A 70,900-nucleotide genomic window follows, 5' to 3' on the forward strand; every position below is an offset into this window, starting at 1 on the left:
CCAAAGTAGTGCCTGACATTTGCCAGCCTAACGATACTCACATTCTGGGAAAAACCTCACTAACCATGCATATTTATGCACCACACATGGCAAATCCTTACAATTGCAGAACATCATATCGCACTTGTCATCTTTGAGGTGCTGTATGTATTTGGATTTGAGGGAAATATTCATCCTTGCTTGCTCTCCCATCTGAAGTCTATGGTGCTGCTGTTCCTTTCTCACATGTCCCTTCAAAGAGACAAGTGACACACAGACTCAATCACTCAGCAAACATATATACTTTGACGCTTTCATCTTGCTGTTTACCTTCCAAATATTCCCCCTTCACCACAAATACAGGCCAGCCATTCCTCATCCCCTCAGTCATCGCAGTCCTTCACTCCTTAGGCCCTGCAAGACCAGCATGAACAAGAATCATTTCAGCAAGCAGAAGAAAAGCCTCAGTGTGCTCTTTTGTTCATACTGCTGCCCTCTAGTAACACTTCATGGCAACTGCAGCATAAGAATGGGTCTGAGAAGAGGGCTGTCCTATGCAAATAATGTCATCCCATGCATACTTTCTTCTGAGACGGTCGGCGGCTTGTGCCGTGATACCGCCTTCAACATATGGTCTTCAACCAAATTTTTAAAAAGCCCACCTGCCTTAGACGAAGGATTTTGCCACTCACAGGAAGCACATGGGGACATCACCCTCATTTAGCAGGGTCCTAAATTGCCTGCTGTCAGCCTGTAAACAGAACAAGGGCGTTCGTGGGCGTTCGTGAGCGTTCCTCAAAGGAAGGAGGTGGGTGATTAAATCCACAGTGCCAGGGCAGGCCCAGCCCAGCCCAGCCAAGCGCAGCCCAGTCTGGCACAGCGCACTGCTGTGGAGGTCCATTCCTTCACATCCTGCAGCAGGCATGATGCAGACATACTAGAGCAAAGGCTTGACTCTGCCCTTGTCTGTCTCTTAAAGGAAACAATCTTTCTAGCTTCTTATTGCACCTAATAAATGGACTCTAGCTTGCCTCAAACTCAACCCATCATTTCATTAGCCAGAGTTCATACTTGACCTTTATTTCTATCCAAGTTCACTGGCACCAAACCCCTCATTTGAGCGAGTGGCTCACACCAAAATGAAAAATCACCATCATCCAACCTATTTTACAATAAGTGTAGCACCTTCCTTGCTTTCTTGTGCTCAGTTATAACCCCCAATACCACAATTGCACTCTGCAATTAACCAAACTTAAAGGACAAAGAATGAAGACATTGATAAAGGAAGATAAGGCCTTGTCCCTATGGCACCTACTTGAGAAATAGGGCGGTTGGTAGAGGTCATGAGGGAAAACATTTGAAATGTTTGGACAAACCTGCCCAAAAAAAACTTAGCAAAAAAAAAAAAAATTTACTGTTTGAAAATTTCCCACCTTGGTATACTTCTACAGCATTGGCAGGATTCGAACCCTGGCCTGTGAGGGCTGTCCCCACCAAAGGTACAAGACTTACCTTTGAGCTATAGCTCCTTTGTGGTCTTGAGGATTGCAGTAGTAACTATAAGCAACATACAGGCCTTGGTGTCCTTCCCTGCAGCTTCCATTGCACATAAAAAGGATGACCATGACATAAGGACAATTTGATAGGCTATTTACATGGAAACCAGTGTGGTCCAGTGGGTAAGTTCCTGCCTTCGATCCAGGCAACCAGGGTTCAAATCCCGGGTTCGGCACCAGGTGACTGATGGTGGCAGAGCAGAGGTAAGTTGGAGGTGGGCCTAAATGGCCAATTGGTAAGTAAAATGTGTCTGTGTGTTGTGTAAGAGTGGAATCATGCCTAGCGAATGAGGGATTGCAGATTGGTTGGTAAGTAAAATAGGTGTGGCCTGAAGAGAGACAGGTGAAAGAAAGGGAACAGGTGTTGTGTGTAGTCAGATTGGGGGTGGTCAGAGAGGCGGGGTTCAGGAGGAGCCTAGTCACATTGGGGGGGGGGGGTCAGTGAGGAAGGGGGAGGAGCCTGGGCACATTGGGTGGGATCAGAGAGGAAGGGGGAGGAGCCTGGGCAGATTGGGTGGAGTCAGAGAGGAAGGGGGAGGAGCCTGGGCAGATTGGGTGGGGTCAGACAGCAGAGGAGGGGTTTGGGAGGAGCTTAGTGAGATTGGGTGGGGACAGCAGAAGAGGGGTTTGGGAGGAGCCTAGTCAGATTGGGTGGGGTTAGAGAGGAAGGGGGAGGAGCCTGGGCAGATTGGTTGGGGTCAGACAGCAGAGGAGGGGTTTGGGAGGAGCCTAGTCAGATTGGGTGGGGTTAGAGAGGAAGGGGGAGGAGCCTGGGCAGATTTGGTGGGGTCAGAGAGGAGGAGTATAGGAGGAGCCTGGACAGAAAGGGTGGGGTCAGACAGCAGAGGAGGGGTTTGGGAGGAGCCTAGTCAAATTGGGTGGGGTCAAATTGGGTGGGGTCAGAGAGGAAGGGGAGGAGCCTGGGCAGATTGGGTGGGGTCAGAGAGGAGGAGTATAGGTGGAGCCTGGACAGAAAGGGTGGGGTCAGACAGCAGAGGAGGGGTTTGGGAGGAGCCTAGTCAGATTGGGTGGGGTCAGAGAGGAAGGGGAGGAGCCTGGGCAGATTGGGTGGGGTCAGAGAGGAGGAGTATAGGTGGAGCCTGGACAGAAAGGGTGGGGTCAGACAGCAGAGGAGGGGTTTGGGAGGAGCCTAGTCAGATTGGGTGGGGTCAGAGAGGAAGGGGGAGGAGCCTGGGCAGATTGGGTGGGGTCAGACAGCAGAGGAGGGGTTTGGGAGGAGCCTTGTCCAATTGGGTGGGGTCAGAGAGGAAGGGGGAGGAGCCTGGGCAGATTGGGTGGGGTCAGACAGCAGAGGAGGGGTTTGGGAGGAGCCTAGTCAAATTGGGTGGGGTCAGAGAGGAAGGGGGAGGAGTCTGGGCAGATTGGGTGGGGTCAGACAGCAGAGGAGGGGTTTGGGAGGAGCCTAGTCAGATTGGGTGGGGTCAGAGAGGAAGGGGGAGGAGCCGAGCCTGGGCAGATTGGGTGGGGTCAGACAGCAGAGGAGGGGTTTGGGAGGAGCTTAGTGAGATTGGGTGGGGACAGCAGAAGAGGGGTTTGGGAGGAGCCTAGTCAGATTGGGTGGGGTCAGAGAGGAAGGGGGAGGAGCCTGGGCAGATAGGGTGGGGTCAGACAGCAGAGGAGGGGTTTGGGAGGAGCCTAGTCAGATTGGGTGGGGTTAGAGGGGGAGGAGCCTGAGCAGATTGGGTGGGGTCAGAGAGGAAGGGGGAGGAGCCTGGGCAGATTGGTTGGGGTCAGACAGCAGAGGAGGGGTTTGGGAGGAGCCTAGTCAGATTGGGTGGGGTTAGAGAGGAAGGGGGAGGAGCCTGGGCAGATTTGGTGGGGTCAGAGAGGAGGAGTATAGGAGGAGCCTGGACAGAAAGGGTGGGGTCAGACAGCAGAGGAGGGGTTTGGGAGGAGCCTAGTCAAATTGGGTGGGGTCAGAGAGGAAGGGGAGGAGCCTGGGCAGATTGGGTGGGGTCAGAGAGGAGGAGTATAGGTGGAGCCTGGACAGAAAGGGTGGGGTCAGACAGCAGAGGAGGGGTTTGGGAGGAGCCTAGTCAGATTGGGTGGGGTCAGAGAGGAAGGGGGAGGAGCCTGGGCAGATTGGGTGGGGTCAGACAGCAGAGGAGGGGTTTGGGAGGAGCTTAGTGAGATTGGGTGGGGACAGTAGAAGAGGGGTTTGGGAGGAGCCTAGTCAGATTGGATGGGGTCAGAGAGGAAGGGGGAGGAGCCTGGGCAGATTGGGTGGGCTCAGAGAGGAAGGGGGAGGAGCCTGGGCAGATTGGTTGGGGTCAGACAGCAGAGGAGGGGTTTGGGAGGAGCCTAGTCAGATTGGGTGGGGTTAGAGAGGAAGGGGGAGGAGCCTGAGCAGATTGGGTGGGGTCAGAGAGGAGGAGTATAGGTGGAGCCTGGACAGAAAGGGTGGGGTCAGACAGCAGAGGAGGGGTTTGGGAGGAGCATAGTCAGATTGGGTGGGGTCAGAGAGGAAGGGGAGGAGCCTGGGCAGATTGGGTGGGGTCAGAGAGGAGGAGTATAGGTGGAGCCTGGACAGAAAGGGTGGGGTCAGACAGCAGAGGAGGGGTTTGGGAGGAGCCTAGTCAGATTGGGTGGGGTCAGAGAGGAAGGGGGAGGAGCCTGGGCAGATTGGGTGGGGTCAGACAGCAGAGGAGGGGTTTGGGAGGAGCTTAGTGAGATTGGGTGGGGTCAGACAGCAGAGGAGGGGTTTGGGAGGAGCCTAGTCAGATTGGGTGGGCTCAGAGAGGAAGGGGGAGGAGCCTGGGCAGATTGGGTGGGGTCAGACAGCAGAGGAGGGGTTTGGGAGGAGCCTTGTCAAATTGGGTGGGGTCAGAGAGGAAGGGGGAGGAGCCTGGGCAGATTGGGTGGGGTCAGACAGCAGAGGAGGGGTTTGGGAGGAGCCTAGTCAAATTGGGTGGGGTCAGAGAGGAAGGGGGAGGAGCCTGGGCAGATTGGGTGGGGTCAGACAGCAGAGGAGGGGTTTGGGAGGAGCTTAGTGAGATTGGGTGGGGTCAGACAGCAGAAGAGGGGTTTGGGAGGAGCCTAGTCAGATTGGATGGGGTCAGAGAGGAAGTGGGAGGAGCCTGGGCAGATTGGGTGGGGTCAGAGAGGAAGGGGGAGGAGCCTGGGCAGATTGGGTGGGGTCAGACAGCAGAGGAGGGGTTTGGGAGGAGCTTAGTGAGATTGGGTGGGGTCAGACAGCAGAAGAGGGGTTTGGGAGGAGCCTAGTCAGATTGGATGGGGTCAGAGAGGAAGTGGGAGGAGCCTGGGCAGATTGGGTGGGGTCAGACAGCAGAGGAGGGGTTTGGGAGGAGCTTAGTGAGATTGGGTGGGGTCAGACAGCAGAGGAATAGGCGTAGGTACTGAGGGACTATGAAGGGATCCTGACTTAAGGTGGGGAACTGCAAAAACTTTTTTAATGCACCCCCTATACTCTCTGATTTCTGTTGGGAGGGGGCAGTCAAAATTTGGGGGAGCAGTATTAAAAGGTGCTTGGGCGCAACGTGAAGGGCGATGAGGTGCACAGAACGGCATGGCTTCTAGGTACTTTTTGGGGGGCTACCATTAGTTTTTATTGCTCTGATCCTCCCTCATGGGGTGTACCCCAACTGGTTAGGGGCAACGGGGGAGGGGGGCGGCAAACGGCTGTTTGACAGTTTCTTTTACCAACAGGGGTGACCATACGATTCTGCTGCAGTTATTGTATTGAAAGGTACAACAAGGAGCATGTGGCCGTATTTTTGCAGGTGGGATGCCCCAACATTTTACTGCCAGCAGCAGCAGCCCCCCTCCTCCCCACCCTGCAGATTGGTATAGGTACCTTTAGGACATTTCTGTTGAAAACAGAGGCTATAGCGAATCGCGCTACGAAATCCTAGAGCACTAACAATTGCTAAATAAAGGTGGCATCGGAGCATACGAATGAGGCAGGGAGAGGCTACTGTTGGCAATTGGTTTGGTGGGTCATAGTGAATAACCTCGGCATGCAAATAGGCAGAAGTGTGAGGATTGGCAGTGTCTGTAGAGAATTTTGGCATGCTCTTCAGTTTATTTTTTCCTCCTTACATTGGCTATGAACTACAGAGGAAAGGCCTGGCCTTACTGTTGGGCAAAACATGTATTTATGATTTTACGAAGTGTAGTCTGGGTGTACTGAGAGGGGCTGTACATTACGGTAAATGCCTGTATACCCCTGCAATGTGCATCCAACTGTCGCTTGAGATTGAACAGCGAACGAAGCAGCTGGGTTACTGACTGAATGTAAATAGAAGGCACATAGGAAGGGTGTTTGTGGTCACTCAAATGATTGAAACCTAGTTGATGCACTACCAAAGCTGGGGTACCAGGAAGGAACATTTGAGGGGTATTGAGATGGTGGTGTCCAGAGGTCAAAATACGTTTTAGAGGCACAGAGGTGCTGTGGTCCTGGTCCCACATTGGGGGTAGTCAAAAGTCCCTGCTAAAGATTTCTGTCCAACTGTTACCACATTTTGTGCAGCCTGGCTCCCTCTGTAACGATTCCCCAGTGTCTTTCGATCCTACAGATGACTGTATCAAACATCCCAATTTTTTTCTTGGCCTCATACCCCCAAAGTAGTGCCTGACATTTGCCAGCCTAACGATACTCACATTCTGGGAAAAACCTCACTAACCATGCATATTTATGCACCACACATGGCAAATCCTTACAATTGCAGAACATCATATCGCACTTGTCATCTTTGAGGTGCTGTATGTATTTGGATTTGAGGGAAATATTCATCCTTGCTTGCTCTCCCATCTGAAGTCTATGGTGCTGCTGTTCCTTTCTCACATGTCCCTTCAAAGAGACAAGTGACACACAGACTCAATCACTCAGCAAACATATATACTTTGACGCTTTCATCTTGCTGTTTACCTTCCAAATATTCCCCCTTCACCACAAATACAGGCCAGCCATTCCTCATCCCCTCAGTCATCGCAGTCCTTCACTCCTTAGGCCCTGCAAGACCAGCATGAACAAGAATCATTTCAGCAAGCAGAAGAAAAGCCTCAGTGTGCTCTTTTGTTCATACTGCTGCCCTCTAGTAACACTTCATGGCAACTGCAGCATAAGAATGGGTCTGAGAAGAGGGCTGTCCTATGCAAATAATGTCCTCCCATGCATACTTTCTTCTGAGACGGTCGGCGGCTTGTGCCGTGATACCGCCTTCAACATATGGTCTTCAACCAAATTTTTAAAAAGCCCACCTGCCTTAGACGAAGGATTTTGCCACTCACAGGAAGCACATGGGGACATCACCCTCATTTAGCAGGGTCCTAAATTGCCTGCTGTCAGCCTGTAAACAGAACAAGGGCGTTCGTGGGCGTTCGTGAGCGTTCCTCAAAGGAAGGAGGTGGGTGATTAAATCCACAGTGCCAGGGCAGGCCCAGCCCAGCCCAGCCAAGCGCAGCCCAGTCTGGCACAGCGCACTGCTGTGGAGGTCCATTCCTTCACATCCTGCAGCAGGCATGATGCAGACATACTAGAGCAAAGGCTTGACTCTGCCCTTGTCTGTCTCTTAAAGGAAACAACCTTTCTAGCTTCTTATTGCACCTAATAAATGGACTCTAGCTTGCCTCAAACTCAACCCATCATTTCATTAGCCAGAGTTCATACTTGACCTTTATTTCTATCCAAGTTCACTGGCACCAAACCCCTCATTTGAGCGAGTGGCTCACACCAAAATGAAAAATCACCATCATCCAACCTATTTTACAATAAGTGTAGCACCTTCCTTGCTTTCTTGTGCTCAGTTATAACCCCCAATACCACAATTGCACTCTGCAATTAACCAAACTTAAAGGACAAAGAATGAAGACATTGATAAAGGAAGATAAGGCCTTGTCCCTATGGCACCTACTTGAGAAATAGGGCGGTTGGTAGAAGGTCATGAGGGAAAACATTTGAAATGTTTGGACAAACCTGCCAAAAAAAAACTTAGCAAAAAAAAAAAAATTTACTGTTTGAAAATTTCCCACCTTGGTATACTTCTACAGCATTGGCAGGATTCGAACCCCGGCCTGTGAGGGCTGTCCCCACCAAAGGTACAAGACTTACCTTTGAGCTATAGCTCCTTGGTGGTCTTGAGGATTGCAGTAGTAACTATAAGCAACATACAGGCCTTGGTGTCCTTCCCTGCAGCTTCCATTGCACATAAAAAGGATGACCATGACATAAGGACAATTTGATAGGCTATTTACATGGAAACCAGTGTGGTCCAGTGGGTAAGTTCCTGCCTTCGATCCAGGCAACCAGGGTTCAAATCCCGGGTTCGGCACCAGGTGACTGATGGTGGCAGAGCAGAGGTAAGTTGGAGGTGGGCCTAAATGGCCAATTGGTAAGTAAAATGTGTCTGTGTGTTGTGTAAGAGTGGAATCATGCCTAGCGAATGAGGGATTGCAGATTGGTTGGTAAGTAAAATAGGTGTGGCCTGAAGAGAGACAGGTGAAAGAAAGGGAACAGGTGTTGTGTGTAGTCAGATTGGGGGTGGTCAGAGAGGCGGGGTTCAGGAGGAGCCTAGTCACATTGGGGGGGGGGGTCAGCGAGGAAGGGGGAGGAGCCTGGGCACATTGGGTGGGATCAGAGAGGAAGGGGGAGGAGCCTGGGCAGATTGGGTGGAGTCAGAGAGGAAGGGGGAGGATGAGAGGAGGACTATAGGAGGAGCCTGGACAGAAAGGGTGGGGTCAGACAGCAGAGGAGGGGTTTGGGAGGAGCCTAGTCAGATTGGGTGGGGTCAGAGAGGAAGGGGGAGGAGCCTGGGCAGATTGGGTGGGGTCAGACAGCAGAGGAGGGGTTTGGGAGGAGCTTAGTGAGATTGGGTGGGGACAGCAGAAGAGGGGTTTGGGAGGAGCCTAGTCAGATTGGATGGGTCAGAGAGGAAGGGGGAGGAGCCTAGTCAGATTGGGTGGGCTCAGAGAGGAAGGGGGAGGAGCCTGGGCAGATTGGGTGGGGTCAGGCAGAGGAGGGGTTTGGGAGGAGCCTAGTCAGATTGGGTGGGGTTAGAGAGGAAGGGGGAGGAGCCTGGGCAGATTGGTTGGGGTTAGAGAGGAAGGGGGAGGAGCCTGAGCAGATTGGGTGGGGTCAGAGAGGAGGAGTATAGGTGGAGCCTGAGCAGATTGGGTGGGGTCAGAGAGGAGGAGTATAGGTGGAGCCTGGACAGAAAGGGTGGGGTCAGACAGCAGAGGAGGGGTTTGGGAGGAGCCTAGTCAGATTGGGTGGGGTGGGGGAGGAGCCTGGGCAGATTTGGTGGGGTCAGAGAGGAGGAGTATAGGAGGAGCCTGGACAGAAAGGGTGGGGTCAGACAGCAGAGGAGGGGTTTGGGAGGAGCCTAGTCAAATTGGGTGGGGTCAGAGAGGAAGGGGGAGGAGCCTGGGCAGATTGGGTGGAGTCAGAGAGGAAGGGGGAGGAGCCTGGGCAGATTGGGTGGGGTCAGACAGCAGAGGAGGGGTTTGGGAGGAGCTTAGTGAGATTGGGTGGGGACAGCAGAAGAGGGGTTTGGGAGGAGCCTAGTCAGATTGGGTGGGGTTAGAGAGGAAGGGGGAGGAGCCTGGGCAGATTGGTTGGGGTCAGACAGCAGAGGAGGGGTTTGGGAGGAGCCTAGTCAGATTGGGTGGGGTTAGAGAGGAAGGGGGAGGAGCCTGGGCAGATTTGGTGGGGTCAGAGAGGAGGAGTATAGGAGGAGCCTGGACAGAAAGGGTGGGGTCAGACAGCAGAGGAGGGGTTTGGGAGGAGCCTAGTCAAATTGGGTGGGGTCAAATTGGGTGGGGTCAGAGAGGAAGGGGAGGAGCCTGGGCAGATTGGGTGGGGTCAGAGAGGAGGAGTATAGGTGGAGCCTGGACAGAAAGGGTGGGGTCAGACAGCAGAGGAGGGGTTTGGGAGGAGCCTAGTCAGATTGGGTGGGGTCAGAGAGGAGGAGTATAGGTGGAGCCTGGACAGAAAGGGTGGGGTCAGACAGCAGAGGAGGGGTTTGGGAGGAGCCTAGTCAGATTGGGTGGGGTCAGAGAGGAAGGGGGAGGAGCCTGGGCAGATTGGGTGGGGTCAGACAGCAGAGGAGGGGTTTGGGAGGAGCTTAGTGAGATTGGGTGGGGTCAGACAGCAGAGGAGGGGTTTGGGAGGAGCCTGGGCAGATTGGGTGGGGTCAGAGAGGAGGAGTATAGGTGGAGCCTGGACAGAAAGGGTGGGGTCAGACAGCAGAGGAGGGGTTTGGGAGGAGCCTAGTCAGATTGGGTGGGGTCAGAGAGGAAGGGGGAGGAGCCTGGGCAGATTGGGTGGGGTCAGACAGCAGAGGAGGGGTTTGGGAGGAGCTTAGTGAGATTGGGTGGGGTCAGACAGCAGAGGAGGGGTTTGGGAGGAGCCTAGTCAGATTGGGTGGGCTCAGAGAGGAAGGGGAGGAGCCTGGGCAGATTGGGTGGGGTCAGACAGCAGAGGAGGGGTTTGGGAGGAGCCTTGTCCAATTGGGTGGGGTCAGAGAGGAAGGGGGAGGAGCCGAGCCTGGGCAGATTGGGTGGGGTCAGACAGCAGAGGAGGGGTTTGGGAGGAGCTTAGTGAGATTGGGTGGGGACAGCAGAAGAGGGGTTTGGGAGGAGCCTAGTCAGATTGGGTGGGGTCAGAGAGGAAGGGGGAGGAGCCTGGGCAGATAGGGTGGGGTCAGACAGCAGAGGAGGGGTTTGGGAGGAGCCTAGTCAGATTGGGTGGGGTTAGAGAGGAAGGGGGAGGAGCCTGAGCAGATTGGGTGGGGTCAGAGAGGAAGGGGGAGGAGCCTGGGCAGATTGGTTGGGGTCAGACAGCAGAGGAGGGGTTTGGGAGGAGCCTAGTCAGATTGGGTGGGGTTAGAGAGGAAGGGGGAGGAGCCTGGGCAGATTTGGTGGGGTCAGAGAGGAGGAGTATAGGAGGAGCCTGGACAGAAAGGGTGGGGTCAGACAGCAGAGGAGGGGTTTGGGAGGAGCCTAGTCAAATTGGGTGGGGTCAGAGAGGAAGGGGAGGAGCCTGGGCAGATTGGGTGGGGTCAGAGAGGAGGAGTATAGGTGGAGCCTGGACAGAAAGGGTGGGGTCAGACAGCAGAGGAGGGGTTTGGGAGGAGCCTAGTCAGATTGGGTGGGGTCAGAGAGGAAGGGGGAGGAGCCTGGGCAGATTGGGTGGGGTCAGACAGCAGAGGAGGGGTTTGGGAGGAGCTTAGTGAGATTGGGTGGGGACAGTAGAAGAGGGGTTTGGGAGGAGCCTAATCAGATTGGATGGGGTCAGAGAGGAAGGGGGAGGAGCCTGGGCAGATTGGGTGGGCTCAGAGAGGAAGGGGGAGGAGCCTGGGCAGATTGGTTGGGGTCAGACAGCAGAGGAGGGGTTTGGGAGGAGCCTAGTCAGATTGGGTGGGGTTAGAGAGGAAGGGGGAGGAGCCTGAGCAGATTGGGTGGGGTCAGAGAGGAGGAGTATAGGTGGAGCCTGGACAGAAAGGGTGGGGTCAGACAGCAGAGGAGGGGTTTGGGAGGAGCATAGTCAGATTGGGTGGGGTCAGAGAGGAAGGGGAGGAGCCTGGGCAGATTGGGTGGGGTCAGAGAGGAGGAGTATAGGTGGAGCCTGGACAGAAAGGGTGGGGTCAGACAGCAGAGGAGGGGTTTGGGAGGAGCCTAGTCAGATTGGGTGGGGTCAGAGAGGAAGGGGGAGGAGCCTGGGCAGATTGGGTGGGGTCAGACAGCAGAGGAGGGGTTTGGGAGGAGCTTAGTGAGATTGGGTGGGGTCAGACAGCAGAGGAGGGGTTTGGGAGGAGCCTAGTCAGATTGGGTGGGCTCAGAGAGGAAGGGGGAGGAGCCTGGGCAGATTGGGTGGGGTCAGACAGCAGAGGAGGGGTTTGGGAGGAGCCTTGTCAAATTGGGTGGGGTCAGAGAGGAAGGGGGAGGAGCCTGGGCAGATTGGGTGGGGTCAGACAGCAGAGGAGGGGTTTGGGAGGAGCCTAGTCAAATTGGGTGGGGTCAGAGAGGAAGGGGGAGGAGCCTGGGCAGATTGGGTGGGGTCAGACAGCAGAGGAGGGGTTTGGGAGGAGCTTAGTGAGATTGGGTGGGGTCAGACAGCAGAAGAGGGGTTTGGGAGGAGCCTAGTCAGATTGGATGGGGTCAGAGAGGAAGTGGGAGGAGCCTGGGCAGATTGGGTGGGGTCAGAGAGGAAGGGGGAGGAGCCTGGGCAGATTGGGTGGGGTCAGACAGCAGAGGAGGGGTTTGGGAGGAGCTTAGTGAGATTGGGTGGGGTCAGACAGCAGAAGAGGGGTTTGGGAGGAGCCTAGTCAGATTGGATGGGGTCAGAGAGGAAGTGGGAGGAGCCTGGGCAGATTGGGTGGGGTCAGACAGCAGAGGAGGGGTTTGGGAGGAGCTTAGTGAGATTGGGTGGGGTCAGACAGCAGAGGAATAGGCGTAGGTACTGAGGGACTATGAAGGGATCCTGACTTAAGGTGGGGAACTGCAAAAACTTTTTTAATGCACCCCCTATACTCTCTGATTTCTGTTGGGAGGGGGCAGTCAAAATTTGGGGGAGCAGTATTAAAAGGTGCTTGGGCGCAACGTGAAGGGCGATGAGGTGCACAGAACGGCATGGCTTCTAGGTACTTTTTGGGGGGCTACCATTAGTTTTTATTGCTCTGATCCTCCCTCATGGGGTGTACCCCAACTGGTTAGGGGCAACGGGGGAGGGGGGCGGCAAACGGCTGTTTGACAGTTTCTTTTACCAACAGGGGTGACCATACGATTCTGCTGCAGTTATTGTATTGAAAGGTACAACAAGGAGCATGTGGCTGTATTTTTGCAGGTGGGATGCCCCAACATTTTACTGCCAGCAGCAGGAGCCCCCCTCCTCCCCACCCTGCAGATTGGTATAGGTACCTTTAGGACATTTCTGTTGAAAACAGAGGCTATAGCGAATCGCGCTACGAAATCCTAGAGCACTAACAATTGCTAAATAAAGGTGGCATCGGAGCATACGAATGAGGCAGGGAGAGGCTACTGTTGGCAATTGGTTTGGTGGGTCATAGTGAATAACCTCGGCATGCAAATAGGCAGAAGTGTGAGGATTGGCAGTGTCTGTAGAGAATTTTGGCATGCTCTTCAGTTTATTTTTTCCTCCTTACATTGGCTATGAACTACAGAGGAAAGGCCTGGCCTTACTGTTGGGCAAAACATGTATTTATGATTTTACGAAGTGTAGTCTGGGTGTACTGAGAGGGGCTGTACATTACGGTAAATGCCTGTATACCCCTGCAATGTGCATCCAACTGTCGCTTGAGATTGAACAGCGAACGAAGCAGCTGGGTTACTGACTGAATGTAAATAGAAGGCACATAGGAAGGGTGTTTGTGGTCACTCAAATGATTGAAACCTAGTTGATGCACTACCAAAGCTGGGGTACCAGGAAGGAACATTTGAGGGGTATTGAGATGGTGGTGTCCAGAGGTCAAAATACGTTTTAGAGGCACAGAGGTGCTGTGGTCCTGGTCCCACATTGGGGGTAGTCAAAAGTCCCTGCTAAAGATTTCTGTCCAACTGTTACCACATTTTGTGCAGCCTGGCTCCCTCTGTAACGATTCCCCAGTGTCTTTCGATCCTACAGATGACTGTATCAAACATCCCAATTTTTTTCTTGGCCTCATACCCCCAAAGTAGTGCCTGACATTTGCCAGCCTAACGATACTCACATTCTGGGAAAAACCTCACTAACCATGCATATTTATGCACCACACATGGCAAATCCTTACAATTGCAGAACATCATATCGCACTTGTCATCTTTGAGGTGCTGTATGTATTTGGATTTGAGGGAAATATTCATCCTTGCTTGCTCTCCCATCTGAAGTCTATGGTGCTGCTGTTCCTTTCTCACATGTCCCTTCAAAGAGACAAGTGACACACAGACTCAATCACTCAGCAAACATATATACTTTGACGCTTTCATCTTGCTGTTTACCTTCCAAATATTCCCCCTTCACCACAAATACAGGCCAGCCATTCCTCATCCCCTCAGTCATCGCAGTCCTTCACTCCTTAGGCCCTGCAAGACCAGCATGAACAAGAATCATTTCAGCAAGCAGAAGAAAAGCCTCAGTGTGCTCTTTTGTTCATACTGCTGCCCTCTAGTAACACTTCATGGCAACTGCAGCATAAGAATGGGTCTGAGAAGAGGGCTGTCCTATGCAAATAATGTCCTCCCATGCATACTTTCTTCTGAGACGGTCGGCGGCTTGTGCCGTGATACCGCCTTCAACATATGGTCTTCAACCAAATTTTTAAAAAGCCCACCTGCCTTAGACGAAGGATTTTGCCACTCACAGGAAGCACATGGGGACATCACCCTCATTTAGCAGGGTCCTAAATTGCCTGCTGTCAGCCTGTAAACAGAACAAGGGCGTTCGTGGGCGTTCGTGAGCGTTCCTCAAAGGAAGGAGGTGGGTGATTAAATCCACAGTGCCAGGGCAGGCCCAGCCCAGCCCAGCCAAGCGCAGCCCAGTCTGGCACAGCGCACTGCTGTGGAGGTCCATTCCTTCACATCCTGCAGCAGGCATGATGCAGACATACTAGAGCAAAGGCTTGACTCTGCCCTTGTCTGTCTCTTAAAGGAAACAATCTTTCTAGCTTCTTATTGCACCTAATAAATGGACTCTAGCTTGCCTCAAACTCAACCCATCATTTCATTAGCCAGAGTTCATACTTGACCTTTATTTCTATCCAAGTTCACTGGCACCAAACCCCTCATTTGAGCGAGTGGCTCACACCAAAATGAAAAATCACCATCATCCAACCTATTTTACAATAAGTGTAGCACCTTCCTTGCTTTCTTGTGCTCAGTTATAACCCCCAATACCACAATTGCACTCTGCAATTAACCAAACTTAAAGGACAAAGAATGAAGACATTGATAAAGGAAGATAAGGCCTTGTCCCTATGGCACCTACTTGAGAAATAGGGCGGTTGGTAGAAGGTCATGAGGGAAAACATTTGAAATGTTTGGACAAACCTGCCAAAAAAAAACTTAGCAAAAAAAAAAAAATTTACTGTTTGAAAATTTCCCACCTTGGTATACTTCTACAGCATTGGCAGGATTCGAACCCCGGCCTGTGAGGGCTGTCCCCACCAAAGGTACAAGACTTACCTTTGAGCTATAGCTCCTTGGTGGTCTTGAGGATTGCAGTAGTAACTATAAGCAACATACAGGCCTTGGTGTCCTTCCCTGCAGCTTCCATTGCACATAAAAAGGATGACCATGACATAAGGACAATTTGATAGGCTATTTACATGGAAACCAGTGTGGTCCAGTGGGTAAGTTCGTGCCTTCGATCCAGGCAACCAGGGTTCAAATCCCGGGTTCGGCACCAGGTGACTGATGGTGGCAGAGCAGAGGTAAGTTGGAGGTGGGCCTAAATGGCCAATTGGTAAGTAAAATGTGTCTGTGTGTTGTGTAAGAGTGGAATCATGCCTAGCGAATGAGGGATTGCAGATTGGTTGGTAAGTAAAATAGGTGTGGCCTGAAGAGAGACAGGTGAAAGAAAGGGAACAGGTGTTGTGTGTAGTCAGATTGGGGGTGGTCAGAGAGGCGGGGTTCAGGAGGAGCCTAGTCACATTGGGGGGGGGTCAGCGAGGAAGGGGGAGGAGCCTGGGCACATTGGGTGGGATCAGAGAGGAAGGGGGAGGAGCCTGGGCAGATTGGGTGGAGTCAGAGAGGAAGGGGGAGGATGAGAGGAGGAGTATAGGAGGAGCCTGGACAGAAAGGGTGGGGTCAGACAGCAGAGGAGGGGTTTGGGAGGAGCCTAGTCAGATTGGGTGGGGTCAGAGAGGAAGGGGGAGGAGCCTGGGCAGATTGGGTGGGGTCAGACAGCAGAGGAGGGGTTTGGGAGGAGCTTAGTGAGATTGGGTGGGGACAGCAGAAGAGGGGTTTGGGAGGAGCCTAGTCAGATTGGATGGGGTCAGAGAGGAAGGGGGAGGAGCCTAGTCAGATTGGGTGGGCTCAGAGAGGAAGGGGGAGGAGCCTGGGCAGATTGGGTGGGGTCAGGCAGAGGAGGGGTTTGGGAGGAGCCTAGTCAGATTGGGTGGGGTTAGAGAGGAAGGGGGAGGAGCCTGGGCAGATTGGTTGGGGTTAGAGAGGAAGGGGGAGGAGCCTGAGCAGATTGGGTGGGGTCAGAGAGGAGGAGTATAGGTGGAGCCTGAGCAGATTGGGTGGGGTCAGAGAGGAGGAGTATAGGTGGAGCCTGGACAGAAAGGGTGGGGTCAGACAGCAGAGGAGGGGTTTGGGAGGAGCCTAGTCAGATTGGGTGGGGTCAGAGAGGAAGGGGGAGGAGCCTGGGCAGATTGGGTGGGGTCAGACAGCAGAGGAGGGGTTTGGGAGGAGCCTAGTCAGATTGGGTGGGCTCAGAGAGGAAGGGGGAGGAGCCTGGGCAGATTGGGTGGGGTCAGACAGCAGAGGAGGGGTTTGGGAGGAGCTTAGTGAGATTGGGTGGGGTCAGACAGCAGAGGAGGGGTTTGGGAGGAGCCTAGTCAGATTGGGTGGGGTCAGAGAGGAAGGGGAGGAGCCTGGGAAGATTGGGTGGGCTCAGAGAGGAAGGGGGAGGAGCCTGGGCAGATTGGGTGGGGTCAGACAGCAGAGGAGGGGTTTGGGAGGAACCTTGTCAAATTGGGTGGGGTCAGAGAGGAAGGGGGAGGAGCCTGGGCAGATTGGGTGGGGTCAGACAGCAGAGGAGGGGTTTGGGAGGAGCCTAGTCAAATTGGGTGGGGTCAGAGAGGAAGGGGGAGGAGCCTGGGCAGATTGGGTGGGGTCAGACAGCAGAGGAGGGGTTTGGGAGGAGCTTAGTGAGATTGGGTGGGGTCAGACAGCAGAAGAGGGGTTTGGGAGGAGCCTAGTCAGATTGGGTGGGGTCAGAGAGGAAGGGGGAGGAGCCTGGGCAGATTGGGTGGGGTCAGACAGCAGAGGAGGGGTTTGGGAGGAGCCTAGTCAAATTGGGTGGGGTCAGAGAGGAAGGGGGAGGAGCCTGGGCAGATTGGGTGGGGTCAGACAGCAGAGGAGGGGTTTGGGAGGAGCTTAGTGAGATTGGGTGGGGTCAGACAGCAGAAGAGGGGTTTGGGAGGAGCCTAGTCAGATTGGATGGGGTCAGAGAGGAAGTGGGAGGAGCCTGGGCAGATTGGGTGGGGTCAGAGAGGAAGTGGGAGGAGCCTGGGCAGATTGGGTGGGGTCAGACAGCAGAGGAGGGGTTTGGGAGGAGCTTAGTGAGATTGGGTGGGGTAAGACAGCAGAGGAATAGGCGTAGGTACTGAGGGACTATGAAGGGATCCTGACTTAAGGTGGGGAACTGCAAAAACTTTTTTAATGCACCCCCTATACTCTCTGATTTCTGTTGGGAGGGGGCAGTCAAAATTTGGGGGAGCAGTATTAAAAGGTGCTTGGGCGCAACGTGAAGGGCGATGAGGTGCACAGAACGGCATGGCTTCTAGGTACTTTTTGGGGGGCTACCATTAGTTTTTATTGCTCTGATCCTGCCTCATGGGGTGTACCCCAACTGGTTAGGGGCAACGGGGGAGGGGGGCGGCAAAAGGCTGTTTGACAGTTTCTTTTACCAACAGGGGTGACCATACGATTCTGCTGCAGTTATTGTATTGAAAGGTACAACAAGGAGCATGTGGCTGTATTTTTGCAGGTGGGATGCCCCAACATTTTACTGCCAGCAGCAGCAGCCCCCCTCCTCCCCACCCTGCAGATTGGTATAGGTACCTTTAGGACATTTCTGTTGAAAACAGAGGCTATAGCGAATCGCGCTACGAAATCCTAGAGCACTAACAATTGCTAAATAAAGGTGGCATCGGAGCATACGAATGAGGCAGGGAGAGGCTACTGTTGGCAATTGGTTTGGTGGGTCATAGTGAATAACCTCGGCATGCAAATAGGCAGAAGTGTGAGGATTGGCAGTGTCTGTAGAGAATTTTGGCATGCTCTTCAGTTTATTTTTTCCTCCTTACATTGGCTATGAACTACAGAGGAAAGGCCTGGCCTTACTGTTGGGCAAAACATGTATTTATGATTTTACGAAGTGTAGTCTGGGTGTACTGAGAGGGGCTGTACTTTACGGTAAATGCCTGTATACCCCTGCAATGTGCATCCAACTGTCGCTTGAGATTGAACAGCGAACGAAGCAGCTGGGTTACTGACTGAATGTAAATAGAAGGCACATAGGAAGGGTGTTTGTGGTCACTCAAATGATTGAAACCTAGTTGATGCACTACCAAAGCTGGGGTACCAGGAAGGAACATTTGAGGGGTATTGAGATGGTGGTGTCCAGAGGTCAAAATACGTTTTAGAGGCACAGAGGTGCTGTGGTCCTGGTCCCACATTGGGGGTAGTCAAAAGTCCCTGCTAAAGATTTCTGTCCAACTGTTACCACATTTTGTGCAGCCTGGCTCCCTCTGTAACGATTCCCCAGTGTCTTTCGATCCTACAGATGACTGTATCAAACATCCCAATTTTTTTCTTGGCCTCATACCCCCAAAGTAGTGCCTGACATTTGCCAGCCTAACGATACTCACATTCTGGGAAAAACCTCACTAACCATGCATATTTATGCACCACACATGGCAAATCCTTACAATTGCAGAACATCATATCGCACTTGTCATCTTTGAGGTGCTGTATGTATTTGGATTTGAGGGAAATATTCATCCTTGCTTGCTCTCCCATCTGAAGTCTATGGTGCTGCTGTTCCTTTCTCACATGTCCCTTCAAAGAGACAAGTGACACACAGACTCAATCACTCAGCAAACATATATACTTTGACGCTTTCATCTTGCTGTTTACCTTCCAAATATTCCCCCTTCACCACAAATACAGGCCAGCCATTCCTCATCCCCTCAGTCATCGCAGTCCTTCACTCCTTAGGCCCTGCAAGACCAGCATGAACAAGAATCATTTCAGCAAGCAGAAGAAAAGCCTCAGTGTGCTCTTTTGTTCATACTGCTGCCCTCTAGTAACACTTCATGGCAACTGCAGCATAAGAATGGGTCTGAGAAGAGGGCTGTCCTATGCAAATAATGTCCTCCCATGCATACTTTCTTCTGAGACGGTCGGCGGCTTGTGCCGTGATACCGCCTTCAACATATGGTCTTCAACCAAATTTTTAAAAAGCCCACCTGCCTTAGACGAAGGATTTTGCCACTCACTGGAAGCACATGGGGACATCACCCTCATTTAGCAGGGTCCTAAATTGCCTGCTGTCAGCCTGTAAACAGAACAAGGGCGTTCGTGGGCATTCGTGAGCGTTCCTCAAAGGAAGGAGGTGGGTGATTAAATCCACAGTGCCAGGGCAGGCCCAGCCCAGCCCAGCCAAGCGCAGCCCAGTCTGGCACAGCGCACTGCTGTGGAGGTCCATTCCTTCACATCCTGCAGCAGGCATGATGCAGACATACTAGAGCAAAGGCTTGACTCTGCCCTTGTCTGTCTCTTAAAGGAAACAATCTTTCTAGCTTCTTATTGCACCTAATAAATGGACTCTAGCTTGCCTCAAACTCAACCCATCATTTCATTAGCCAGAGTTCATACTTGACCTTTATTTCTATCCAAGTTCACTGGCACCAAACCCCTCATTTGAGCGAGTGGCTCACACCAAAATGAAAAATCACCATCATCCAACCTATTTTACAATAAGTGTAGCACCTTCCTTGCTTTCTTGTGCTCAGTTATAACCCCCAATACCACAATTGCACTCTGCAATTAACCAAACTTAAAGGACAAAGAATGAAGACATTGATAAAGGAAGATAAGGCCTTGTCCCTATGGCACCTACTTGAGAAATAGGGCGGTTGGTAGAAGGTCATGAGGGAAAACATTTGAAATGTTTGGACAAACCTGCCCAAAAAAAACTTAGCAAAAAAAAAAAAAATTTACTGTTTGAAAATTTCCCACCTTGGTATACTTCTACAGCATTGGCAGGATTCGAACCCTGGCCTGTGAGGGCTGTCCCCACCAAAGGTACAAGACTTACCTTTGAGCTATAGCTCCTTGGTGGTCTTGAGGATTGCAGTAGTAACTATAAGCAACATACAGGCCTTGGTGTCCTTCCCTGCAGCTTCCATTGCACATAAAAAGGATGACCATGACATAAGGACAATTTGATAGGCTATTTACATGGAAACCAGTGTGGTCCAGTGGGTAAGTTCCTGCCTTCGATCCAGGCAACCAGGGTTCAAATCCCGGGTTCGGCACCAGGTGACTGATGGTGGCAGAGCAGAGGTAAGTTGGAGGTGGGCCTAAATGGCCAGACAGCAGAGGAGGGGTTTGGGAGGAGCCTAGTCAGATTGGGTGGGGTCAGAGAGGAAGGGGAGGAGCCTGGGCAGATTGGGTGGGGTCAGAGAGGAGGAGTATAGGTGGAGCCTGGACAGAAAGGGTAGGGTCAGACAGCAGAGGAGGGGTTTGGGAGGAGCTTAGTGAGATTGGGGTGGGTCAGACAGCAGAGGAGGGGTTTGGGAGGAGCCTAGTCAGATTGGGTGGGCTCAGAGAGGAAGGGGGAGGAGCCTGGGCAGATTGGGTGGGGTCAGACAGCAGAGGAGGGGTTTGGGAGGAGCCTTGTCAAATTGGGTGGGGTCAGAGAGGAAGGGGGAGGAGCCTGGGCAGATTAGGTGGGGTCAGACAGCAGGGGAGGGGTTTGGGAGGAGCCTAGTCAGATTGGGTGGGGTCAGAGAGGAAGGGGGAGGAGCCTGGGCAGATTTGGTGGGGTCAAAGAGGAGGAGTATAGGAGGAGCCTGGACAGAAAGGGTGGGGTCAGACAGCAGAGGAGGGGTTTGGGAGGAGCCTAGTCAAATTGGGTGGGGTCAGAGAGGAAGGGGAGGAGCCTGGGCAGATTGGGTGGGGTCAGAGAGGAGGAGTATAGGTGGAGCCTGGACAGAAAGGGTGGGGTCAGACAGCAGAGGAGGGGTTTGGGAGGAGCCTAGTCAGATTGGATGGGGTCAGAGAGGAAGGGGGAGGAGCCTGGGCAGATTGGGTGGGCTCAGAGAGGAAGGGGGAGGAGCCTGGGCAGATTGGGTGGGGTCAGACAGCAGAGGAGGGGTTTGGGAGGAGCCTAGTCAGATTGGGTGGGGACAGCAGAGGAGGGGTTTGGGAGGAGCTTAGTGAGATTGGGTGGGGACAGCAGAAGAGGGGTTTGGGAGGAGCCTAGTCAGATTGGATGGGGTCAGAGAGGAAGGGGGAGGAGCCTGGGCAGATTGGGTGGGCTCAGAGAGGAAGGGGGAGGAGCCTGGGCAGATTGGGTGGGGTCAGACAGCAGAGGAGGGGTTTGGGAGGAGCCTAGTCAGATTGGGTGGGGTTAGAGAGGAAGGGGGAGGAGCCTGAGCAGATTGGGTGGGGTCAGAGAGGAAGGGGGAGGAGCCTGGGCAGATTGGTTGGGGTCAGAGAGGAGGGGTTTGGGAGGAGCCTAGTCAGATTGGGTGGGGTTAGAGAGGAAGGGGGAGGAGCCTGAGCAGATTGGGTGGGGTCAGAGAGGAGGAGTATAGGTGGAGCCTGGACAGAAAGGGTGGGGTCAGACAGCAGAAGAGGGGTTTGGGAGGAGCCTAGTCAGTTTGGATGGGGTCAGAGAGGAAGTGGGAGGAGCCTGGGCAGATTGGGTGGGGTCAGACAGCAGAGGAGGGGTTTGGGAGGAGCTTAGTGAGATTGGGTGGGGTCAGACAGCAGAGGAATAGGCGTAGGTACTGAGGGACTATGAAGGGATCCTGACTTAAGGTGGGGAACTGCAAAAACTTTTTTAATGCACCCCTTATACTCTCTGATTTCTGTTGGGAGGGGGCAGTCAAAATTTGGGGGAGCAGTATTAAAGGTGCTTGGGCGCAACGTGAAGGGCGATGAGGTGCACAGAACGGCATGGCTTCTAGGTACTTTTTGGGGGGCTACCATTAGTTTTTATTGCTCTTATCCTCCCTCATGGGGTGTACCCCAACTGGTTAGGGGCAACGGGGGAGGGGGGCGGCAAACAGCTGTTTGACAGTTTCTTTTACCAACAGGGGTGACCATACGATTCTGCTGCAGTTATTGTATTGAAAGGTACAACAAGGAGCATGTGGCTGTATTTTTGCAGGTGGGATGCCCCAACATTTTACTGCCAGCAGCAGCAGCCCCCCTCCTCCCCACCCTGCAGATTGGTATAGGTACCTTTAGGACATTTCTGTTGAAAACAGAGGCTATAGCGAATCGCGCTACGAAATCCTAGAGCACTAACAATTGCTAAATAAAGGTGGCATCGGAGCATACGAATGAGGCAGGGAGAGGCTACTGTTGGCAATTGGTTTGGTGGGTCATAGTGAATAACCTCGGCATGCAAATAGGCAGAAGTGTGAGGATTGGCAGTGTCTGTAGAGAATTTTGGCATGCTCTTCAGTTTATTTTCTCCTCCTTACATTGGCTATGAACTACAGAGGAAAGGCCTGGCCTTACTGTTGGGCAAAACATGTATTTATGATTTTACGAAGTGTAGTCTGGGTGTACTGAGAGGGGCTGTACATTACGGTAAATGCCTGTATACCCCTGCAATGTGCATCCAACTGTCGCTTGAGATTGAACAGCGAACGAAGCAGCTGGGTTACTGACTGAATGTAAATAGAAGGCACATAGGAAGGGTGTTTGTGGTCACTCAAATGATTGAAACCTAGTTGATGCACTACCAAAGCTGGGGTACCAGGAAGGAACATTTGAGGGGTATTGAGATGGTGGTGTCCAGAGGTCAAAATACGTTTTAGAGGCACAGAGGTGCTGTGGTCCTGGTCCCACATTGGGGGTAGTCAAAAGTCCCTGCTAAAGATTTCTGTCCAACTGTTACCACATTTTGTGCAGCCTGGCTCCCTCTGTAACGATTCCCCAGTGTCTTTCGATCCTACAGATGACTGTATCAAACATCCCAATTTTTTTCTTGGCCTCATACCCCCAAAGTAGTGCCTGACATTTGCCAGCCTAACGATACTCACATTCTGGGAAAAACCTCACTAACCATGCATATTTATGCACCACACATGGCAAATCCTTACAATTGCAGAACATCATATCGCACTTGTCATCTTTGAGGTGCTGAATGTATTTGGATTTGAGGGAAATATTCATCCTTGCTTGCTCTCCCATCTGAAGTCTATGGTGCTGCTGTTCCTTTCTCACATGTCCCTTCAAAGAGACAAGTGACACACAGACTCAATCACTCAGCAAACATATATACTTTGACGCTTTCATCTTGCTGTTTACCTTCCAAATATTCCCCCTTCACCACAAATACAGGCCAGCCATTCCTCATCCCCTCAGTCATCGCAGTCCTTCACTCCTTAGGCCCTGCAAGACCAGCATGAACAAGAATCATTTCAGCAAGCAGAAGAAAAGCCTCAGTGTGCTCTTTTGTTCATACTGCTGCCCTCTAGTAACACTTCATGGCAACTGCAGCATAAGAATGGGTCTGAGAAGAGGGCTGTCCTATGCAAATAATGTCATCCCATGCATACTTTCTTCTGAGACGGTCGGCGGCTTGTGCCGTGATACCGCCTTCAACATATGGTCTTCAACCAAATTTTTAAAAAGCCCACCTGCCTTAGACGAAGGATTTTGCCACTCACAGGAAGCACATGGGGACATCACCCTCATTTAGCAGGGTCCTAAATTGCCTGCTGTCAGCCTGTAAACAGAACAAGGGCGTTCGTGGGCGTTCGTGAGCGTTCCTCAAAGGAAGGAGGTGGGTGATTAAATCCACAGTGCCAGGGCAGGCCCAGCCCAGCCCAGCCAAGCGCAGCCCAGTCTGGCACAGCGCACTGCTGTGGAGGTCCATTCCTTCACATCCTGCAGCAGGCATGATGCAGACATACTAGAGCAAAGGCTTGACTCTGCCCTTGTCTGTCTCTTAAAGGAAACAATCTTTCTAGCTTCTTATTGCACCTAATAAATGGACTCTAGCTTGCCTCAAACTCAACCCATCATTTCATTAGCCAGAGTTCATACTTGACCTTTATTTCTATCCAAGTTCACTGGCACCAAACCCCTCATTTGAGCGAGTGGCTCACACCAAAATGAAAAATCACCATCATCCAACCTATTTTACAATAAGTGTAGCACCTTCCTTGCTTTCTTGTGCTCAGTTATAACCCCCAATACCACAATTGCACTCTGCAATTAACCAAACTTAAAGGACAAAGAATGAAGACATTGATAAAGGAAGATAAGGCCTTGTCCCTATGGCACCTACTTGAGAAATAGGGCGGTTGGTAGAAGGTCATGAGGGAAAACATTTGAAATGTTTGGACAAACCTGCCAAAAAAAAACTTAGCAAAAAAAAAAAAATTTACTGTTTGAAAATTTCCCACCTTGGTATACTTCTACAGCATTGGCAGGATTCGAACCCTGGCCTGTGAGGGCTGTCCCCACCAAAGGTACAAGACTTACCTTTGAGCTATAGCTCCTTGGTGGTCTTGAGGATTGCAGTAGTAACTATAAGCAACATACAGGCCTTGGTGTCCTTCCCTGCAGCTTCCATTGCACATAAAAAGGATGACCATGACATAAGGACAATTTGATAGGCTATTTACATGGAAACAAGTGTGGTCCAGTGGGTAAGTTCCTGCCTTCGATCCAGGCAACCAGGGTTCAAATCCCGGGTTCGGCACCAGGTGACTGATGGTGGCAGAGCAGAGGTAAGTTGGAGGTGGGCCTAAATGGCCAATTGGTAAGTAAAATGTGTCTGTGTGTTGTGTAAGAGTGGAATCATGCCTAGCGAATGAGGGATTGCAGATTGGTTGGTAAGTAAAATAGGTGTGGCCTGAAGAGAGACAGGTGAAAGGGAACAGGTGTTGTGTGTAGTCAGATTGGGGGTGGTCAGAGAGGCGGGGTTCAGGAGGAGCCTAGTCACATTGGGGGGGGGGTCAGCGAGGAAGGGGGAGGAGCCTGGGCACATTGGGTGGGATCAGAGAGGAAGGGGGAGGAGCCTGGGCAGATTGGGTGGAGTCAGAGAGGAAGGGGGAGGATGAGAGGAGGAGTATAGGAGGAGCCTGGACAGAAAGGGTGGGGTCAGACAGCAGAGGAGGGGTTTGGGAGGAGCCTAGTCAGATTGGGTGGGGTCAGAGAGGAAGGGGGAGGAGCCTGGGCAGATTGGGTGGGGTCAGACAGCAGAGGAGGGGTTTGGGAGGAGCTTAGTGAGATTGGGTGGGGACAGCAGAAGAGGGGTTTGGGAGGAGCCTAGTCAGATTGGATGGGGTCAGAGAGGAAGGGGGAGGAGCCTGGGCAGATTGGGTGGGCTCAGAGAGGAAGGGGGAGGAGCCTGGGCAGATTTGGTGGGGTCAGAGAGGAGGAGTATAGGAGGAGCCTGAGCAGATTGGGTGGGGTCAGACAGCAGAGGAGGGGTTTGGGAGGAGCCTAGTCAAATTGGGTGGGGTCGGAGAGGAAGGGGGAGGAGCCTGGGCAGATTGGGTGGGGTCAGACAGCAGAGGAGGGGTTTGGGAGGAGCTTAGTGAGATTGGGTGGGGTCAGACAGCAGAGGAATAGGCGTAGGTACTGAGGGACTATGAAGGGATCCTGACTTATGGTGGGGAACTGCAAAAACTTTTTTAATGCACCCCTTATACTCTCTGATTTCTGTTGGGAGGGGGCAGTCAAAATTTGGGGGAGCAGTATTAAAAGGTGCTTGGGCGCAACGTGAAGGGCGATGAGGTGCACAGAACGGCATGGCTTCTAGGTACATTTTGGGGGGCTACCATTAGTTTTTATTGCTCTGATCCTCCCTCATGGGGTGTACCCCAACTGGTTAGGGGCAACGGGGGAGGGGGGGCGGAAAAAGTCTGTTTGACAGTTTCTTTTACCAACAGGGGTGACCATACGATTCTGCTGCAGTTATTGTATTGAAAGGTACAACAAGGAGCATGTGGCTGTATTTTTGCAGGTGGGGTGCCCCAACATTTTACTGCCAGCAGCAGCAGCCCCCCTCCTCCCCACCCTGCAGATTGGTATAGGTACCTTTAGGACATTTCTGTTGAAAACAGAGGCTATAGCGAATCGCGCTACGAAATCCTAGAGCACTAACAATTGCTAAATAAAGGTGGCATCGGAGCATACGAATGAGGCAGGGAGAGGCTACTGTTGGCAATTGGTTTGGTGGGTCATAGTGAATAACCTCGGCATGCAAATAGGCAGAAGTGTGAGGATTGGCAGTGTCTGTAGAGAATTTTGGCATGCTCTTCAGTTTATTTTTTCCTCCTTACATTGGCTATGAACTACAGAGGAAAGGCCTGGCCTTACTGTTGGGCAAAACATGTATTTATGATTTTACGAAGTGTAGTCTGGGTGCACTGAGAGGGGCTGTACATTACGGTAAATGCCTGTATACCCCTGAAATGTGCATCCAACTGTCGCTTGAGATTGAACAGCGAACGAAGCAGCTGGGTTACTGACTGAATGTAATTATAGAAGGCACATAGGAAGGGTGTTTGTGGTCACTCAAATGATTGAAACCTAGTTGATGCACTACCAAAGCTGGGGTACCAGGAAGGAACATTTGAGGGGTATTGAGATGGTGGTGTCCAGAGGTCAAAATACGTTTTAGAGGCACAGAGGTGCTGTGGTCCTGGTCCCACATTGGGGGTAGTCAAAAGTCCCTGCTAAAGATTTCTGTCCAACTGTTACCACATTTTGTGCAGCCTGGCTCCCTCTGTAACGATTCCCCAGTGTCTTTCGATCCTACAGATGACTGTATCAAACATCCCAATTTTTTTCTTGGCCTCATACCCCCAAAGTAGTGCCTGACATTTGCCAGCCTAACGATACTCACATTCTGGGAAAAACCTCACTAACCATGCATATTTATGCACCACACATGGCAAATCCTAACAATTGCAGAACATCATATCGCACTTGTCATCTTTGAGGTGCTGTATGTATTTGGATTTGAGGGAAATATTCATCCTTGCTTGCTCTCCCATCTGAAGTCTATGGTGCTGCTGTTCCTTTCTCACATGTCCCTTCAAAGAGACAAGTGACACACAGACTCAATCACTCAGCAAACATATATACTTTGACGCTTTCATCTTGCTGTTTACCTTCCAAATATTCCCCCTTCACCACAAATACAGGCCAGCCATTCCTCATCCCCTCAGTCATCGCAGTCCTTCACTCCTTAGGCCCTGCAAGACCACCATGAACAAGAATCATGTCAGCAAGCAGAAGAAAAGCCTCAGTGTGCTCTTTTGTTCATACTGCTGCCCTCTAGTAACACTTCATGGCAACTGCAGCATAAGAATGGGTCTGAGAAGAGGGCTGTCCTATGCAAATGATGTCCTCCCATGCATACTTTCTTCTGAGACGGTCGGCGGCTTGTGCCGTGATACCGCCTTCAACATATGGTCTTCAACCAAATTTTTAAAAAGCCCACCTGCCTTAGACGAAGGATTTTGCCACTCACAGGAAGCACATGGGGACATCACCCTCATTTACCAGGGTCCTAAATTGCCTGCTGTCAGCCTGTAAACAGAACAAGGGCGTTCGTGGGCGTTCGTGAGCATTCCTCAAAGGAAGGAGGTGGGTGATTAAATCCACAGTGCCAGGGCAGGCCCAGCCCAGCCCAGCCAAGCGCAGCCCAGTCTGGCACAGCGCACTGCTGTGGAGGTCCCTTCCTTCACATCCTGCAGCAGGCATGATGCAGACCTACTAGAGCAAAGGCTTGACTCTGCCCGTGTCTGTCTCTTAAAGGAAACAATCTTTCTAGCTTCTTATTGCACCTAATAAATGGACTCTAGCTTGCCTCAAACTCAACCCATCATTTCATTAGCCAGAGTTCATTCTTGACCTTTATTTCTATCCAAGTTCACTGGCACCAAACCCCTGATTTGAGCGAGTGGCTCACACCAAAATGAAAAATCACCATCATCCAACCTATTTTACAATAAGTGTAGCACCTTCCTTGCTTTCTTGTGCTCAGTTATAACCCCCAATACCACAATTGCACTCTGCAATTAACCAAACTTAAAGGACAAAGAATGAAGACATTGATAAAGGAAGATAAGGCCTTGTCCCTATGGCACCTACTTGAGAAATAGGGCGGTTGGTAGAAGGTCATGAGGGAAAACATTTGAAATGTTTGGACAAACCTGCCAAAAAAAAACTTAGCAAAAAAAAAAAAAATTTACTGTTTGAAAATTTCCCACCTTGGTATACTTCTACAGCATTGGCAGGATTCGAACCCTGGCCTGTGAGGGCTGGCCCCACCAAAGTTACAAGACTTACCTTTGAGCTATAGCTCCTTGGTGGTCTTGAGGATTGCAGTAGTAACTATAAGCAACATACAGGCCTTGGTGTCCTTCCCTGCAGCTTCCATTGCACATAAAAAGGATGACCATGACATAAGGACAATTTGATAGGCTATTTACATGGAAACCAGTGTGGTCCAGTGGGTAAGTTCCTGCCTTCGATCCAGGCAACCAGGGTTCAAATCCCGGGTTCGGCACCAGGTGACTGATGGTGGCAGAGCAGAGGTAAGTTGGAGGTGGGCCTAAATGGCCAATTGGTAAGTAAAATGTGTCTGTGTGTTGTGTAAGAGTGGAATCATGCCTAGCGAATGAGGGATTGCAGATTGGTTGGTAAGTAAAATAGGTGTGGCCTGAAGAGAGACAGGTGAAAGAAAGGGAACAGGTGTTGTGTGTAGTCAGATTGGGGGTGGTCAGAGAGGCGGGGTTCAGGAGGAGCCTAGTCACATTGGGGGGGGGTCAGCGAGGAAGGGGGAGGAGCCTGGGCACATTGGGTGGGATCAGAGAGGAAGGGGGAGGAGCCTGGGCAGATTGGGTGGAGTCAGAGAGGAAGGGGGAGGATGAGAGGAGGAGTATAGGAGGAGCCTGGACAGAAAGGGTGGGGTCAGACAGCAGAGGTGGGGTTTGGGAGGAGCCTAGTCAGATTGGGTTGGGTCAGAGAGGAAGGGGGAGGAGCCTGGGCAGATTGGGTGGGGTCAGACAGCAGAGGAGGGGTTTGGGAGGAGCTTAGTGAGATTGGGTGGGGACAGCAGAAGAGGGGTTTGGGAGGAGCCTAGTCAGATTGGATGGGGTCAGAGAGGAAGGGGGAGGAGCCTGGGCAGATTGGGTGGGCTCAGAGAGGAAGGGGGAGGAGCCTGGGCAGATTGGGTGGGGTCAGACAGCAGAGGAGGGGTTTGGGAGGAGCCTAGTCAGATTGGGTGGGGTTAGAGAGGAAGGGGGAGGAGCCTGAGCAGATTGGGTGGGGTTAGAGAGGAAGGGGGAGGAGCCTGAGCAGATTGGGTGGGGTCAGAGAGGAAGGGGGAGGAGCCTGGGCAGATTGGTTGGGGTCAGACAGCAGAGGAGGGGTTTGGGAGGAGCCTAGTCAGATTGGGTGGGGTTAGAGAGGAAGGGGGAGGAGCCTGGGCAGATTTGGTGGGGTCAGAGAGGAGGAGTATAGGAGGAGCCTGGACAGAAAGGGTGGGGTCAGACAGCAGAGGAGGGGTTTGGGAGGAGCCTAGTCAAATTGGGTGGGGTCAGAGAGGAAGGGGAGGAGCCTGGGCAGATTGGGTGGGGTCAGAGAGGAGGAGTATAGGTGGAGCCTGGACAGAAAGGGTGGGGTCAGACAGCAGAGGAGGGGTTTGGGAGGAGCCTAGTCAGATTGGGTGGGGTCAGAGAGGAAGGGGGAGGAGCCTGGGCAGATTGGGTGGGGTCAGACAGCAGAGGAGGGGTTTGGGAGGAGCTTAGTGAGATTGGGTGGGGTCAGAGAGGAAGGGGGAGGAGCCTGGGCAGATTGGGTGGGGTCAGAGAGGAAGGGGGAGGAGCCTGGGCAGATTGGTTGGGGTCAGACAGCAGAGGAGGGGTTTGGGAGGAGCCTAGTCAGATTGGGTGGGGTTAGAGAGGAAGGGGGAGGAGCCTGGGCAGATTTGGTGGGGTCAGAGAGGAGGAGTATAGGAGGAGCCTGGACAGAAAGGGTGGGGTCAGACAGCAGAGGAGGGGTTTGGGAGGAGCCTAGTCAAATTGGGTGGGGTCAGAGAGGAAGGGGAGGAGCCTGGGCAGATTGGGTGGGCTCAGAGAGGAAGGGGGAGGAGCCTGGGCAGATTGGGTGGGGTCAGACAGCAGAGGAGGGGTTTGGGAGGAGCCTAGTCAGATTGGGTGGGGTTAGAGAGGAAGGGGGAGGAGCCTGAGCAGATTGGGTGGGGTTAGAGAGGAAGGGGGAGGAGCCTGAGCAGATTGGGTGGGGTCAGAGAGGAAGGGGGAGGAGCCTGGGCAGATTGGTTGGGGTCAGACAGCAGAGGAGGGGTTTGGGAGTAGCCTAGTCAGATTGGGTGGGGTTAGAGAGGAAGGGGGAGGAGCCTGGGCAGATTTGGTGGGGTCAGAGAGGAGGAGTATAGGAGGAGCCTGGACAGAAAGGGTGGGGTCAGACAGCAGAGGAGGGGTTTGGGAGGAGCCTAGTCAAATTGGGTGGGGTCAGAGAGGAAGGGGAGGAGCCTGGGCAGATTGGGTGGGGTCAGAGAGGAGGAGTATAGGTGGAGCCTGGACAGAAAGGGTGGGGTCAGACAGCAGAGGAGGGGTTTGGGAGGAGCATAGTCAGATTGGGTGGGGTCAGAGAGGAAGGGGGAGGAGCCTGGGCAGATTGGGTGGGGTCAGAGAGGAAGGGGGAGGAGCCTGGGCAGATTGGGTGGGGTCAGACAGCAGAGGAGGGGTTTGGGAGGAGCTTAGTGAGATTGGGTGGGGTCAGACAGCAGAAGAGGGGTTTGGGAGGAGCCTAGTCAGATTGGATGGGGTCAGAGAGGAAGTGGGAGGAGCCTGGGCAGATTGGGTGGGGTCAGACAGCAGAGGAGGGGTTTGGGAGGAGCTTAGTGAGATTGGGTGGGGTCAGACAGCAGAGGAATAGGCGTAGGTACTGAGGGACTATGAAGGGATCCTGTCAGATCCCGTTTTTACCCTCACAAGATTCCATTCGAGCATTATAAATGTACCACCCCCTCTCTATCTAGCTGGAGCTGGCGGGAGAGAGTTGCTCAACAGAGGTCAATTGGGGTGTAGAGAGTTCCTGGTTGCGCCACCTGAGTTCGTTGGTCAGCGTTCTAGCGTTCAGCTGACAGTCCGCCATTTCGTGCGCGAGAGCTCTCTGCTCTGCGCACTTCAACTGTAATTTTGAAACGGAAGGTCGCGTCTCCTCAGCGCTTCCGTGCTTTGAGTTAAAATTAGCGTTTTGAAGCCAAACTACTGTTCAGGGCTTCCTAGCTTGGTGGGACCTTTCCCTAGCACACTCGGCAAGTTTGTTAGTTAATTCTGGTGCCGTTGTGTAAGTTCGTCACAGTCCGTTCCTGGAGGCTTTCTTTCCGGCCTCGCCTCAACTTTAAAGCTGTTTCCTTTCTGACTCCGTGCAACATTCAGCAATTCTTGTTCTGGACTTGTTCTATGGCGTTTGGTTCCTGGCAGCAACCCCGGCGTCAGAGGAATTCATGGGCATGAGGTTCCTGACAGCAGTCCTGAATAACCGGCAATGCAGTAGGATTGCTCCTTGTTTATTTCATTATTTATAGAACTCTCCTGTGATAATCTGCCTGCATTTACCTCTGTGAATTCTGCTCTTAGCATCGTTCAGTGGGCCTTCCAGTATTTCATTGAACTTTTGAAGAGTATCATCTTCTGGAACATTATTCAGTATTCTTCTCAGCTTCCTGCATTCTTACAGCCATCTTAGTGGTTGAACTCTGTAAATGGGGGTATTAATTGTATGCATATGATTTATACTACTGTCTACCTACATTTCATAATCCTACAACTGTCAACCACAGAACTCAGATCTGAATGCATGGACTATTAGAAGAAGCTAGTTCTATTATATGAACAATTAGAGAGCGGCAAATTCCACACTGAAGCAAGGTAAAGAGAGAAGTCAGTGGATAACAAGTAGTGTAGGAAGGCAATCTCTGTGGGAACTGTATTAATGATGTTCTTAATATTTTAGGTGCAGTTGGGCCAGAGTAAGAAGAGTCCTTAGGCACCCGTGTGGCAGTCTCTCTTGTCTTTCCACTTCCCCTTTCCCTTCCGTTCCTGGCCTTGGAGAAATCCGGGTCCAGGGAGGTGAGGGAATTAGGAAATATTCAGCAGGGCACCTCCCTCAAGTCATCAGCTTCCACGGAAAAGCCAAGAATTCAGGTACACTTCTGACAGATTGAAGTGCCTAAATTTTCTTCCGTCTGAGCAAGATGGCTGAGGGGTTAGATGTAAAAGCTCTAGCCTCTATTTTGGAAGGGTTGCAGAAACAACTTAGCGAGACTAGAGAAGAGGTTAGAAAATCAAATCAAGAGGCGAGTTTTCTTCGGCAAAGAATAGATCAGATGTCCACAAGTCCTAGTCCGAATTTTGGGGGTTTAAGGGCCCAAGGGTTTGATCCTTCCCCTACTGCTTCATCGTCCCTTACCACTCAAGTAGTGCATGCCATGTCTCCCACAATTCCTTTGGCAGCCCCAGAGAGGTTTCAGGGGGACCCCAATAAGGCGCAGATATTCATGACTCAGTGTTCGCTTCATTTTTTATGTAAGCCCATTCTGTTTAAGGAGGATCAATCCAAAGTGGCTTTCGTGCTCTCTTACCTGAGTGGAGATGCAGCTTCGTGGTCTATGCCATTGGTCACCTCTAATGATCCTGTCCTGTACAAGTTTGAAGAATTTAAGAAGGAGTTCTTAAGAATTTTTGATCGAAGAGCCATCTCCCAGGCTACTGATAATGAACTCTTGGATTTGAAACAGGGCAATCGTGAACTGGTGGCATACCTTGCTCAGTTCAACAAATTGATTGTGGAAACGAATTGGCCTAATGAAAAGAGAGCCGCAATATTTTATAGAGGCCTCAAGGATGAGTTGAAGGATGGATTGTCCCAAATTCCCCAGAGACCTACAAATGTGTCAGAGCTCATCGATCTTGTGCTTCAAATTGATCAGCGTCAGTCAGAACGACGAAGTGAAAAGAGAAAAGACTTCAAGCTAGTTCCCCCTAGATTTGATCGTGCTAGAGCGGAACCGGCTAAGAACTCAGAAGTCGTCGTCCCTGAAGAACCCATGCAAATTGGCACAGTTCGTGGTCCGTTGACAAAGGAAGAAAGGGAGAAACGTCAAATGGGAAGACTCTGTATGTATTGTGGACAATCTGGTCACTTTGTTCGAGAGTGTCCCAAGAAACCAAAAGCTAAGCAATGGGTAAAAGACAGGCTCCACCAGTAGACGGAGTTGCTCTGGTGGGAGCTCCTTTAGAGTCAACTCCCAAACTTCAATCTTTAGCGAATACTCTTCAGTCGGCCGCCCCACATCTGATCTTGTTTTGCAAAATTTGCTTTGGGGAAAAAAGAGAAGAAGAGGTCGACATCATGTTGGATTCAGGTGCCACGGGAAATTTCTGCGATATCCAGTTTGCAAAAACTATGGGCATAAAATTTGAGCGGAAAATTAGGCCGGAGCCTGTTAGAGCTGTGGATGGTACCAACTTATCGTCTGGTCCTATAGTCTTTGACACTGAAGCAATTGTGGTACTTGGTCCTGGTGAACATCGAAGCAATATTAGTTTTAACTTAATTGATGCGCCACAATTTCAGATGATTTTGGGATTGCCTTGGCTCACTGAACACAATCCACTGATCGATTGGTCAAGGCGTACTGTGGAAATGAATTCAACCTTCTGTCATGAGCATTGTTTCAGTGAGCAAATTAAAGAAGTACAGACCTCGTTGTCATCCAGTTTGGCTGATCAAGCACAGATGATCTGTGCGGTAGAAATTCCTGAGATTCCCCCGGAATACCAAGACTTGGCAGAGGTGTTTAATGAACAAGAAGCCAGAAAATTACCACCTCATCGGGATTACGATTGTCGTATTGAGCTGGAGCCCGGAGCAACTTTGCCCTGCAGTCGTATTTATGCGTTGTCTGAGCCCGAGAATTTGCACTTGAAAGAATATATTGAGCAAAGTCTTGAGTGTGGATTTATACGACCCTCTCAGTCTCCAGTGTCTTCGCCTCTTTTCTTCATTCCCAAGAAGGATGGTTCTTTGAGAACCTGTATAGACTACAGAGCCTTAAATCTAGTAACAAAAAAAAATCGCTATCCTTTACCTCTCATTTCAGAACTCCTAGATCAGGTCAAGGATGCGTGCATCTATACCAAGTTGGACCTTCGAGGAGCGTATCATCTGGTTCGAATGGCTGAAGGAGAGGAATGGAAGACAGCCTTTCGAACGCGGTTGGGGTTGTTTGAATACCAAGTTATGCCCTTTGGGCTTTGTAACGCCCCAGCTGCCTTCCAGCATTTTGTGAATGATGTACTTCGAGAATTTTTGGATAGATTTGCTGTGGTCTACATCGATGATATCCTCATTTTTCCGAATAATTTGGAGGAGCATGTCGGACATGTTAGAGTGATTTTGGAGCGTTTATTGGAGCATCACCTGTTCGTGAAATTGGAGAAGTGTGTCTTCCATTCTTCTAAGGTGGAGTTTTTAGGATTTATCCTGTCTCCTAGGGGGGTTTATATGGATGACTCCAAACTTCAGGCAATCAAAGACTGGCCAGCTCCCAGATCTGTGAAAGAGATACAAAGTTTTTTGGGATTTGCCAATTTCTATCGGAGGTTCATCCAAAATTTTTCGGAAAAAGTGGCCCCCATTACCCGCCTTTTGAAGAAGGACGTGCGATTTGTTTGGGGTCAAGATTCAGAAGACTCTTTTCAATTGCTAAAGGAAGCGTTTGTCTCAGCCCCAGTGTTACAACACCCGGATTTAAAAGAACCCTTTTTCATTGAAGCAGATGCCTCTAATCTGGCCATCGGAGGAATCCTTTCCCAACGTCATAAACAGACAGGCCAGTTACATCCAGTGGTGTATCATTCGCGGAAATTATCTCCTGCGGAAATCAACTACTCCATTGCGGACAAGGAACTATTGGCCGTTAAGGATGCTTTCCAGGTTTGGAGGCATTATTTGCTTGGGGCAAGACATGTGATAACTGTTTTCACAGATCACCGCAATTTGCAATTTTTGAAATCGGCTCGTACCCTCACCCCTCGTCAACTGCGATGGTCGCTCTTCTTTGCGGATTATGACTTTGTGTTAACCTACAAGCCTGGATCTGCCAATGGAAAGGCAGACGCTTTATCCCGCCTCAGTTCGGAAGGACAGAGTGAAAAGGTTCCTGAAGGGCATATCATTCCTCAAGAAAGAGTCATTGCAACGGTGGCTGAAGATGATCTGGGAAATCTTATCAGGGAAGAATTTCAAAATGAGAAATTTCACAATTGGCTGACAGAAGGAGAGGATCGTGAAGTTCGAGAAGGAAAACCTTATATCCAAGGAAAGATGTTTGTGCCTAGTGAAGAACTTCAAGAAAAAGTCATTCGGCTCTTACATGATCATCTACTTGCGGGACACAAGGGAGACGTCAAAACTTTGGAATTGGTGAAGAGGACTTTTTACTGGCCTGGAATGGAAGCTCAGGTGAGACAGCATGTAGCCACTTGCGAGCAGTGTGTCAAGGGGAAAAGTTCTAGACAGGCCCCACAGGGTTTACTCATGCCTTTGCCATCAGCCCCGTCCCCGTGGCATACTATCCTAATGGATTTTATAGTGGATTTGCCTTCCAGTCAGGGATTTTCTGTGATTTGGGTGGTGGTTGACCAATTTTCTAAGATGAGTCATTTTATTTCACTAAAGACCTTACCTACAGCTCCACAACTAGCCTCTTTATTCATTCAACACATTGTCAGGTTGCATGGGATCCCTAAGGTTGTCATTTCTGACCGGGGACCCCAGTTTGTTTCTAGATTTTGGAGGTCCTTCTTAAAAGGGCTGGGGGTGGATTCTCGTCTGTCCACCAGTTTTCATCCAGAAACAGATGGACAGACGGAAAGAGTAAATCAAGATCTGGAGCAATATCTTCGTCTGTATTTGATGGATCAGGAAGGAGAGTGGCCTTCTTTATTAAGTACAGCGGAGTTTGCCTATAATAACTCAATTCATTCAGCAACTGGTTTCTCCCCGTTTTTTCTAAACTCAGGTCGTCATCCCAATATGCTAGTGGGTCGGGAGGAAGTGGAGGTCCCGGCAGCAGCAGAAGTGATCAAGAATTTGCAGACAGCTTTCCAGTCCGCATCTCTCAATTTATCCAAGGCAAAAGCGGGATACAAGAAACAAGCAGATAAGAAACGAAGAGAAAGTCCAATTTTTAAGGCTGGGGACATGGTGTGGGTTTCCACTAAACACATGAGATTAGTGGGGAATCGAAAGTTTCAGCCTCGTTATGTAGGTCCATTCCCAGTAGATTGTATGATTAATCCAGTTAGCGTGAGAGTAGTTCTTCCAAAATCCATGAGAATCCATCCAACTTTCCATGTCTCTTTGGTCAAACCAAGTCCACCCGATTTGAGAGGAGAGCCATCTCCAACATCAGTTCAGGTGGAGTCAGCACAAGAGTTCGAGGTGAAAAGAATTTTGGACTCCAAATTGAGAAGGAACAGACTATTCTACTTAGTGGATTGGAAGGGTTTCGGCCCTGAGGATCGTTCTTGGGAGCCCAGTTCTAATGTTCACGCTCCCAGATTGGTATCTGAATTCCACAAGACTTACCCACGGAAGCCTAGAGAGGGGGTTTTAGTGGGGGGTACTGTCAGATCCCGTTTTTACCCTCACAAGATTCCATTCGAGCATTATAAATGTACCACCCCCTCTCTATCTAGCTGGAGCTGGCGGGAGAGAGTTGCTCAACAGAGGTCAATTGGGGTGTAGAGAGTTCCTGGTTGCGCCACCTGAGTTCGTTGGTCAGCGTTCTAGCGTTCAGCTGACAGTCCGCCATTTCGTGCGCGAGAGCTCTCTGCTCTGCGCACTTCAACTGTAATTTTGAAACGGAAGGTCGCGTCTCCTCAGCGCTTCCGTGCTTTGAGTTAAAATTAGCGTTTTGAAGCCAAACTACTGTTCAGGGCTTCCTAGCTTGGTGGGACCTTTCCCTAGCACACTCGGCAAGTTTGTTAGTTAATTCTGGTGCCGTTGTGTAAGTTCGTCACAGTCCGTTCCTGGAGGCTTTCTTTCCGGCCTCGCCTCAACTTTAAAGCTGTTTCCTTTCTGACTCCGTGCAACATTCAGCAATTCTTGTTCTGGACTTGTTCTATGGCGTTTGGTTCCTGGCAGCACACCCGGCGTCAGAGGAATTCATGGGCATGAGGTTCCTGACAGCAGTCCTGAATAACCGGCAATGCAGTAGGATTGCTCCTTGTTTATTTCATTATTTATAGAACTCTCCTGTGATAATCTGCCTGCATTTACCTCTGTGAATTCTGCTCTTAGCATCGTTCAGTGGGCCTTCCAGTATTTCATTGAACTTTTGAAGAGTATCATCTTCTGGAACATTATTCAGTATTCTTCTCAGCTTCCTGCATTCTTACAGCCATCTTAGTGGTTGAACTCTGTAAATGGGGGTATTAATTGTATGCATATGATTTATACTACTGTCTACCTACATTTCATAATCCTACAACTGTCAACCACAGAACTCAGATCTGAATGCATGGACTATTAGAAGAAGCTAGTTCTATTATATGAACAATTAGAGAGCGGCAAATTCCACACTGAAGCAAGGTAAAGAGAGAAGTCAGTGGATAACAAGTAGTGTAGGAAGGCAATCTCTGTGGGAACTGTATTAATGATGTTCTTAATATTTTAGGTGCAGTTGGGCCAGAGTAAGAAGAGTCCTTAGGCACCCGTGTGGCAGTCTCTCTTGTCTTTCCACTTCCCCTTTCCCTTCCGTTCCTGGCCTTGGAGAAATCCGGGTCCAGGGAGGTGAGGGAATTAGGAAATATTCAGCAGGGCACCTCCCTCAAGTCATCAGCTTCCACGGAAAAGCCAAGAATTCAGGTACACTTCTGACAGATCCTGACTTAAGGTGGGGAACTGCAAAAACTTTTTTAATGCACCCCCTATACTCTCTGATTTCTGTTGGGAGGGGGCAGTCAAAATTTGGGGGAGCAGTATTAAAAGGTGCTTGGGCGCAACGTGAAGGGCGATGAGGTGCACAGAACGGCATGGCTTCTAGGTACTTTTTGGGGGGCTACCATTAGTTTTTATTGCTCTGATCCTCCCTCATGGGGTGTACCCCAACTGGTTAGGGGCAACGGGGGAGGGGGGCGGCAAAAGGCTGTTTGACAGTTTCTTTTACCAACAGGGGTGACCATACGATTCTGCTGCAGTTATTGTATTGAAAGGTACAACAAGGAGCATGTGGCTGTATTTTTGCAGGTGGGATGCCCCAACATTTTACTGCCAGCAGCAGCAGCCCCCCTCCTCCCCACCCTGCAGATTGGTATAGGTACCTTTAGGACATTTCTGTTGAAAACAGAGGCTATAGCGAATCGCGCTACGAAATCCTAGAGCACTAACAATTGCTAAATAAAGGTGGCATCGGAGCATACGAATGAGGCAGGGAGAGGCTACTGTTGGCAATTGGTTTGGTGGGTCATAGTGAATAACCTCGGCATGCAAATAGGCAGAAGTGTGAGGATTGGCAGTGTCTGTAGAGAATTTTGGCATGCTCTTCAGTTTATTTTTTCCTCCTTACATTGGCTATGAACTACAGAGGAAAGGCCTGGCCTTACTGTTGGGCAAAACATGTATTTATGATTTTACGAAGTGTAGTCTGGGTGTACTGAGAGGGGCTGTACATTACGGTAAATGCCTGTATACCCCTGCAATGTGCATCCAACTGTCGCTTGAGATTGAACAGCGAACGAAGCAGCTGGGTTACTGACTGAATGTAAATAGAAGGCACATAGGAAGGGTGTTTGTGGTCACTCAAATGATTGAAACCTAGTTGATGCACTACCAAAGCTGGGGTACCAGGAAGGAACATTTGAGGGGTATTGAGATGGTGGTGTCCAGAGGTCAAAATACGTTTTAGAGGCACAGAGGTGCTGTGGTCCTGGTCCCACTGAAGTAATCAGGGTTCCCAAGGCCTACATGCACCGAAGATAACCCACTTACACTCAAGAACTGTTGGCACGGAAACTGTAAAAGGCAAAGAACAAGTTTATTAAGACCCCATGGGGTGGTGGTACACTCAAACAGCACCCTTTGGTAATGCAAGAGGTATCACACCGAACACCGGTGTGACCCCGATTTATATACAGTTTCGGGGCAATAAAAGGTAGGCGGCACAAGTTAGGACACATTTATATACATATATGGTCATGTTTTGGAACACTGACAGCTCATTGGAGGGGGCACAACTCCGCTGGTCAGTTTGGCGCACATTCCTGAAGGCTTACTGGTCAGTTGGGACTGCGCATGTGCAAGCTTGACCAGTACTAACAATAGCCTGTTGCTGGGCAGACTGAAGTGGTCAGTGGAGCGGACAACGGACTAAAGGGGCACGCCGGCCACGAGGCCGCTTATGGTCTAAGATGGCCGCCGCAACATTCAAAATGGCGTTTTCATACATAGCCAAGTTAAGGAGGACAGCGTGTAGTTTCAGCTAATCGCTAACGCGGCCATGCCAATTACGACAGACGACCCTTTTAGCGTTTAGCTGAATCTACCTCATAGTGAACATAATCAGGATGTTCGTCCTCGATGTCTATTAACATTATTTGTGTTACTTCCTTATGAAGCATCATTTTGTCATGAGCAAGAGCTCGTCTTGATGGTATGCAAGCTGATAGACACATAGAACATAAGGCTGGGCCACATTGAATACATAGGCATATAAAAAACATTGCTCCCACGATTATACATAGAATCGTCAACAGTTTCCAGCCCCAGGTAGCAAGCATGGACCAGAACCATCCTGAAAGTGTCCAAGTTCCATTGTCCGGATGTATCTCAGCTGCGATCTTGTGGAGCTTGGATATGGCATCATAAACAGATGGAGAATTGTCCGGAATGTATACACAGCAGCTGCTTCCGATGATTCTACATGCCCCCCCACGATCAGCCAGAACTACATCCAACACCATCCTGTTTTGGAGCGTAACAATTCTAGAAATCTGTAGTTCCTCAGTGATGTTTCCAAAGGCAATGGCAGTGTCATTCGCTACAGCCTCAACAACACGTGTCAGTCGTCTTATTTTCCGGCTGTTCAGTGCAGCCCCCACGAAGGAAAATAGTCCCAAATTGAAGTCCACATACTGTTGCAAAGCAGTATCGGTTTGGTCTATGTCATCCAAAACAACAGTCCGTTTAACCCTATTCAGGACAAAATCATGATACAAAGTATAATCATTGTGATACATTGGTGGGGCAATGAATACAGGAGGTAGCACAAACGATACATAGCAAGTGCCCAACCATCCCAATGGAAGCTGATGGTAACCCTTCGTTCCACAAATGAAGTACGTGTTTCGTGATGCTACAAATGAGATGCCATTCGGACTATCAAAAGTAAGGGTAGTGTTACATTCGCTTTTCCCCACTGCAATCGAACCCTTATTCCTAATACACAAATCGGCTTTAGTGGCAATAACATTAATAACATGTGCGCTGGATACATTTATATTTCTCTGGTTGCTGTACACACGTGGGGCAGACATATTATCAGGCCTGTACTCCTCCCATTCAAATCGAGTACCCTCAGCCCGCGGAAACCCATCCTTGTCATGGGTGCATACTTTGTTCAAACGAAAAAGCACCCCCCCTTTGGTTGGCCATCTCAAGGTAAAGAGGAGGGTGTACCAGGCGTTACATGATCCATTGTGCGAAAACGGGAGTGGAATGAGTGGGGTGCCCCCTCTTTTCTGGTGCCCTGGCAACATCCCACACACCCAGCAATTTGAGGTATTGGTCATATTATGTGTGTGATGAAGAATCTGAATAAAACTGTTATTCAGATAGGTTTGCCGATGTCGTTCTTCGTGATAGGGTAATGTAAAGTGAAAATGTTCAGATGGAGCCAGGGTAGTCGGCAGCAAATGTTCACGTACAGGCACCACAAGTTCAACTACCCAGGCTATTACAGCTATCACCACAATAGTCAGAACAAAGAGAAAGGCACCCAATATTCGTTTATCTCGTGATGCCGTTGATTCCATAGTTCAGGAATACTCGTGCAAAAGTCTCAAATAGCACAAATTGTTCACAGAGTCTCAGATACACGTACGTGTATACCTAAAAAAAAAAAAAATGCGGTGCTGAACTCCGAGGTAGCCGTTGTTTTTCTTCTCCGGGCCAAGACGGGTGTCGCTACACTGGCAGAACTGATCCCCCCCCCTTGGAATTCCCGGTTTCCGTTTCACAAACCTGGAGCGGTAACCAACCAGTCATTAAAAATACAAAAAATCTTCTTATCGAGGACGCAAGTTGTAGCGCTCTCGTCCGGCAACAGCGTGGTCCGGGAAGGCTCCCTCAACTTCGGCCGACGTCACAGCTGGGCTCTTTTCTTTCTCCAAAATCTCCTTGTAGTCGGTCAGCACAGCAGGGGTCACCAGATCCGAAGAGACACGGCGGCAATGTGTCGAATGCACCCACCGCTTCCTGTTGGTCACTCGTACAGCTGTTCGGGTTGCAAGGAGGACCTGTTCGGGGCCTTTCCACCTGGGCTCCAAACTGCTTGCTCTCTCAAACGACCGAATCATGACGTGATCCCCAGGACGGAGATCATGGCCCTCTCCAGTATAGTTGTCAGGGAGCGCTTCTCGAACCTGTTGATGAATAGAGAGTAAATCATTTGTTAATCGTGCCAAATAGTCGTTCATCATAACACAAGGCACATCATGTATTAATCGCGGCTTAGGCACCCCCCAGATATTCATGGGGCGCCCAAACACCACCTCATAGGGGGTAAGGCCAGTTCGTGAATGGGGTACTGATCTAAGAGAGAGCAGTGCTAGCGGCAAAGCGTCTGGCCATTTCAACGATGTAGATGCCACAATTTTGGCCAGCTTAAGTTTCAACGTAGCATTGTACCACTCAACCAGACCTGCCGACTGCGGGTGGAATACAGCGTGGAACTTCTGCTGAATCCCTAACCCCTTCAGTACATACTCCACAATCTTTCCGACAAAATGAGGCCCATTATCGCTCCACAGAAATTTGCAAACTCCAAAGCGAGGAAAGAATTCCTTAAGCAACACCTTGGCTGTTGTCAAAGCCGTATTGTCTTTCGTGGGGAAGGCCTCAACCCATTTATTAAAGGCACATACCACCACTAGGACATACTTCAGGTTGTTGCAGCGCTCGAGTTGGATGTAATCCATTTGGAGTACCTCAAATGGTGCAGAAGGTGGAACGAACCCTCCTTTCGGAGTATGGGTCCCCTTTCCGGGATTGTGTTGTAAACAAACCAGGCAGGTCTGCACTACTCTCTTCGCAGTATTAGCGATCTCAGGATGTTCCCAAGCTCGTGTTAACAGCCGAGTAATTGCAAGAGCTCCGACATGCGCCAGTCCATGTGTCATCTGGACCATCGCCTGCAAGTAAGCCGCAGGCAATTTCCATTTCTCCATGTCTTTGCTTCTCCAACAACCCTCGTCATCTAGTACCCCATCTGCTGCCCATGCCGCAAGTTCAGATTCAGTAGCTGATTTTTGAATGTCCAATATTTCTGCTCTAGCATCACTCCATCGCTCAGCCTGCGATTGTATCACATACATGGGGGAGCTAGTTCGGGACATAGCCGTTTGTCTAGCTATGCTGTCTGCAAAGGCATTTCCTTGGCCCACTTTATCCGTGATCCTTTTATGAGCACTGCATTTTACTATCGCTACTTTCTTTGGGCCAAGCAACGCATTTAGGAGATCACGCACTAGCTCTCCGTGCATAATGTGTTCTCCATGAGATGTCAGAAACCCACGCTCCCTCCAGAGTAGCCCGAAGTCATGTGCTACTCCGAAGGCGTACCGGCTGTCTGTGTATATGTTCACACATAGGCCAGCACTCAATTCGCAGGCTCTTGTCAAAGCTATCAGCTCTGCTGCCTGAGCCGATTTCTGTGGTATCCTAGCTGTTTCTACCACTGTCTTAAGTGTCGTGATCGCATAAGCTGCGGAAGTCGTGCCATCTGGCAGCCTTAAACACGATCCATCAACCCACAGTTCCCCATCCACATCTGGAAGTGGCGCATCCTGTAAGTCAACACGACCCTTTGTCTGTTCCTCGGTCAGGAAAACACAATCATGATGTTTTTCTTCCTGACCCTCCTCGGCCGGATAGGGCAATAAAGTGGCAGGGTTCAGGGTAGCGCATCTTTTTAGTGTAATATGTGGCGCCAAAAGTGTCAGCTCGTATCCCGTTAGCCGTGCACTCGTGAGGTATTGGGTCTTTGTTTGGTTTAGCAGAGCATCTACTGCGTGAGGAACTAACACCAGCAGTTTATGCGATAACACTATTCCCTCACTCTGTCGTATGGCCACTGCCGTTGCTGCTACCGCTCGAAAACACCCAGGCAACCCTCGTGCTACAGGATCCAAAATGGCCGAGAAGTATGCACATGGTCTCTGCTTATCCCCGTGTAGTTGCACTAACACTGACAACGGGCACCCATCATTCTCGTGCACGTACAATGTGAAAAGTTTCGTGTAGTCTGGTGTGCCTAACACGGGTGCAGAACAAAGGGCCTGTCTCAACTGTTCAAAAGCCTTCTGACAATCATCTGTCCATTCTAGAGGCATTGGTGTAGCTTTGGACAATAATGCTAGCAAGGGTTTTATGATGTGTGAAAAACCCATAATCCACTGTCTACAAAAAGACGTCAATCCTATGAAGGCACGTACATCTCTCTGCGTGCGGGGGACTGGTGTATCTAAAATTGCTTGAATTCGATCAGATGTTAATGCACGCCCCTCCTTAGACAACAGATGACCGAGGTAGGTCACCTGAGGTCTACAGTATTGGAGTTTCTTTTTCGAAACCTTATGATTGGTTTGTGCCAAAAAGGAAAGCAACGCAAGTGTACTTTCCTCACATTGTGCATAAGTGTCAGCAGCAAGCAGAAGGTCATCCACGTACTGGATGAGAGCAACGCCAGACTGCAATTTAAACGAATCTAGCTGCCTTTTCAAAGCCTGGCTGTAGATGCTAGGGCTTTCAGTATAACCTTGGGGAACACGACAAAATCTATACGATTTATTATTTAACGTGAAGCCAAACAAGTATCTGCTATCAGAATGAACAGGAATGGAAAAGAACGCATTCTTTAAATCAATTACGCTAAACGTGGTGGCCGTGGGTGGGACCAGCGTAAGCAGAGTCGTAATATCGGACACCACCGGGTATTGGGGAATGACAATTTTATTGATCTCTCGCAAGTCAATAATAAAGCGATAGACTTTGTCGTCAGTATCTCGTTTAAGGATCGGAAGAATAGGACTGTTGCAAACATTATAAGGGACCTCCTCCACAACCCCTGCAGAAATCAAATCCTGAACAATATGTGTCAATGCAAGTTCACCTTCTCTCGAGATCTTATACTGTGGTACTCGTGGTAGAGGGGCCCCCTCCTTAACAGTAATGTGTATTGGTGGAATACGCATCTCTCCCACATCCGTATCTGAGGTCGCCCATAACGTATGCGGCAGAGAGGCCAAGGCTGGAATATCTGAGATGGCGTAAAACCTGTCGGGTCAGGATAATTGTCATTCAGGATAACCCTCACTCCCTCAGGAGCGCAACGTATCGTTGCTCGAAAATATTTAAGCAAATCAATACCCAGGATATTATCTGGTGTATGGGGTGATAATAAAAATTGACCAAAACTAAAGTATTTGTCAAGACATAGTGCAAGGGGCTTGGACAATGGGCTGGGGGAGGGCGTGCCATCAAACCCTACACATGTAATCATTTCGCCAGACAGGGGAGCCCTCGGAACCAAGTTTTTCGACAAAGCGCTACGTGTAGCTCCTGTGTCAACTAGAAATTGATCAGTAGAACCCAGAATACCCGCTGTTACATATGGACCCTGCTGATCTACCGGCACTTCAACTGATTCCTTATCCCATCCTACGCAGTCCTATGCATGCACATAATCCTGATGCTCCACATTCTCACCCTCAGAAATCTGATATTGATTCCGCCTATCAAACGTGTTACGTTCATCCTGGCCACGGCCCCTCTCCTCAACCCTTCCACGATCACTTCCGCCACCTCTCGCTCCCACATAACCTCCTCTCGACCTTCCGCCTCCTCGACCACGCTGACTACGCTGTTCACGAAGTACCGGACAATCTTCGGCCCAATGCCCAAACCCCTTACAATAAGCGCACTGATCCCCCGCTATGTCCGTACGACCATACGACGTATTTCCTTCACCTCGTCTACCTCTATCATTCCCTCTACCCTGTGTTCCCCGAACCTGCGCCAACATCACCTTCGTTTTCAATTCCTTCGCCTTTTTCTCTACACTTTCTTTAGCCTCCAATTCCTGCCGCTCATAGTACTGAGCCATAGTTAACAAAGACGCTGGGGTCGCCGTGGCCCAGGAACTTTCACTCGACTTCAATCGTTTTGCAATCTCCGGTAGGAGATTAGCCACATACTTATCTACAAACAGATGTCGACCCGTATCGTCTGTTAAAGATTGACCACTGTAATCATGGAATGCCTCCTCAAAACGTGTAAAGAAATCTGAAACCGTTTCATCGGGTTTCTGTTTACACGACGTCAGCATAGTCCAATCGATCTTTTTAGAGGGAACAAGCGTCTTTAATTTAATCAAAATAGCTGCCGGAAGATCTAGAATTAACTGACAAGGCTTACAGGCCGGTTCCCTATCTAAATCGGCAGCATTTATTTCTTTCCACGTGCCCCCCAATATTGTTTCATCATTATTTTTACGAATCTGCCTCCACATATCAGGTGGTAAAATTAACCCAAAGAACAAATCTATATCCACAAGAGTCATCACACAAGACGAAATAGCCCCTTCCACCCCTTCATAAAATGCCGCCGGATTCTTTCGAAGATCAGGTAGAGAATTTTTCAATGCCATAACATCTGCTCTATTCCAAGGCGTGTATACCCAATTATATACAAAATACCCTTTCGCATCCTTTGACGATTTATCATCATCTGTACCTTCCCCTTTGGGTGGAACATACAAGGGCGCGGCTTCACGCATAGGCATAACATGCAACGCAGAACTCTTATCTGAACCCCGGAGAGAACACTCCTTAATCTGCTCATCAGGCGCCGATTCGGCCTCCTTTTGCCTCCTTTTCCGCTCCTCCCGCAATCTGGTCGTTTCATCTCGCAATTGGATCAGTTGCTTGAATAGGTCATCGACATCTGCAAGATCAAATAAACCTTTATCCAAATTCTCACGATGCACTGATAAAGCTTTAGGTTCTAACGTATCTGAAAGATCACGATACGCGGCAACAACTTCATCCGCCAAACTAGACAAAAAGTACATTAATTCAAGTTCCGACCATTTACCCCTCTCTGCAATCACCTCAGACTGAGAAACACAGTTCTTATTCACTTTACGAGCCCAACTACGTAAATGTGCGGACCTCTCCGCAGTAAACCTGAGAGCGGATACACCTTTCTTTTCCGACTTATCCTGCCCATCATCTCCCGGATCTTCAGCTGGAGCCGTCGGCGAAACGTACGGAGGCGGTGACCGATCTAGCAATGAAAAATCATCAAATTCATTATTAAGGACAGGATAAAGCGGTCGGCGAATAGGAAATTGACCAGTCGTTTGCAATTTACGTTCCCGTTCCTCCCTCTCTTTCTTCTCCTGAGCCTCCTTTTCCTCAAGCTGTAAAGCCTTATCCCGAGCAGCCTTGCGCTGCTCTTTGTCCGCCAAGGCAACTTCACGCTTCATACGCTCACGCACCGCTTTCTCCCACATTCGCACACAATCAAACATGTTTTGTCTAGACCTGCGTTGAAACAAACATTGCTCTACAAACTGTACTTTACGTAAATCGAATGACCCATGTAGAGGCCATTGCAATTCAGGATCGGCCTTTGTGTACTTATGCCATAATTTACTGTACATAATAGGGGGAAGGCCAAGTTTGATGTACATCTCGCGATTTGGTGTTCCCTCTGGGGGAGCCGGCTGTGCTTCCGCTAACCTAATTGTGGTACCCTCTCCAAGACAGCACATCCCTCGGAGTGTGCTAAAAACAGGCATGTTCAAAAAGTATCACGAAAGCATGACACCGTACAAAATGGCACTTACAGTACTTCACACAACTGTGCCGCTCAGGGGAAAAAAAACAAAGTTAGAGAAACATCTCTACATGCCTGCCTATGTGAAGTGCACTACACATATAAGTTCAAAGATCACAAATTCACAAACGTTAGCTAACTCAAGTCAAATCACAGATCGTAGGACTTCGGCAAGCGCCCGAGGACTACCTTACCGAACACAAATCATAGAACTTCAGTAAGCGTCCGAAGACTACCTTACCGAACACAACTCTTACCCAAATTCTCAAATGTCCAGATTCCAACTGCCAAGGTCTTGTGATCAAATCAGCCAAACGGCACTTTCCCGGCAACACAGACGATCGAAAACTCAGTCGGGGACCGGCGCCACCTGGAAGGTCAGATCGGAAGGAAAGGAAGAAACACCGTGGGAGCCAAGACTCGGGTCACTCGTGGCAGCGCGCGTCCATGGCGAGTTTCCAAGCCTTCGTCACGACCTCTCCTTCGGGCATCCGAGTCACCGATGAGTCCCTTCGTGGTCGCCAATTTGAAGTAATCAGGGTTCCCAAGGCCTACATGCACCGAAGATAACCCACTTACACTCAAGAACTGTTGGCACGGAAACTGTAAAAGGCAAAGAACAAGTTTATTAAGACCCCATGGGGTGGTGGTACACTCAAACAGCACCCTTTGGTAATGCAAGAGGTATCACACCGAACACCGGTGTGACCCCGATTTATATACAGTTTCGGGGCAATAAAAGGTAGGCGGCACAAGTTAGGACACATTTATATACATATATGGTCATGTTTTGGAACACTGCCAGCTCATTGGAGGGGGCACAACTCCGCTGGTCAGTTTGGCGCACATTCCTGAAGGCTTACTGGTCAGTTGGGACTGCGCATGTGCAAGCTTGACCAGTACTAACAATAGCCTGTTGCTGGGCAGACTGAAGTGGTCAGTGGAGCGGACAACGGACTAAAGGGGCACGCCGGCCACGAGGCAGCTTATGGTCTAAGATGGCCACCGCAACATTCAAAATGGCGTTTTCATACATAGCCAAGTTAAGGAGGACAGCGTGTAGTTTCAGCTAATCGCTAACGCGGCCATGCCAATTACGACACCACATTGGGGGTAGTCAAAAGTCCCTGCTAAAGATTTCTGTCCAACTGTTACCACATTTTGTGCAGCCTGGCTCCCTCTGTAACGATTCCCCAGTGTCTTTCGATCCTACAGATGACTGTATCAAACATCCCAATTTTTTTCTTGGCCTCATACCCCCAAAGTAGTGCCTGACATTTGCCAGCCTAACGATACTCACATTCTGGGAAAAACCTCACTAACCATGCATATTTATGCACCACACATGGCAAATCCTTACAATTGCAGAACATCATATCGCACTTGTCATCTTTGAGGTGCTGTATGTATTTGGATTTGAGGGAAATATTCATCCTTGCTTGCTCTCCCATCTGAAGTCTATGGTGCTGCTGTTCCTTTCTCACATGTCCCTTCAAAGAGACAAGTGACACACAGACTCAATCACTCAGCAAACATGTATACTTTGACGCTTTCATCTTGCTGTTTACCTTCCAAATATTCCCCCTTCACCACAAATACAGGCCAGCCATTCCTCATCCCCTCAGTCATCGCAGTCCTTCACTCCTTAGGCCCTGCAAGACCAGCATGAACAAGAATCATTTCAGCAAGCAGAAAAAAAGCCTCAGTGTGCTCTTTTGTTCATACTGCTGCCCTCTAGTAACACTTCATGGCAACTGCAGCATAAGAATGGGTCTGAGAAGAGGGCTGTCCTATGCAAATAATGTCCTCCCATGCATACTTTCTTCTGAGACGGTCGGCGGCTTGTGCCGTGATACCGCCTTCAACATATGGTCTTCAACCAAATTTTTAAAAAGCCCACCTGCCTTAGACGAAGGATTTTGCCACTCACAGGAAGCACATGGGGACATCACCCTCATTTAGCAGGGTCCTAAATTGCCTGCTGTCAGCCTGTAAACAGAACAAGGGCGTTCGTGGGCGTTCGTGAGCGTTCCTCAAAGGAAGGAAGTGGGTGATTAAATCCACAGTGCCAGGGCAGGCCCAGCCCAGCCCAGCCAAGCGCAGCCCAGTCTGGCACAGCGCACTGCTGTGGAGGTCCATTCCTTCACATCCTGCAGCAGGCATGATGCAGACATACTAGAGCAAAGGCTTGACTCTGCCCTTGTCTGTCTCTTAAAGGAAACAATCTTTCTAGCTTCTTATTGCACCTAATAAATGGACTCTAGCTTGCCTCAAACTCAACCCATCATTTCATTAGCCAGAGTTCATACTTGACCTTTATTTCTATCCAAGTTCACTGGCACCAAACCCCTCATTTGAGCGAGTGGCTCACACCAAAATGAAAAATCACCATCATCCAACCTATTTTACAATAAGTGTAGCACCTTCCTTGCTTTCTTGTGCTCAGTTATAACCCCCAATACCACAATTGCACTCTGCAATTAACCAAACTTAAAGGACAAAGAATGAAGACATTGATAAAGGAAGATAAGGCCTTGTCCCTATGGCACCTACTTGAGAAATAGGGCGGTTGGTAGAAGGTCATGAGGGAAAACATTTGAAATGTTTGGACAAACCTGCCAAAAAAAAACTTAGCAAAAAAAAAAAAAATTTACTGTTTGAAAATTTCCCACCTTGGTATACTTCTACAGCATTGGCAGGATTCGAACCCTGGCCTGTGAGGGCTGTCCCCACCAAAGGTACAAGACTTACCTTTGAGCTATAGCTACTTGGTGGTCTTGAGGATTGCAGTAGTAACTATAAGCAACATACAGGCCTTGGTGTCCTTCCCTGCAGCTTCCATTGCACATAAAAAGGATGACCATGACATAAGGACAATTTGATAGGCTATTTACATGGAAACCAGTGTGGTCCAGTGGGTAAGTTCCTGCCTTCGATCCAGGCAACCAGGGTTCAAATCCCGGGTTCGGCACCAGGTGACTGATGGTGGCAGAGCAGAGGTAAGTTGGAGGTGGGCCTAAATGGCCAATTGGTAAGTAAAATGTGTCTGTGTGTTGTGTAAGAGTGGAATCATGCCTAGCGAATGAGGGATTGCAGATTGGTTGGTAAGTAAAATAGGTGTGGCCTGAAGAGAGACAGGTGAAAGAAAGGGAACAGGTGTTGTGTGTAGTCAGATTGGGGGTGGTCAGAGAGGCGGGGTTCAGGAGGAGCCTAGTCACATTGGGGGGGGGGTCAGCGAGGAAGGGGGAGGAGCCTGGGCACATTGGGAGGGGTCAGAGAGGAAGGGGGAGGAGCCTGGGCAGATTGGTTGGGGTCAGACAGCAGAGGAGGGGTTTGGGAGGAGCCTAGTCAGATTGGGTGGGGTCAGAGAGGAAGGGGGAGGAGCTTGGGCAGATTGGGTGGGGTCAGACAGCAAAGAAGGGGTTTGGGAGGAGCTTAGTGAGATTGGATGGGCTCAGAGAGGAAGGGGGAGGAGCCTGGGCAGATTGGGTGGGGTCAGAGAGGAGGAGTATAGGTGGAGCCTGGACAGAAAGGGTGTGGTCAGACAGCAGAGAAGGGGTTTGGGAGGAGCCGGGTCAGAGAGGAAGGGGGAGGAGCCTGGGCAGATTGGGTGGGGTCAGACAGCAAAGGAGGGGTTTGGGAGGAGCTTAGTGAGATTGGGTGGGGTCAGACAGCATAAGAGGGGTTTGGGAGGAGCCTAGTCAGATTGGGTGGGGTTAGAGAGGAAGGGGGAGGAGCCTGGGCAGATTGGGTGGGGTCAGAGAGGAGGAGTATAGGTGGAGCCTGGACAGAAAGGGTGGGGTCAGACAGCAGAGGAGGGGTTTGGGAGGAGCCTAGTCAGATTGGGTGGGGTCAGACAGCAGAAGAGGGGTTTGGGAGGAGCCTAGTCAGATTGGATGGGGTCAGAAAGGAAGTGGGAGGAGCCTGGGCAGATTGGGTGGGGTCAGAGAGGAAGGGGGAGGAGCCTGGGCAGATTGGGTGGGGTCAGACAGCAGAGGAGGGGTTTGGGAGGAGCTTAGTGAGATTGGGTGGGGTCAGACAGCAGAAGAGGGGTTTGGAAGGAGCCTAGTCAGATTGGATGGGGTCAGAGAGGAAGTGGGAGGAGCCTGGGCAGATTGGGTGGGGTCAGACAGCAGAGGAGGGGTTTGGGAGGAGCTTAGTGAGATTGGGTGGGATCAGACAGCATAAGAGGGGTTTGGGAGGAGCCTAGTCAGATTGGGTGGGGTTAGAGAGAAAAGGGGAGGAGCCTGAGCAGATTGGGTGGGGTCAGAGAGGAGGAGTATAGGTGGAGCCTGGACAGAAAAGGTGGGGTCAGACAGCAGAGGAGGGGTTTGGGAGGAGCCTAGTCAGATTGGGTGGGGTCAGAGAGGAAGGGGAGGAGCCTGGGCAGATTGGGTGGGGTCAGAGAGGAGGAGTATAGGTGGAGCCTGGACAGAAAGGGTGGGGTCAGACAGCAGAGGAGGGGTTTGGGAGGAGCTTAGTGAGATTGGGTGGGGTCAGACAGCAGAGGAATAGGCGTAGGTACTGAGGGACTATGAAGGGATCCTGACTTAAGGTGGGGAACAGCAAAAACTTTTTTAATGCACCCCCTATACTCTCTGATTTCTGTTGGGAGGGGGCAGTCAAAATTTGGGGGAGCAGTATTAAAAGGTGCTTGGGCGCAACGTGAAGGGCGATGAGGTGCACAGAACGGCATGGCTTCTAGGTACTTTTTGGGGGGCTACCATTAGTTTTTATTGCTCTGATCCTCCCTCATGGGGTGTACCCCAACTGGTTAGGGGCAACGGGGGAGGGGGGCGGCAAAAGGCTGTTTGACAGTTTCTTTTACCAACAGGGGTGACCATACGATTCTGCTGCAGTTATTGTATTGAAAGGTACAACAAGGAGCATGTGGCTGTATTTTTGCAGGTGGGATGCCCCAACATTTTACTGCCAGCAGCAGCAGCCCCCCTCCTCCCCACCCTGCAGATTGGTATAGGTACCTTTAGGACATTTCTGTTGAAAACAGAGGCTATAGCGAATCGCGCTACGAAATCCTAGAGCACTAACAATTGCTAAATAAAGGTGGCATCGGAGCATACGAATGAGGCAGGGAGAGGCTACTGTTGGCAATTGGTTTGGTGGGTCATAGTGAATAACCTCGGCATGCAAATAGGCAGAAGTGTGAGGATTGGCAGTGTCTGTAGAGAATTTTGGCATGCTCTTCAGTTTATTTTTTCCTCCTTACATTGGCTATGAACTACAGAGGAAAGGCCTGGCCTTACTGTTGGGCAAAACATGTATTTATGATTTTACGAAGTGTAGTCTGGGTGTACTGAGAGGGGCTGTACATTACGGTAAATGCCTGTATACCCCTGCAATGTGCATCCAACTGTCGCTTGAGATTGAACAGCGAACGAAGCAGCTGGGTTACTGACTGAATGTAAATAGAAGGCACATAGGAAGGGTGTTTGTGGTCACTCAAATGATTGAAACCTAGTTGATGCACTACCAAAGCTGGGGTACCAGGAAGGAACATTTGAGGGGTATTGAGATGGTGGTGTCCAGAGGTCAAAATACGTTTTAGAGGCACAGAGGTGCTGTGGTCCTGGTCCCACATTGGGGGTAGTCAAAAGTCCCTGCTAAAGATTTCTGTCCAACTGTTACCACATTTTGTGCAGCCTGGCTCCCTCTGTAACGATTCCCCAGTGTCTTTCGATCCTACAGATGACTGTATCAAACATCCCAATTTTTTTCTTGGCCTCATACCCCCAAAGTAGTGCCTGACATTTGCCAGCCTAACGATACTCACATTCTGGGAAAAACCTCACTAACCATGCATATTTATGCACCACACATGGCAAATCCTTACAATTGCAGAACATCATATCGCACTTGTCATCTTTGAGGTGCTGTATGTATTTGGATTTGAGGGAAATATTCATCCTTGCTTGCTCTCCCATCTGAAGTCTATGGTGCTGCTGTTCCTTTCTCACATGTCCCTTCAAAGAGACAAGTGACACACAGACTCAATCACTCAGCAAACATATATACTTTGACGCTTTCATCTTGCTGTTTACCTTCCAAATATTCCCCCTTCACCACAAATACAGGCCAGCCATTCCTCATCCCCTCAGTCATCGCAGTCCTTCACTCCTTAGGCCCTGCAAGACCAGCATGAACAAGAATCATTTCAGCAAGCAGAAGAAAAGCCTCAGTGTGCTCTTTTGTTCATACTGCTGCCCTCTAGTAACACTTCATGGCAACTGCAGCATAAGAATGGGTTTGAGAAGAGGGCTGTCCTATGCAAATAATGTCCTCCCATGCATACTTTCTTCTGAGACGGTCGGCGGCTTGTGCCGTGATACCGCCTTCAACATATGGTCTTCAACCGAATTTTTAAAAAGCCCACCTGCCTTAGACGAAGGATTTTGCCACTCACAGGAAGCACATGGGGACATCACCCTCATTTAGCAGGGTCCTAAATTGCCTGCTGTCAGCCTGTAAACAGAACAAGGGCGTTCATGGGCGTTCGTGAGCGTTCCTCAAAGGAAGGAGGTGGGTGATTAAATCCACAGTGCCAGGGCAGGCCCAGCCCAGCCCAGCCAAGCGCAGCCCAGTCTGGCACAGCGCACTGCTGTGGAGGTCCATTCCTTCACATCCTGCAGCAGGCATGATGCAGACATACTAGAGCAAAGGCTTGACTCTGCCCTTGTCTGTCTCTTAAAGGAAACAATCTTTCTAGCTTCTTATTGCACCTAATAAATGGACTCTAGCTTGCCTCAAACTCAACCCATCATTTCATTAGCTAGAGTTCATACTTGACCTTTATTTCTATCCAAGTTCACTGGCACCAAACCCCTCATTTGAGCGAGTGGCTCACACCAAAATGAAAAATCACCATCATCCAACCTATTTTACAATAAGTGTAGCACCTTCCTTGCTTTCTTGTGCTCAGTTATAACCCCCAATACCACAATTGCACTCTGCAATTAACCAAACTTAAAGGACAAAGAATGAAGACATTGATAAAGGAAGATAAGGCCTTGTCCCTATGGCACCTACTTGAGAAATAGGGCGGTTGGTAGAAGGTCATGAGGGAAAACATTTGAAATGTTTGGACAAACCTGCCAAAAAAAAACTTAGCAAAAAAAAAAAAATTTACTGTTTGAAAATTTCCCACCTTGGTATACTTCTACAGCATTGGCAGGATTCGAACCCTGGCCTGTGAGGGCTGTCCCCACCAAATGTACAAGACTTACCTTTGAGCTATAGCTCCTTGGTGGTCTTGAGGATTGCAGTAGTAACTATAAGCAACATACAGGCCTTGGTGTCCTTCCCTGCAGCTTCCATTGCACATAAAAAGGATGACCATGACATAAGGACAATTTGATAGGCTATTTACATGGAAACCAGTGTGGTCCAGTGGGTAAGTTCCTGCCTTCGATCCAGGCAACCAGGGTTCAAGTCCCGGGTTCGGCACCAGGTGACTGATGGTGGCAGAGCAGAGGTAAGTTGGAGGTGGGCCTAAATGGCCAATTGGTAAGTAAAATGTGTCTGTGTGTTGTGTAAGAGTGGAATCATGCCTAGCGAATGAGGGATTGCAGATTGGTTGGTAAGTAAAATAGGTGTGGCCTGAAGAGAGACAGGTGAAAGAAAGGGAACAGGTGTTGTGTGTAGTCAGATTGGGGGTGGTCAGAGAGGCGGGGTTCAGGAGGAGCCTAGTCACATGGGGGGGGGGCAGCGAGGAAGGGGGACGAGCCTGGGCACATTGGGTGGGATCAGAGAGGAAGGGGGAGGAGCCTGGGCAGATTGGGTGGAGTCGGGGAGGATGAGAGGAGGACTATAGGAGGAGCCTGGACAGAAAGGGTGGGGTCAGACAGCAGAGGAGGGGTTTGGGAGGAGCCTAGTCAGATTGGGTGGGGTCGGAGAGGAAGGGGGAGGAGCCTGGGCAGATTGGGTGGGGTCAGACAGCAGAGCAGGGGTTTGGGAGGAGCTTAGTGAGATTGGGTGGGGACAGCAGAAGAGGGGTTTGGGAGGAGCCTAGTCAGGTTGGATGGGGTTAGAGAGGAAGGGGGAGGAGCCTGGGCAGATTGGGTGGGGTCAGACAGCAGAGGAGGGGTTTGGGAGGAGCCTAGTCAGATTGGGTGGGGTTAGAGAGGAAGGGGGAGGAGCCTGAGCAGATTGGGTGGGGTTAGAGAGGAAGGGGGAGGAGCCTGGGCAGATTGGTTAGGGTCAGACAGCAGAGGAGGGGTTTGGGAGGAGCCTAGTCAAATTGGGTGGGGTCAGAGAGGAAGGGGAGGAGCCTGGGCAGATTGGGTGGGGTCAGAGAGGAGGAGTATAGGTGGAGCCTGGACAGAAAGGGTGGGGTCAGACAGCAGAGGAGGGGTTTGGGAGGAGCCTAGTCAGATTGGGTGGGGTCAGAGAGGAAGGGGGAGGAGCCTGGGTAGATTGGGTGGGGTCAGACAGCAGAGGAGGGGTTTGGGAGGAGCTTAGTGAGATTGGGTGGGGTCAGAGAGGAAGGGGGAGGAGCCTGGGCAGATTGGTTGGGGTCAGACAGCAGAGGAGGGGTTTGGGAGGAGCCTAGTCAGATTGGGTGGGGTTAGAGAGGAAGGGGGAGGAGCCTGAGCAGATTGGGTGGGGTCAGAGAGGAGGAGTATAGGTGGAGCCTGGACAGAAAGGGTGGGGGTCAGACAGCAGAGGAGGGGTTTGGGAGGAGCATAGTCAGATTGGGTGGGGTCAGAGAGGAAGGGGAGGAGCCTGGGCAGATTGGGTGGGGTCAGAGAGGAGGAGTATAGGTGGAGCCTGGACAGAAAGGGTGGGGTCAGAGAGGAAGGGGGAGGAGCCTGGGCAGATTGGGTGGGGTCAGACAGCAGAGGAGGGGTTTGGGAGGAGCTTAGTGAGATTGGGTGGGGTCAGACAGCAGAGGAGGGGTTTGGGAGGAGCCTAGTCAGATTGGGTGGGCTCAGAGAGGAAGGGGGAGGAGCCTGGGCAGATTGGGTGGGGTCAGACAGCAGAGGAGGGGTTTGGGAGGAGCCTTGTCAAATTGGGTGGGGTCAGAGAGGAAGGGGGAGGAGCCTGGGCAGATTGGGTGGGCTCAGAGAGGAAGGGGGAGGAGCCTGGGCAGATTGGGTGGAGTCAGAGAGGAAGGGGGAGGATGAGAGGAGGAGTATAGGAGGAGCCTGGACAGAAAGGGTGGGGTCAGACAGCAGAGGAGGGGTTTGGGAGGAGCCTAGTCAGATTGGGTGGGGTCAGAGAGGAAGGGGGAGGAGCCTGGGCAGATTGGGTGGGGTCAGACAGCAGAGGAGGGGTTTGGGAGGAGCTTAGTGAGATTGGGTGGGGACAGCAGAAGAGGGGTTTGGGAGGAGCCTAGTCAGATTGGATGGGGTCAGAGAGGAAGGGGGAGGAGCCTGGGCAGATTGGGTGGGCTCAGAGAGGAAGGGGGAGGAGCCTGGGCAGATTGGGTGGGGTCAGACAGCAGAGGAGGGGTTTGGGAGGAGCCTAGTCAGATTGGGTGGGGTTAGAGAGGAAGGGGGAGGAGCCTGGGCAGATTTGGTGGGGTCAGAGAGGAGGAGTATAGGAGGAGCCTGGACAGAAAGGGTGGGGTCAGACAGCAGAGGAGGGGTTTGGGAGGAGCCTAGTCAAATTGGGTGGGGTCAGAGAGGAAGGGGAGGAGCCTGGGCAGATTGGGTGGGGTCAGAGAGGAGGAGTATAGGTGGAGCCTTGACAGAAAGGGTGGGGTCAGACAGCAGAGGAGGGGTTTGGGAGGAGCCTAGTCAGATTGGGTGGGGTCAGAGAGGAAGGGGGAGGAGCCTGGGCAGATTGGGTGGGGTCAGACAGCAGAGGAGGGGGTTTGGGAGGAGCCTAGTCAGATTGGGTGGGGTTAGAGAGGAAGGGGGAGGAGCCTGAGCAGATTGGGTGGGGTCAGAGAGGAAGGGGGAGGAGCCTGGGCAGATTGGTTGGGGTCAGACAGCAGAGGAGGGGTTTGGGAGGAGCCTAGTCAGATTGGGTGGGGTTAGAGAGGAAGGGGGAGGAGCCTGAGCAGATTGGGTGGGGTCAGAGAGGAGGAGTATAGGTGGAGCCTGGACAGAAAGAGTGGGGTCAGACAGCAGAGGAGGGGTTTGGGAGGAGCATAGTCAGATTGGGTGGGGTCAGAGAGGAAGGGGAGGAGCCTGGGCAGATTGGGTGGGGTCAGAGAGGAGGAGTATAGGTGGAGCCTGGACAGAAAGGGTGGGGTCAGACAGCAGAGGAGGGGTTTGGGAGGAGCCTAGTCAGATTGGGTGGGGTCAGAGAGGAAGGGGGAGGAGCCTGGGCAGATTGGGTGGGGTCAGACAGCAGAGGAGGGGTTTGGGAGGAGCTTAGTGAGATTGGGTGGGGTCAGACAGCAGAGGAGGGGTTTGGGAGGAGCCTAGTCAGATTGGGTGGGCTCAGAGAGGAAGGGGGAGGAGCCTGGGCAGATTGGGTGGGGTCAGACAGCAGAGGAGGGGTTTGGGAGGAGCCTTGTCAAATTGGGTGGGGTCAGAGAGGAAGGGGGAGGAGCCTGGGCAGATTGGGTGGGGTCAGACAGCAGAGGAGGGGTTTGGGAGGAGCCTAGTCAGATTGGGTGGGGTTAGAGAGGAAGGGGAGGAGCTTGAGCAGATTGGGTGGGGTCAGAGAGGAAGGGGGAGGAGCCTGGGCAGATTTGGTGGGGTCAGAGAGGAGGAGTATAGGAGGAGCCTGGACAGAAAGGGTGGGGTCAGACAGCAGAGGAGGGGTTTGGGAGGAGCCTAGTCAAATTGGGTGGGGTCAGAGAGGAAGGGGGAGGAGCCTGGGCAGATCGGGTGGGGTCAGACAGCAGAGGAGGGGTTTGGGAGGAGCTTAGTGAGATTGGGTGGGGTCAGACAGCAGAGGAATAGGCGTAGGTACTGAGGGACTATGAAGTTATCCTGACTTATGGTGGGGAACTGCAAAAACTTTTTTAATGCACCCCCTATACTCTCTGATTTCTGTTGGGAGGGGGCAGTCAAAATTTGGGGGAGCAGTATTAAAAGGTGCTTGGGCGCAACGTGAAGGGCGATGAGGTGCACAGAACGGCATGGCTTCTAGGTACTTTTTGGGGGCTACCATTAGTTTTTATTGCTCTGATCCTCCCTCATGGGGGGTACCCCAACTGGTTAGGGGCAACGGGGGAGGGGGGCGGCAAAAGGCTGTTTGACAGTTTCTTTTACCAACAGGGGTGACCATACGATTCTGCTGCAGTTATTGTATTGAAAGGTACAACAAGGAGCATGTGGTTGTATTTTTGCAGGTGGGATGCCCCAACATTTTACTGCCAGCAGCAGCAGCCCCCCTCCTCCCCACCCGGCAGATTGGTATAGGTACCTTTAGGACATTTCTGTTGAAAACAGAGGCTATAGCGAATCGCGCTACGAAATCCTAGAGCACTAACAATTGCTAAATAAAGGTGGCATCGGAGCATACGAATGAGGCAGGTAGAGGCTACTGTTGGCAATTGGTTTGGTGGGTCATAGTGAATAACCTCGGCATGCAAATAGGCAGAAGTGTGAGGATTGGCAGTGTCTGTAGAGAATTTTGGCATGCTCTTCAGTTTATTTTGTCCTCCTTACATTGGCTATGAACTACAGAGGAAAGGCCTGGCCTTACTGTTGGGCAAAACATGTATTTATGATTTTACGAAGTGTAGTCTGGGTGTACTGAGAGGGGCTGTACATTACGGTAAATGCCTGTATACCCCTGCAATGTGCATCCAACTGTCGCTTGAGATTGAACAGCGAACGAAGCAGCTGGGTTACTGACTGAATGTAAATAGAAGGCACATAGGAAGGGTGTTTGTGGTCACTCAAATGATTGAAACCTAGTTGATGCACTACCAAAGCTGGGGTACCAGGAAGGAACATTTGAGGGGTATTGAGATGGTGGTGTCCAGAGGTCAAAATACGTTTTAGAGGCACAGAGGTGCTGTGGTCCTGGTCCCACATTGGGGGTAGTCAAAAGTCCCTGCTAAAGATTTCTGTCCAACTGTTACCACATTTTGTGCAGCCTGGCTCCCTCTGTAACGATTCCCCAGTGTCTTTCGATCCTACAGATGACTGTATCAAACATCCCAATTTTTTTCTTGGCCTCATACCCCCAAAGTAGTGCCTGACATTTGCCAGCCTAACGATACTCACATTCTGGGAAAAACCTCACTAACCATGCATATTTATGCACCACACATGGCAAATCCTTACAATTGCAGAACATCATATCGCACTTGTCATCTTTGAGGTGCTGTATGTATTTGGATTTGAGGGAAATATTCATCCTTGCTTGCTCTCCCATCTGAAGTCTATGGTGCTGCTGTTCCTTTCTCACATGTCCCTTCAAAGAGACAAGTGACACACAGACTCAATCACTCAGCAAACATATATACTTTGACACTTTCATCTTGCTGTTTACCTTCCAAATATTCCCCCTTCACCACAAATACAGGCCAGCCATTCCTCATCCCCTCAGTCATCGCAGTCCTTCACTCCTTAGGCCCTGCAAGACCAGCATGAACAAGAATCATTTCAGCAAGCAGAAGAAAAGCCTCAGTGTGCTCTTTTGTTCATACTGCTGCCCTCTAGTAACACTTCATGGCAACTGCAGCATAAGAATGGGTTTGAGAAGAGGGCTGTCCTATGCAAATAATGTCCTCCCATGCATACTTTCTTCTGAGACGGTCGGCGGCTTGTGCCGTGATACCGCCTTCAACATATGGTCTTCAACCAAATTTTTAAAAAGCCCACCTGCCTTAGACGAAGGATTTTGCCACTCACAGGAAGCACATGGGGACATCACCCTCATTTAGCAGGGTCCTAAATTGCCTGCTGTCAGCCTGTAAACAGAACAAGGGCGTTCGTGGGCGTTCGTGAGCGTTCCTCAAAGGAAGGAGGTGGGTGATTAAATCCACAGTGCCAGGGCAGGCCCAGCCCAGCCAAGCGCAGCCCAGTCTGGCACAGCGCACTGCTGTGGAGGTCCATTCCTTCACATCCTGCAGCAGGCATGATGCAGACATACTAGAGCAAAGGCTTGACTCTGCCCTTGTCTGTCTCTTAAAGGAAACAATCTTTCTAGCTTCTTATTGCACCTAATAAATGGACTCTAGCTTGCCTCAAACTCAACCCATCATTTCATTAGCCAGAGTTCATACTTGACCTTTATTTCTATCCAAGTTCACTGGCACCAAACCCCTCATTTGAGCGAGTGGCTCACACCAAAATGAAAAATCACCATCATCCAACCTATTTTACAATAAGTGTAGCACCTTCCTTGCTTTCTTGTGCTCAGTTATAACCCCCAATACCACAATTGCACTCTGCAATTAACCAAACTTAAAGGACAAAGAATGAAGACATTGATAAAGGAAGATAAGGCCTTGTCCCTATGGCACCTACTTGAGAAATAGGGCGGTTGGTAGAAGGTCATGAGGGAAAACATTTGAAATGTTTGGACAAACCTGCCAAAAAAAACTTAGCAAAAAAAAAAAATTTACTGTTTGAAAATTTCCCACCTTGGTATACTTATACAGCATTGGCAGGATTCAAACCCTGGCCTGTGAGGGCTGTCCCCACCAAAGGTACAAGACTTACCTTTGAGCTATAGCTCCTTGGTGGTCTTGAGGATTGCAGTAGTAACTATAAGCAACATACAGGCCTTGGTGTCCTTCCCTGCAGCTTCCATTGCACATAAAAAGGATGACCATGACATAAGGACAATTTGATAGGCTATTTACATGGAAACCAGTGTGGTCCAGTGGGTAAGTTCCTGCCTTCGATCCAGGCAACCAGGGTTCAAATCCCGGGTTCGGCACCAGGTGACTGATGGTGGCAGAGCAGAGGTAAGTTGGAGGTGGGCCTAAATGGCCAATTGGTAAGTAAAATGTGTCTGTGTGTTGTGTAAGACTGGAATCATGCCTAGCGAATGAGGGATTGCAGATTGGTTGGTAAGTAAAATAGGTGTGGCCTGAAGAGAGACAGGTGAAAGAAAGGGAACAGGTGTTGTGTGTAGTCAGATTGGGGGTGGTCAGAGAGGCGGGGTTCAGGAGGAGCCTAGTCACATTGGGGGGGGGGTCAGAGAGGAAGGGAGAGGAGCCTGGGCAGATTGGGTGGAGTCAGAGAGGAAGGGGGAGGATGAGAGGAGGACTATAGGAGGAGCCTGGACAGAAAGGGTGGGGTCAGACAGCAGAGGAGGGGTTTGGGAGGAGCCTAGTCAAATTGGGTGGGGTCGGGGAGGAGCCTGAGCAGATTGGGTGGGGTTAGAGAGGAAGGGGGAGGAGCCTGAGCAGATTGGGTGGGGTCAGAGAGGAAGGGGGAGGAGCCTGGGCAGATTTGGTGGGGTCAGAGAGGAGGAGTATAGGAGGAGCCTGGACAGAAAGGGTGGGGTCAGACAGCAGAGGAGGGGTTTGGGAGGAGCCTAGTCAAATTGGGTGGGGTCAGAGAGGAAGGGGAGGAGCCTGGGCAGATTGGGTGGGGTCAGAGAGGAGGAGTATAGGTGGAGCCTGGACAGAAAGGGTGGGGTCAGACAGCAGAGGAGGGGTTTGGGAGGAGCCTAGTCAGATTGGGTGGGGTCAGAGAGGAAGGGGGAGGAGCCTGGGCAGATTGGGTGGGGTCAGAGAGGAGGAGTATAGGTGGAGCCTGGACAGAAAGGGTGGGGTCAGACAGCAGAGGAGGGGTTTGGGAGGAGCCTAGTCAGATTGGGTGGGGTCAGAGAGGAAGGGTGAGGAGCCTGGGCAGATTGGGTGGGGTCAGACAGCAGAGGAGGGGTTTGGGAGGAGCTTAGTGAGATTGGGTGGGGTCAGAGAGGAAGGGGGAGGAGCCTGGGCAGATTGGGTGGGGTCAGAGAGGAAGGGGGAGGAGCCTGGGCAGATTGGTTGGGGTCAGACAGCAGAGGAGGGGTTTGGGAGGAGCCTAGTCAGATTGGGTGGGGTTAGAGAGGAAGGGGGAGGAGCCTGGGCAGATTGGGTGGGGTCAGAGAGGAGGAGTATAGGAGGAGCCTGGACAGAAAGGGTGGGGTCAGACAGCAGAGGAGGGGTTTGGGAGGAGCCTAGTCAGATTGGGTGGGGTCAGAGAGGAAGGGGGAGGAGCCTGGGCAGATTGGGTGGGGTCAGAGAGGAGGAGTATAGGTGGAGCCTGGACAGAAAGGGTGGGGTCAGACAGCAGAGGAGGGGTTTGGGAGGAGCCTAGTCAGATTGGGTGGGGTCAGAGAGGAAGGGGGAGGAGCCTGGGCAGATTGGGTGGGGTCAGACAGCAGAGGAGGGGTTTGGGAGGAGCTTAGTGAGATTGGGTGGGGTCAGAGAGGAAGGGGGAGGAGCCTGGGCAGATTGGGTGGGGTCAGAGAGGAAGGGGGAGGAGCCTGGGCAGATTGGTTGGGGTCAGACAGCAGAGGAGGGGTTTGGGAGGAGCCTAGTCAGATTGGGTGGGGTTAGAGAGGAAGGGGGAGGAGCCTGGGCAGATTGGGTGGGGTCAGACAGCAGAGGAGGGGTTTGGGAGGAGCTTAGTGAGATTGGGTGGGGTCAGACAGCAGAGGAGGGGTTTGGGAGGAGCCTAGTCAGATTGGGTGGGCTCAGAGAGGAAGGGGGAGGAGCCTGGGCAGATTGGGTGGGGTCAGACAGCAGAGGAGGGGTTTGGGAGGAGCCTTGTCAAATTGGGTGGGTTCAGAGAGGAAGGGGGAGGAGCCTGGGCAGATTGGGTGGGGTCAGAGAGGAAGGGGGAGGAGCCTGGGCAGATTGGGTGGAGTCAGAGAGGAAGGGGGAGGATGAGAGGAGGAGTATAGGAGGAGCCTGGACAGAAAGGGTGGGGTCAGACAGCAGAGGAGGGGTTTGGGAGGAGCCTAGTCAGATTGGGTGGGGTCAGAGAGGAAGGGGGAGGAGCCTGGGCAGATTGGGTGGGGTCAGACAGCAGAGGAGGGGTTTGGGAGGAGCTTAGTGAGATTGGGTGGGGTCAGAGAGGAAGGGGGAGGAGCCTGGGCAGATTGGGTGGGGTCAGACAGCAGAAGAGGGGTTTGGGAGGAGCCTAGTCAGATTGGATGGGGTCAGAGAGGAAGGGGGAGGAGCCTGGGCAGATTGGGTGGGCTCAGAGAGGAAGGGGGAGGAGCCTGGGCAGATTGGGTGGGGTCAGACAGCAGAGGAGGGGTTTGGGAGGAGCCTAGTCAGATTGGGTGGGGTTAGAGAGGAAGGGGGAGGAGCCTGAGCAGATTGGGTGGGGTCAGAGAAGAAGGGGGAGGAGCCTGGGCAGATTGGTTGGGGTCAGACAGCAGAGGAGGGGTTTGGGAGGAGCCTAGTCAGATTGGGTGGGGTTAGAGAGGAAGGGGGAGGAGCCTGGGCAGATTTGGTGGGGTCAGAGAGGAGGAGTATAGGAGGAGCCTGGACAGAAAGGGTGGGGTCAGACAGCAGAGGAGGGGTTTGGGAGGAGCCTAGTCAAATTGGGTGGGGTCAGAGAGGAAGGGGAGGAGCCTGGGCAGATTGGGTGGGGTCAGAGAGGAGGAGTATAGGTGGAGCCTGGACAGAAAGGGTGGGGTCAGACAGCAGAGGAGGGGTTTGGGAGGAGCCTAGTCAGATTGGGTGGGGTCAGAGAGGAAGGGGGAGGAGCCTGGGCAGATTGGGTGGGGTCAGACAGCAGAGGAGGGGTTTGGGAGGAGCCTAGTCAGATTGGATGGGGTCAGAGAGGAAGGGGGAGGAGCCTGGGCAGATTGGGTGGGCTCAGAGAGGAAGGGGGAGGAGCCTGGGCAGATTGGGTGGGGTCAGACAGCAGAGGAGGGGTTTGGGAGGAGCCTAGTCAGATTGGGTGGGGTTAGAGAGGAAGGGGGAGGAGCCTGAGCAGATTGGGTGGGGTCAGAGAGGAAGGGGGAGGAGCCTGGGCAGATTGGTTGGGGTCAGACAGCAGAGGAGGGGTTTGGGAGGAGCCTAGTCAGATTGGGTGGGGTTAGAGAGGAAGGGGGAGGAGCCTGAGCAGATTGGGTGGGGTCAGAGAGGAGGAGTATAGGTGGAGCCTGGACAGAAAGAGTTGGGTCAGACAGCAGAGGAGGGGTTTGGGAGGAGCATAGTCAGATTGGGTGGGGTCAGAGAGGAAGGGGAGGAGCCTGGGCAGATTGGGTGGGGTCAGAGAGGAGGAGTATAGGTGGAGCCTGGACAGAAAGGGTGGGGTCAGACAGCAGAGGAGGGGTTTGGGAGGAGCCTAGTCAGATTGGGTGGGGTCAGAGAGGAAGGGGGAGGAGCCTGGGCAGATTGGGTGGGGTCAGACAGCAGAGGAGGGGTTTGGGAGGAGCTTAGTGAGATTGGGTGGGGTCAGACAGCAGAGGAGGGGTTTGGGAGGAGCCTAGTCAGATTGGGTGGGCTCAGAGAGGAAGGGGGAGGAGCCTGGGCAGATTGGGTGGGGTCAGACAGCAGAGGAGGGGTTTGGGAGGAGCCTTGTCAAATTGGGTGGGGTCAGAGAGGAAGGGGGAGGAGCCTGGGCAGATTGGGTGGGCTCAGAGAGGAAGGGGGAGGAGCCTGGGCAGATTGGGTGGGGTCAGACAGCAGAGGAGGGGTTTGGGAGGAGCCTAGTCAGATTGGGTGGGGTTAGAGAGGAAGGGGAGGAGCTTGAGCAGATTGGGTGGGGTCAGAGAGGAAGGGGGAGGAGCCTGGGCAGATTTGGCGGGGTCAGAGAGGAGGAGTATAGGAGGAGCCTGGACAGAAAGGGTGGGGTCAGACAGCAGAGGAGGGGTTTGGGAGGAGCCTAGTCAAATTGGGTGGGGTCAGAGAGGAAGGGGGAGGAGCCTGGGCAGATTGGGTGGGGTCAGACAGCAGAGGAGGGGTTTGGGAGGAGCTTAGTGAGATTGGGTGGGGTCAGACAGCAGAGGAGGGGTTTGGGAGGAGCTTAGTGAGATTGGGTGGGGTCAGACAGCAGAGGAATAGGCGTAGGTACTGAGGGACTATGAAGTTATCCTGACTTATGGTGGGGAACTGCAAAAACTTTTTTTAATGCACCCCCTATACTCTCTGATTTCTGTTGGGAGGGGGCAGTCAAAATTTGGGGGAGCAGTATTAAAAGGTGCTTGGGCGCAACGTGAAGGGCGATGAGGTGCACAGAACGGCATGGCTTCTAGGTACTTTTTGGGGGCTACCATTAGTTTTTATTGCTCTGATCCTCCCTCATGGGGTGTACCCCAACTGGTTAGGGGCAACGGGGGAGGGGGGCGGCAAAAGGCTGTTTGACAGTTTCTTTTACCAACAGGGGTGACCATACGATTCTGCTGCAGTTATTGTATTGAAAGGTACAACAAGGAGCATGTGGTTGTATTTTTGCAGGTGGGATGCCCCAACATTTTACTGCCAGCAGCAGCAGCCCCCCTCCTCCCCACCCGGCAGATTGGTATAGGTACCTTTAGGACATTTCTGTTGAAAACAGAGGCTATAGCGAATCGCGCTACGAAATCCTAGAGCACTAACAATTGCTAAATAAAGGTGGCATCGGAGCATACGAATGAGGCAGGTAGAGGCTACTGTTGGCAATTGGTTTGGTGGGTCATAGTGAATAACCTCGGCATGCAAATAGGCAGAAGTGTGAGGATTGGCAGTGTCTGTAGAGAATTTTGGCATGCTCTTCAGTTTATTTTGTCCTCCTTACATTGGCTATGAACTACAGAGGAAAGGCCTGGCCTTACTGTTGGGCAAAACATGTATTTATGATTTTACGAAGTGTAGTCTGGGTGTACTGAGAGGGGCTGTACATTACGGTAAATGCCTGTATACCCCTGCAATGTGCATCCAACTGTCGCTTGAGATTGAACAGCGAACGAAGCAGCTGGGTTACTGACTGAATGTAAATAGAAGGCACATAGGAAGGGTGTTTGTGGTCACTCAAATGATTGAAACCTAGTTGATGCACTACCAAAGCTGGGGTACCAGGAAGGAACATTTGAGGGGTATTGAGATGGTGGTGTCCAGAGGTCAAAATACGTTTTAGAGGCACAGAGGTGCTGTGGTCCTGGTCCCACATTGGGGGTAGTCAAAAGTCCCTGCTAAAGATTTCTGTCCAACTGTTACCACATTTTGTGCAGCCTGGCTCCCTCTGTAACGATTCCCCAGTGTCTTTCGATCCTACAGATGACTGTATCAAACATCCCAATTTTTTTCTTGGCCTCATACCCCCAAAGTAGTGCCTGACATTTGCCAGCCTAACGATACTCACATTCTGGGAAAAACCTCACTAACCATGCATATTTATGCACCACACATGGCAAATCCTTACAATTGCAGAACATCATATCGCACTTGTCATCTTTGAGGTGCTGTATGTATTTGGATTTGAGGGAAATATTCATCCTTGCTTGCTCTCCCATCTGAAGTCTATGGTGCTGCTGTTCCTTTCTCACATGTCCCTTCAAAGAGACAAGTGACACACAGACTCAATCACTCAGCAAACATATATACTTTGACGCTTTCATCTTGCTGTTTACCTTCCAAATATTCCCCCTTCGCCACAAATACAGGCCAGCCATTCCTCATCCCCTCAGTCATCGCAGTCCTTCACTCCTTAGGCCCTGCAAGACCAGCATGAACAAGAATCATTTCAGCAAGCAGAAGAAAAGCCTCAGTGTGCTCTTTTGTTCATACTGCTGCCCTCTAGTAACACTTCATGGCAACTGCAGCATAAGAATGGGTCTGAGAAGAGGGCTGTCCTATGCAAATAATGTCCTCCCATGCATACTTTCTTCTGAGACGGTCGGCGGCTTGTGCCGTGATACCGCCTTCAACATATGGTCTTCAACCAAATTTTTAAAAAGCCCACCTGCCTTAGACGAAGGATTTTGCCACTCACAGGAAGCACATGGGGACATCACCCTCATTTAGCAGGGTCCTAAATTGCCTGCTGTCAGCCTGTAAACAGAACAAGGGCGTTCGTGGGCGTTCGTGAGCGTTCCTCAAAGGAAGGAGGTGGGTGATTAAATCCACAGTGCCAGGGCAGGCCCAGCCCAGCCCAGCCAAGCGCAGCCCAGTCTGGCACAGCGCACTGCTGTGGAGGTCCATTCCTTCACATCCTGCAGCAGGCATGATGCAGACATACTAGAGCAAAGGCTTGACTCTGCCCTTGTCTGTCTCTTAAAGGAAACAATCTTTCTAGCTTCTTATTGCACCTAATAAATGGACTCTAGCTTGCCTCAAACTCAACCCATCATTTCATTAGCCAGAGTTCATACTTGACCTTTATTTCTATCCAAGTTCACTGGCACCAAACCCCTCATTTGAGCGAGTGGCTCACACCAAAATGAAAAATCACCATCATCCAACCTATTTTACAATAAGTGTAGCACCTTCCTTGCTTTCTTGTGCTCAGTTATAACCCCCAATACCACAATTGCACTCTGCAATTAACCAAACTTAAAGGACAAAGAATGAAGACATTGATAAAGGAAGATAAGGCCTTGTCCCTATGGCACCTACTTGAGAAATAGGGCGGTTGGTAGAAGGTCATGAGGGAAAACATTTGAAATGTTTGGACAAACCTGCCAAAAAAAAACTTAGCAAAAAAAAAAAAAATTACTGTTTGAAAATTTCCCACCTTGGTATACTTCTACAGCATTGGCAGGATTCGAACCCTGGCCTGTGAGGGCTGTCCCCACCAAAGGTACAAGACTTACCTTTGAGCTATAGCTCCTTGGTGGTCTTGAGGATTGCAGTAGTAACTATAAGCAACATACAGGCCTTGGTGTCCTTCCCTGCAGCTTCCATTGCACATAAAAAGGATGACCATGACATAAGGACAATTTGATAGGCTATTTACATGGAAACCAGTGTGGTCCAGTGGGTAAGTTCGTGCCTTCGATCCAGGCAACCAGGGTTCAAATCCCGGGTTCGGCACCAGGTGACTGATGGTGGCAGAGCAGAGGTAAGTTGGAGGTGGGCCTAAATGGCCAATTGGTAAGTAAAATGTGTCTGTGTGTTGTGTAAGAGTGGAATCATGCCTAGCGAATGAGGGATTGCAGATTGGTTGGTAAGTAAAATAGGTGTGGCCTGAAGAGAGACAGGTGAAAGAAAGGGAACAGGTGTTGTGTGTAGTCAGATTGGGGGTGGTCAGAGAGGCGGGGTTCAGGAGGAGCCTAGTCACATTGGGGGGGGGGTCAGCGAGGAAGGGGGAGGAGCCTGGGCACATTGGGTGGGATCAGAGAGGAAGGGGGAGGAGCCTGGGCAGATTGGGTGGAGTCAGAGAGGAAGGGGGAGGATGAGAGGAGGACTATAGGAGGAGCCTGGACAGAAAGGGTGGGGTCAGACAGCAGAGGAGGGGTTTGGGAGGAGCCTAGTCAGATTGGGTGGGGTCAGAGAGGAAGGGGGAGGAGCCTGGGCAGATTGGGTGGGGTCAGACAGCAGAGGAGGGGTTTGGGAGGAGCTTAGAGAGATTGGGTGGGGACAGCAGAAGAGGGGTTTGGGAGGAGCCTATTCAGATTGGATGGGGTCAGAGAGGAAGGGGGAGGAGCCTGGGCAGATTGGGTGGGCTCAGAGAGGAAGGGGGAGGAGCCTGGGCAGATTGGGTGGGGTCAGACAGCAGAGGAGGGGTTTGGGAGGAGCCTAGTCAGATTGGGTGGGGTTAGAGAGGAAGGGGGAGGAGCCTGAGCAGATTGGGTGGGGTCAGAGAGGAAGGGGGAGGAGCCTGGGCAGATTGGTTGGGGTCAGACAGCAGAGGAGGGGTTTGGGAGGAGCCTAGTCAGATTGGGTGGGGTTAGAGAGGAAGGGGGAGGAGCCTGGGCAGATTTGGTGGGGTCAGAGAGGAGGAGTATAGGTGGAGCCTGGACAGAAAGGGTGGGGTCAGACAGCAGAGGAGGGGTTTGGGAGGAGCCTAGTCAGATTGGGTGGGGTTAGAGAGGAAGGGGGAGGAGCCTGGGCAGATTGGTTGGGGTCAGACAGCAGAGGAGGGGTTTGGGAGGAGCCTAGTCAGATTGGGTGGGGTTAGAGAGGAAGGGGGAGGAGCCTGAGCAGATTGGGTGGGGTCAGAGAGGAGGAGTATAGGTGGAGCCTGGACAGAAAGGGTGGGGTCAGACAGCAGAGGAGGGGTTTGGGAGGAGCATAGTCAGATTGGGTGGGGTCAGAGAGGAAGGGGAGGAGCCTGGGCAGATTGGGTGGGGTCAGAGAGGAGGAGTATAGGTGGAGCCTGGACAGAAAGGGTGGGGTCAGACAGCAGAGGAGGGGTTTGGGAGGAGCCTAGTCAGATTGGGTGGGGTCAGAGAGGAAGGGGGAGGAGCCTGGGCAGATTGGGTGGGGTCAGACAGCAGAGGAGGGGTTTGGGAGGAGCTTAGTGAGATTGGGTGGGGTCAGACAGCAGAGGAGGGGTTTGGGAGGAGCCTAGTCAGATTGGGTGGGCTCAGAGAGGAAGGGGGAGGAGCCTGGGCAGATTGGGTGGGGTCAGACAGCAGAGGAGGGGTTTGGGAGGAGCCTTGTCAAATTGGGTGGGGTCAGAGAGGAAGGGGGAGGAGCCTGGGCAGATTGGGTGGGCTCAAAGAGGAAGGGGGAGGAGCCTGGGCAGATTGGGTGGAGTCAGAGAGGAAGGGGGAGGATGAGAGGAGGAGTATAGGAGGAGCCTGGACAGAAAGGGTGGGGTCAGACAGCAGAGGAGGGGTTTGGGAGGAGCCTAGTCAGATTGGGTGGGGTCAGAGAGGAAGGGGGAGGAGCCTGGGCAGATTGGGTGGGGTCAGACAGCAGAGGAGGGGTTTGGGAGGAGCTTAGTGAGATTGGGTGGGGACAGCAGAAGAGGGGTTTGGGAGGAGCCTAGTCAGATTGGATGGGCTCAGAGAGGAAGGGGGAGGAGCCTGGGCAGATTGGGTGGGGTCAGAGAGGAAGGGGGAGGAGCCTGGGCAGATTGGGTGGGGTCAGACAGCAGAGGAGGGGTTTGGGAGGAGCCTAGTCAGATTGGGTGGGGTTAGAGAGGAAGGGGGAGGAGCCTGAGCAGATTGGGTAGGGTCAGAGAGGAAGGGGGAGGAGCCTGGGCAGATTGGTTGGGGTCAGACAGCAGAGGAGGGGTTTGGGAGGAGCCTAGTCAGATTGGGTGGGGTTAGAGAGGAAGGGGGAGGAGCCTGGGCAGATTTGGTGGGGTCATATAGGAGGAGCCTGGACAGAAAGGGTGGGGTCAGACAGCAGAGGAGGGGTTTTGGAGGAGCCTAGTCAAATTGGGTGGGGTCAGAGAGGAAGGGGAGGAGCCTGGGCAGATTGGGTGGGGTCAGAGAGGAGGAGTATAGGTGGAGCCTGGACAGAAAGGGTGGGGTCAGACAGCAGAGGAGGGGTTTGGGAGGAGCCTAGTCAGATTGGGTGGGGTCAGAGAGGAAGGGGGAGGAGCCTGGGCAGATTGGGTGGGGTCAGACAGCAGAGGAGGGGTTTGGGAGGAGCTTAGTGAGATTGGGTGGGGTCAGACAGCAGAGGAGGGGTTTGGGAGGAGCCTAGTCAGATTGGGTGGGCTCAGAGAGGAAGGGGGAGGAGCCTGGGCAGATTGGGTGGGGTCAGACAGCAGAGGAGGGGTTTGGGAGGAGCCTTGTCAAATTGGGTGGGGTCAGAGAGGAAGGGGGAGGAGCCTGGGCAGATTGGGTGGGCTCAAAGAGGAAGGGGGAGGAGCCTGGGCAGATTGGGTGGAGTCAGAGAGGAAGGGGGAGGATGAGAGGAGGAGTATAGGAGGAGCCTGGACAGAAAGGGTGGGGTCAGACAGCAGAGGATGGGTTTGGGAGGAGCCTAGTCAGATTGGGTGGGGTCAGAGAGGAAGGGGGAGGAGCCTGGGCAGATTGGGTGGGGTCAGACAGCAGAGGAGGGGTTTGGGAGGAGCTTAGTGAGATTGGGTGGGGACAGCAGAAGAGGGGTTTGGGAGGAGCCTAGTCAGATTGGATGGGGTCAGAGAGGAAGGGGGAGGAGCCTGGGCAGATTGGGTGGGCTCAGAGAGGAAGGGGGAGGAGCCTGGGCAGATTGGGTGGGGTCAGACAGCAGAGGAGGGGTTTGGGAGGAGCCTAGTCAGATTGGGTGGGGTTAGAGAGGAAGGGGGAGGAGCCTGAGCAGATTGGGTGGGGTCAGAGAGGAAGGGGGAGGAGCCTGGGCAGATTGGTTGGGGTCAGACAGCAGAGGAGGGGTTTGGGAGGAGCCTAGTCAGATTGGGTGGGGTTAGAGAGGAAGGGGGAGGAGCCTGGGCAGATTTGGTGGGGTCAGAGAGGAGGAGTATAGGAGGAGCCTGGACAGAAAGGGTGGGGTCAGACAGCAGAGGAGGGGTTTGGGAGGAGCCTAGTCA

The sequence above is a fragment of the Lissotriton helveticus genome, chromosome 5_1, assembly GCF_964261635.1.
Source record: "Lissotriton helveticus chromosome 5_1, aLisHel1.1, whole genome shotgun sequence".
In the NCBI taxonomy this organism is placed as follows: Eukaryota; Metazoa; Chordata; class Amphibia; order Caudata; family Salamandridae; genus Lissotriton; species Lissotriton helveticus.